At 43.6% G+C, this 51,512-nt stretch overlaps 1 protein-coding gene across 1 annotated transcript; it reads left to right on the top strand.

Annotated features, from left to right (window-relative positions):
- Positions 1-21,897: 21,897 nt before the first annotated feature.
- Positions 21,898-42,629, top strand: LOC117486836 (DDB1- and CUL4-associated factor 1-like). The gene is made up of 19 exons (XM_034135407.1): positions 21,898-21,902; positions 23,048-23,172; positions 23,354-23,430; positions 23,760-23,882; positions 26,048-26,203; positions 26,361-26,673; positions 27,058-27,281; positions 29,233-29,510; positions 30,360-30,558; positions 31,522-31,604; positions 31,706-31,790; positions 35,915-36,148; positions 36,934-37,027; positions 37,528-37,632; positions 37,894-37,967; positions 38,910-39,002; positions 39,962-40,114; positions 41,208-41,334; positions 42,372-42,629. The coding sequence occupies exons 1-19, from the start codon at positions 21,898-21,900 to the stop codon at positions 42,431-42,433; spliced, it is 2,610 nt and encodes an 869-aa protein (XP_033991298.1). The 3' UTR covers positions 42,434-42,629.
- Positions 42,630-51,512: the final 8,883 nt, after the last annotated feature.

Below are 51,512 nucleotides of genomic sequence, written 5' to 3'. Positions count from 1 at the left end.
CTCCCTCGCTCTCCCTCTCTCGCTCTCTCTCTCTCTCTCTCTCTCTCCCTCGCTCTCTCCTTCTCTCTCTCTCTCTCCCTCGCTCTCTCCTTCTCTCTCTCTCTCTCTCTCTCTCTCTCTCTCTCTCTCTCTCTCTCTCTCAATTCAATTCAATTCAATTCAATTCAATAAGCTTTATTGGCATGAATATCAGGTGAACAATATTGCCAAAGCGTCAAGGATAATACAATTCAATAGTGATATGATAAGAAAAAAAAAAATACAAATACAATTAATTCATTAAACAATTTACAACAATATATTATTAAAAAACTGCAAGTATCTCCCCCCTCTCTCTCTGGTGTGGTTCAGCTGGGGCCGGCGGGTTCCCTCTCCTCAGGGTCAGCAGTGGGGCAGCCAGAAGTGGGGGTGGTGTCTGTCTCTGGCAGGGTGTGGTTGTTCTCAGTGGGGGCAGATTTCTCCTGTTGGGCCCGTTCCTTTATAAGGAGAAAGTCCAGCTCAAATTGTGTGAGGTTCCCCTGCACCATGACAGTCCCGTTCTTGTACATGTTGACTGTTGTCATGACAGTGTCTGGGTCTTCTACCTCTTTAATTTTTAGTTTCCAGCCATTGCAGATCCCCTCTTTCTTCACAGAAGGGTAGTGGGCACTTATGGCGCCGTGCCATGCTAATGGCTGGTCTGTGAGGAAGATCAGATTGCTGACTTCTCCACTCTTGTACAGGTCAGCAAAGAGCGTCTCTGGTCTATCCTTCAACTGTTTTAATTTGTATGCCTTCCTGGCACTATCATTTTTGACCTCTTGTGGGTATACAAGAGGAACAGCCTCTGTACAGGCTGTGGTTGAAGCCATGGGGCTCTGCTGCTGCTGAACTGCTGCTGTTGTTACTCCTGAATTCCTCTTCTTAGCTTGGTGTTAGTTAGCTAGCAGGACAGTTAGGCTAACCGTCAGTTAGGCTAACCGCCAGTTAGGCTAACCGTCAGTTTGGCAGTTGGTTGGCAGTTGGTTACATTCTCTGCTGGGTTCTTCAGTTGAACAGTGTTGTTAAGCTAGCAGGACAGTTAGGCAAACCGTCAGTTTGGCAGTTAACTAACCGTCAGTTTGGCAGTTAACTAACCGTCAGTTTGGCAGTTAACTAACCGTCAGTTTGGCAGTTAACTAACCGTCAGTTTGGCAGTTAACTAACCGTCAGTTTGGCTGTTAACTAACCGTCAGTTTGGCAGTTAACTAACCGTCAGTTTGGCAGTTAACTAACCGTCAGTTTGGCAGTTAACTAACCGTCAGTTTGGCAGTTAACTAACCGTCAGTTTGGCAGTTAACTAACCGTCAGTTTGGCAGCAGTTAACTAACCGTCAGTTTGGCAGTTAACTAACCGTCAGTTTGGCAGTTAACTAACCGTCAGTTTGGCAGTTGGTTGGCAGTTGGTTGGCAGTTGAACCGTATTTTCCCAAGTTTCTTGCCGTTTCTTGCCGTATCTCTTTCTTTTTTTGTTTCCAGGTAGGTCAATCCGTTCAACAGGTGTTTCTTCTTATAATTTTGTCAGAAAAGTTTAAGTTTATCTCATTTTAAAAACAGAAAAGTTGAAATCTTCAGGAGCTCATGATGATGCTGCTGTTCTCATCAAATCTCTCTCTCTCTCTCTCTCTCTCTCTCTCTCTCTCTCTCTCTCTCTCTCTCTCTCTCTCTCTCTCTCTCTCTCTCTCTCTCTCTGAGGCCTTGTCCTGTTAGAGGAGGTGAGCCTCAGCACCAGCTGGTTGAGGGGACTCCTCTCTATGTTCTCCTCTTGGCAATGGAGGGCTTTGTAATGGTAGGAGTTGGGATCACTGGTTTTTAGGTGGTTGTAGAATTTGACTGCTCTTTTTTGTATCCTAATTAAAAGGGGGAATTGGCCTAGCTCAGCTCGGCATCCATTGTTCTATCTCAGCATGTAGGCTTTCTATTGGGTGTTTGTCCCATTTATCAAAGTCTTGATTTCCAAGGGGACCCCACACTTCGCTACCATACAGTATGATTGGTTCTATTATTGAGTTGAATATTTTGAGCCAGATTCTAACAGGTATATCTATATTTGAAGACTTTTTGATAGCATAGAAAGCCTTTCTTCCTTTGTCTCTGAGATCATTAATGGCCAGATTGAAATTTCCTGTTGAAGTAATTTTGAGTCCCAAATATGTGTAGCTGTGTGTGTGTTCTATGTCAGTGGAGCCCAGTAAGAAGCGGTGTGGGTTCCCCTGACCCCTGGGTAGTTTCTGGAAGACCATAATCCTGGTCTTTTCCAGATGAACTGTCAGGGCCCAGGTCTGACAGAAGCTTTCCAGATGAACTGTCAGGGCCCAGGTCTGACAGAAGGTTTCCAGATGAACTGTCAGGGCCCAGGTCTGACAGAAGGTTTCCAGATGAACTGTCAGGGCCCAGGTCTGACAGAAGGTTTCCAGATGAACTGTCAGGGCCCAGGTCTGACAGAAGGTTTCCAGATGAACTGTCAGGGCCCAGGTCTGACAGAAGGTTTCCAGATGAACTGTCAGGGCCCAGGTCTGACAGAAGCTTTGCAGATGATCCATTTGCTGTTGTAATGCCTCCTTAGATGGAGCTAGCAATATTAGATCATCTGCAAACAGGAGGCATTTCATTTGTGTGTCAGAGAGGGTGAGTCCAGGGATATCGGATTGTTCTAATGATTTAGCCAATTGATCAATATAAATGTTAAATAGGGTGAATTCCTCTTCTTAGCTTGGTGTTAGTTAGCTAGCAGGACAGTTAGGCTAACCGTCAGTTAGGCTAACCGTCAGTTTGGCAGTTGGTTGGCAGTTGGTTACATTCTCTGCTGGGTTCTTCAGTTGAACAGTGTTGTTAAGCTAGCAGGACAGTTAGGCAAACCGTCAGTTTGGCAGTTAAGTTTGGCAGTTAACTAACCGTCAGTTTGGCAGTTAAGTTTGGCAGTTAAGTTTGGCAGTTTGGCAGTTAACTAACTGTCAGTTTGGCAGTTAAGTTTGGCAGTTAAGTTTGGCAGTTAACTAACCGTCAGTTTGGCAGTTAACTAACCGTCAGTTTGGCAGTTAACTAACCGTCAGTTTGGCAGTTAACTAACCGTCAGTTTGGCAGTTAACTAACCGTCAGTTTGGCAGTTAACTAACCGTCAGTTTGGCAGTTAACTAACCGTCAGGAACAGACCGTTATGCCAAATTGAGTCGAATGCTTTTTTGAAATCTACAAAACAAGAGAAAATCTTCTTATTTTGGTGGACATGTTTATGAATGAGGGTGTGGAGGGTATATATATGGTGTGTAGTCCGATGGTGTAAATCCAATCTGACTCTTGCTCAGGACATTATGTTCAGGAAGTCTTGCAGTCGGCTGTTTAGGATGCTGCAGAATAACTTCCCCAGGTTGCTGCTGACACATATGCCTCGGTAATTGTTTGGGTCAAATTTATTTCCATTTTTAAATATTGGTGTGATGATTCCTTTGCTCCAGATGTCAGGGAAATGTCCAATGCTCTGCCATGTTGAAACTATTCAACCTGGTTCTGTGTTGAACTTATGGCTGCTAAATTTCAGCATTTCATTTAAAATGCCATCAGGACCGCTGGCCTTCCTTGGTTGTAAGGCCTGGGTTTTAGCCAGGAGATCTTCCTCAGTAATGTCATAGTCTAAAGGGTTCTGGTTGTCTTTAACGACTGATTCTAGAATGTGTAGTTTGTTGAGGAGATCATTTTGGGCCGAATTCAGTGTAACGCTACTATACAGGTTTTCAAAGTGTGTTTTCCAAATGTCCCCATTTTGAATAGCCAGTTCTTCCTTGTGTGGTTTGCTGAAAGAGTGCCATCTCTTCCAGAAATGATTTGAGTCAATGGACTCTTCAATGATTTCAAGTTGGTGCTGCGCATGTTGCTCCCTTTTAGTTCTGAGTGTTCTTCTGTATAGTTTCAGTGTTTCCCAATATTGGAGGCGGAGCTCAGGATTGTCAGGTTGTCTGTGTTTTTGATTTGATAAACTTCTGAGGGTTTTTCTCAGATGTCTGCAGTCTGTATCAAACCACTTTTCATTGGCTGACTTTTTTGATTTATGATATTGTGTTTTTTTCAGATTGGATAAATCTGCCACATTGTCAAAGATGCTGTTAATGTCCCATACAGCCTGATTCAGGCCATCATTACTGTGGGGATATGGGGTGGATAGAAAATGGTCTAATTGGGATTGAATTGTTTGATGTCTGATTGCTTTCTGGTAGTCGACCTTGCTATTGTTTGTCCATCTATAAGGTTGTTTTGTATAGTTCAGTTTACTGGGTTCTGCTGCGTGAGGGTCTGTTAAGGCCCAGACACACCAGGCCGTATTCGGTCGTCTTCGGTTGTCTGGCGACAACGCGTTCCTTGTCGCCCAAAGTCAATTTGGTGTGTCCCGAACCCTCGGCCGTGACACGCCTTATTTGGCCTTTCACGGTCGACACATGGCCGATTCAACATGTTGAATCGGCCAAAATACGGACACAAGCTATCGGACCAAGAAACCACTCTGATCAGCTGTTCAGCTAGCAAATGAGAAGTGAAACGGAAGTGAGGGACGTAAACAAACAATTTAAGAAGGCACAGGACAGCAGCTAAACCCCAGCAGGTGATACTTTAAAGACATCAAACATAGCCCTTAAATGTCCTCTCTTACCTCCCACACATAGCAGGGACATCTCTGATATCGGCGGGAGCGTCCCCGGCTGTCCTCTGCTGAGAGCTCCGTGATTTGTTTGATCAAGTCCGGTTTTTCATCTCATCGGTTTATTTGTCAGTATAAAGTTGCAGGATTAGTCTCAAGTACCTCAACATTGTCCTTAAGTACAGTGTCTAAGTAAATGAGATACTGTCTACTGCTGTGCATTTACCTATTGTGAGTCGCCTCGGATAAAAGCATCACATGGAAATGTACATTTAGCAAGAAGTGGCCATTATTACATTACATACATTACTACATTGCTGACTCAATAAACGACACACCCGCCAGAACACTGCGATCATCAGATGCAGGTCTATTAACTGTGATTTTATAGTATGTCTGCACTTTATGTGCTCATTTCATCATTCATGTATTTTTATATTCTAAAACATGTTTTCGATGGACGAAAGTGAAAATGGAACGTACACGCTATTTCAGGGTTGCCAACTTTGGGTACCTGGCTGGAGTGAGATTTTGATATCATGGGTTTAATTCGGTTTAATTACACATATGCGCACGAAATGACTGCTATCGTGTCAGCAGCGGGACCTTAGCATATATATATAGGATATATATACAATATATACAAATACACAATAATGGACACAGACTATAAAGGGCACACAGTTTCATTCACTAATGAAAGTCAAACATGTTTGTTTCCACTGTTTTATTGTGTGCCTGTCGCGATAAGCAATTAATTGACTTATCGTACGATAAATAACAATGAACTCGATAAATTGCCATTTACATGAGGATGTGACTAGCAGTTTGAAAGGATGTACTTGAATTGTTATTATATATTATCATTATGTCAGTGGTCTAAAATGGTCATACAACGGCACCGACAATATTATCGTTTATCGCAATAATTTCCGGGAAAATGTATCCAACAAAATTAATTATCGTGAGAGGCCTATACATGAAACACACACACACAAACAAATCTACAGACTTACTCCAAACTGCCAAATATATGAATTAACCTGTTTCACACCTTCCCCCCGGTACCGGGCGGATAAACGCGTCATTTGCAGGAAACAACGTCTAAGGAATCTTAAAGGGCCCATGTCATGGCCATTTCCACTGATCATAATTCCATTGTTGAGGTATACTAAAATAGATTTATACTGTGCAATTTTCCAAACTCACATTGGTTTCGCATACAGCATCTCTGTCAAGCATGTGTATTCAGCAGTATTCACTTTCTCCACTAAACGACTCGTTGGAGCTCTTGCCCCCCCCTCCCTGTGAGCCTAGTGTGCTCCGATTGGTCAGCTCGGCCACTCGTTCTGATTAGTCAACCACCAGAGAGGCTGCGCCCATGTCAGTGCTTTTCCCGGCTGCTCTCAGCGTAACATCAGTCTTATCATGGCGTCGGTACAGCGGTATATTTTATATACATATATATTTTTAACTGTTGTTATAGAAGAGTGTGACGGCCCCAGGGCCTTTGTCTTACGATGGGGTGGAGCTGAAGAGGCTAATCAGCACGATCACGGACACCTCCGGACACTACGGCCCCAGTCTCTCTCCAAAGCGGCTGCAGGAAGACTAACTCTGCGATCCTCTCAACCACCTGTCTCTGCATTTACCACAATAAATGTGCCGTGGTTTTGTAAACTCGTGTATGTCTCCTTGTCTTTCCGTTGTGGCCTACGAGCTACTCTCATAACAAAGAGTAAGTTATTATTACCCGTTATAAACTACTACTGTTTGATGAGAAATCAAATCATGGTTTGCTATATATGAATTCAGGGAAGAAAGGATAGGCCTACTAAGTATTTCCATTAAACTTTATTTTTAGAAATGTACAAAATGAACATAAATATACATATATACACGGTATATCATCCATTCCTCCTCCTCTTGCCTGCGCACAGCCGGTGCGGTGCCTTTTAGCACGACGCCTCAGTAGTAGTCGAAGTCCCTTCCCCGTCATGGATTGTCCGCCAGGATCTGGCTGGACGAAATCAAATGCAAATCACAAAATATTAGAGAAACTTAGTTGTTTTAGATTCGTTAGTAGTAGTTGTGTAATGAACAGCTTGCCTGCTAATATGCTAACCTAGCTTTGTTTACCTTGGTAGCTAACACGATATGAACGTTAGCTTGGAGGAAAGGCAACTATAATGCAGTGTAATAAAACTACTATGAACAAAAGCTAGTGGTTCATATTAGGCTAGCAATAACGTGTTTATAATTGCAATCGTATACGGGTATTCTGCTACCATACAATGTAACTTGCATGAATACATTGTTTTGCGCTAGCATACAGCTAGCCTCGTTAGCTACATGCAGTATATGCACGGTCACAATGTACGGTAAACCGGAGTATACTGTATGAGTATTCCGTGTGTGTGACTGCAGACATTCTCCTGCCATGACAAACATGTAAGGCCATCTGCTGACATTGTAGTTGATATATTTAAACGCTAGCAACGTAGCATCACAAAAATGTTTTTCTGACCAAAACTAGCTCTAGCTCCGTGTGTTAGATCGCTACGCCAGCTATAATGTAATTACGTTTCGCGACTGACCGGCAAATCACCCGCAGTATACTGTCAATAGGTATTTTGTGTGTGAATGCAGACATTCTCCTGCTATGAGATACATGTATGCAAGGCCATCTGCTGATATTAGAGTTGATATATGGAAACTCTAGCAACTTAGTTAGCACAGTTAGCACTGTGTCAATGGCTTAGCAGTCCAACACAGTTTACACATTTAAACAGTCTTGTTTGATAAATACACAAATAACAATGCAAACTTACAGGTTGTATACCCAGATCTTCCCCTGCTCCAAACGGTCCAAACAAGCTGTGCATATCCGGCCTCAAACTGGGCAATGTTTTGGAAGCTTTCGTCTGTGAAATGCCGGTTCTTCGAACCTCTGGAGGAGGAACACGCCGCTGCTGGTGTGGCCATAGCTCTTCGGGATTGGTCCATTTCGTTCCGGGTACCGCATGACATCATGCGGTACCCGGAAGAATCAAATGGGCAGTGACGTATCTCCAACGAGGCGTTTTGGGGAGGTATTTTCTGTGTTAGAGTTTTACTCGCTACAGGGTGTACTTTGAGGGTTTTGACTCTGCACACCGTTTACATGCATAAAAACCTTCATAACACACAAGGGGACGGGTAATAACCGGAAAAGCATGACATGGGAGCTTTAATATTTAATAAACTATGAATGTGTTATATCCATGTAACGGGAAGAAACTCAGCTAACTGATCTTTTTAATTTTTTTTTTCAAAAAAAACCCACATTGCTAGCACTCAGCCTCTGAATTAGCCTCAAGCGAAAAAAACGTAACATACTAAGGCAACTAAACTCACTCTAACTCCCTTATTACTTATCCTACAGATGAAGCGTCTTATTTTGGACGGTTTAAAGTGCGAGGGTCGTGATCGGTTCATGCACGTTCCGTGATGGCCGGCCGGCCCCCAGTCAGACTTGATACCGCCCCCATGATAAATACATTTAATTATTGTGAAGCCAGCTGCAATGGATCATTGATCCACCAGGGGGTGCAGTGGGGTTCCACACTGGAGTCATGTGAAATCAACTTCTAAATAATAGATGTTGTTTAGTCGGAAAAAACGAACGAGCCGGCTCTCCCGATTTTTAATCCTAATTTAATCATCATCATTGATGTTTATGTTCACCGAATTGACATGAAATCACTGACAAATATGAATATTCTGTATTCAACTTCATTGAAACGATCAGGATGGGTGTTATTTTTCCCCACAATGACCAAGTCGCTGCAAATGATCCCATGTATTACATGTACATGGCCACATTCTCAACAAAGTTACGTAACGAAACATTCTGTATTCCTTGCTTACTTTTTATTTAATGCTTTATAACAGCTGGAATAGTTCGTTTAGAACAGGCACCTCACTCGCAATCTGCTCCTCCGCAACGCCTACCACCTACCTCCGGCTGAAATTATGAATGTACAGTAAGGCATAGTAATCATAGATAACACGGCAGGGTCCGTTACAGTTTGTTTTCATCTGATTTCAAATATTTCAAATGTCTGAAGTTAATAAATACATTCTCAGTGTTCAAGTCAATAATAGTCATATAAGAAAAGTACTGATCTAATAACAGAGATTTTATAAGGACTTTTCAATGTTCGACATCGCTCATGTGAAATACAGTAAACTGGATGTTGTGGTGCCGAGAGGCGGGGTATCAAAAGTACAAGCTAAACTTTTATTTAGCATCTGAACGATCTGAACACACTTGTAAACAACGTGATGCCCGGGAAGCGAAGACCCGGCGGAAACAGCTGGTCTGGTTCACTAAAATGTCCGTGTACAGTATATCTGGTACTAATGTATAGCGGATCTTTGTTAAGATCCATATGTCACGGATAGATATTATATATAGAGATGGGATGGCAGAAGGTGCTATATATATATATATAATTCCAAAGCTGGTAAAGACCTTTCAAATTTAGCAATAATAGTCATATAAGAAAAGTACTGATTTGTTCTTGAATATTATAATAAAATAAACACCGGCTGTTGTTATGCCTGCTGTAACGTTTACTTTCTCCGTTCTCCGCTTAAGTAATTATTACTTCCTGGTTAGCTTTCCGCTCGAAATTTAAATCTGAAAATGGCAAAATAACGGAGAAAAAAACGTTCACAGAGAAGACGACAACAATTGTCACTTGCACTTGTCATTTAGCATCTGAACACACTTGTAAACAACGTGATGCCCGGGAAGCGAAGACCCGGCGGAAACAGCTGGTCTGGTTCACTAAAATGTCCGTGTACAGTATATCTGGTACTAATGTATAGCGGATCTTTGTTAAGATCCATATGTCAGTAGAGATGGGATGGCAGAAGGTGCTATATATATATATATATATATAATTCCAAAGCTGGTAAAGACCTTTCAAATTTAGCAATAATAGTCATATAAGAAAAGTACTGATTTGTTCTTGAATCAACTTTTTTATGGAAAATGTTTTATGTAATTTTATTTCATTTTAAATAAAATGAAAGACATTCACAGTTAATGTAATTAGATATACATTATTAATGCCATACATTTTTAAATGTAATTAGATATACATTATTAATGCCATACATTTTTGCATAAATATTTATTCAGTATGATAGCTGTCTAACAGAAGTTAAATCCATTTCTCACTTATTCTGACAATGTACTTAACCCCAAATAAAAGAACCCAATAAAAATAGTTGTTAAATAATAGTGAAGTCACGTTGTAATAACAATAATTCATCTCTCTCGGTTTTTTTTTGTTTTCTTTGTGTGCTTTGCCAAAAGCCACTGTGTCAAGTGTCCTAGTTGGGTTACCGTAACGAACAGCAGCCGGCTCTCGATTTTTAATCCTAATTTAATCGTTTATGTTCGCCGAATTGACATGAAATCACTGACAAATATGAATATACTGTATTCAACTTCATTAAAATGTTATTAACGTGCCTAAACTCAGTAATTCACTAAAAATTACTGATCCCTCCGCGACGCGGAGGGATCCCTGGGTCCCTTGATCCCTGGGTGTTATTTTCCCCCATAATGACCAAGTCGCTGCAAATTATCCCGCTTATTACATGGCCACATTCTCAACAAAGTAACGACATGACTCCCAATATTAATTAAAATGCTTTTATGGATTTAGAAAATATTTTTATTGATTTAAAACATAGTTCTATGTATTGATTTAAATTTACATGCATCCGCTAAGAAATATAGTCCGTTGTTACCGTTTTTTAAACAGTCAGAATGAAACGGCAGCTCTCAGCTGTGTGTTCACACTCCTAACTCTGATCTTTCTTTTCCAACAGTTAAGTTAACTGTAGGTTACTCTGAGTGACAAGCTTACAGTTAGTGAAGTAACACTTTTTTTTTGTGAGTCACGACCTCGCTGTTTCATTCTAACATAACGCTCCAAATATGACTGTTTCCACTCGGACTTCAATACAGCAACACCATTGTTTGGTTTCCATGGTAGCGTGTCTCTTTAGTAGCGTGCACTCCTTTCCTGTAAATTACAGGTCCAGCCAGGCAAAACAGTAATATGAAATATGAACGTTAGTTTTTAACTGAAATGATCAAATAAAGTCAAAATGTCACAGTGTTTACAAACATTGACCATACCGTTCACCAGTCCCCACCCCACTCTTTGTTTAAAACGAATTGGCCATCGGAATGTGTGTGTCCCAACCCCCCCCTGTGATATCTCTTCACAGGGGGGAGAGAGTTAGACGCTCGTGAATTGTCAACGGGGGGGGGCCTCTCTGCACGGAGGAGCCGCGGAGAAGTGAATCACAGTGATCTGCTATTTTAAAGTAAATTCAACACATATCGACCCTAAATATAGCATATATTAAGAACGAGAAAGTGTTAACATCGTTTTTTGTAAACATATGACCAATGTGCGAGGGTGATGACATCAGAGCATCGTCCTATGGGCTTAGCCCCGGACAGGTACAACAGGTATTCACTCAGAGGGGGGTAGTTACCCATTTACATGTCAAAAAGCAACATACAGTAGGCGGGTGGGGGATGGTGAACGTTTACATTTCTCTACAGCAGTGGTTCCCAAACTTTTTGTGCCCAAGGCACACCAAAGGACAAGTAAAAATCTCAAGGCACACCTATTGTGCGAAATAGCCCTTATAACACGTGTTATCACTCATATCATGTAAAATATCTGTAAATGTGCATAATTATTTACTAATGCCAAATAAAATGTATAGATAGAACAATCAGTGGTTCAAGTTAGTATATTCCTCAGTGTAACATATCCACTAGTTGCAAAGCTTAAACATTTTTATATATTTTTTTATTTTAAGGGAAAGGATGTTTTCACTACTCAGTTTGTCAACTATGTTACGGACAAACTTGATGTCATTACAATCATTTGATTAAGTCCTGCACTTCAAGTAAAATCAAATTTGAAAGGCTCTTGAGTCTATTCTACCATATATCCAAAGATTTTTTAAAGTTTAAAAAATAATTGTATTAAAGTTTTGTTTTTTCATGTGATATGTTCAGCACTGTCATTAAGTTTAGGGATATTTTGTATTATAAAACTACCATACAGGTCATTTTGATAGTTTTAAGAGATGTCATGTAAAACTCCAACCTGTGTAGATATACATTATACTATAAAGGATATCAGAAGCACTATTTTAGATATTTTAAATTTGAAAAAATGAGGTGCAACATAGTTGACAATGAAAGTCAAACATTTGACGCAAATAACATAGTTGACTGGACACATTATTAACCATCAGCACTATGTTAATTTCAAGGCAGAAGTGCAAAATTCCATTGATAATGATGTGTAATGACGTCTACATGTCGTACAAATTGTCAACTAGGTTACCTGTCAACTAAGTTACTACAGTTATTACAGTACTGGGTAACTCAGTTGACAGGTAACCTAGTTGACAATTTCCCTATTTTGACCCATCATTTCAATGGTAGGCCTTGCCTGGATGACCACATGTCATTTTCTTGAACAGGTTAACATCACATTTGCACATATAATTGAATTAAAATCATTAAACAATTGTAAACCATAACAATGTACGTAACATTGTTGATTGTCAATGAGTATATTAATTGACCATGTGCTATTATACATAAAATATTGTAAAAATGTAGAGGACAATCACCACAGTGTGTTCAAAATGTCTGCCAAAGAGGAACATGGCATCATGTGATGCTGGTGACATGGTATTGGGACAAACAATTTTTGAGTTAAAGGGGGAAGTTCTGTTAGTAACATAGTTGACAGAACTTTTGCGGACATTCATATATTAAGATATTTAAATTATTTAAAGGGGGAAATCAATTAAAAATATGTTATTATTCTTTAGTATTTAGACTTTTGAAATAAATGAATCATTTTTTAAATTTACTTTAATGGTTTTTATTCATTATTTTGAAACCAAGACACCCTCAACTGAAAAACGGACATAGCAAAAACTGACAATTTAAGAACATCATGACACATTTCAAGCTAAATAAAGCATAGGATGCACATAATGTTTGTGTGATATTATAACATGCTTTCCAATAATAGGCAAAATATGATATTTTTGAAGAAAATAGTTAGAATAATTATAATTATCATCAATGGACATCAATGGACATGGAATGTACCCTAAATTGTAGAATCACTCAGCAGTTACATACACCAAACCTTCCAGTTATATTCCTATCAATATTATGAAGGCTTTTACAGAAGGGTTTGGTCATATATAATTCATAGCCTGAATTATATAACATTTTATACCTAAAAACATGGTGAAAATTGATATTTTAGGGCTGTTGACAGTATTTTCTGATTTATGGAGTGATACAAAGAGATATCCAAAATCCCTTCTGTAAAAGCCTTAGATACTAATATGACTACAAAATGAAACAATAATTTTGATCCTGGCTTTATCCAAAGTTCAGATTTCGGTTCCTGAAATGTGTTAAAATATGCGCATATTTCATGAGGTAATGGTTCATTTGGATATTTAAACATGCTATTTCAGAAAACTTGTAATACAAAAAACAATTGCCTTATTGTAAGTAATTAACTGGAGAAATATTTAGCTGATATCTTTAAGTTAAAAATACCCTATTCACCTGGGGTGTCTCGCCTTAATTAGATGTTTGATAAGTGCAGATCACATAGTAAAACACGTACACAGATACATTATTTTGTATTTTTATTAAATTCGACAATGTCAATTTCACTTTCCACTATGTCCACCGTTGTTTTTCACAACCAATGGCAGAACTTTATTGAGGCCTGTAATTAGTCAACTACAGGTCTCTTGGGTCAGTCTTTTTCTTCCAAAAAGCTTGTGACAAGATGTTATTGCTCTTGGGGCATTAAAAACAAGATTTTAACTTTAGTTTTTTATATAATATCTGCATTTTCTATTGTGAAAAACTAAGTCTTAGTTATTTAATATATAGCGCCATCTCCTGGTTAAACCCTGAAATTGGAGAATAGTGGGAGGGCCTAACATTCCTGAATACTGGTCTTTGGCAGGCAACTGGCTGGCAACTGGCTGGCAGTCGGCAGGAAGCTGTATGCTGGGGTCCAAAATAAGAGGCTCCATCTGTAGATGCACAACCAACCACTCGTTTTTGGTGTCCTGGAGACACTGAATCTACCGGTGCCCTCCTCAACACTCAGTGATAAACATTCGCGACGCTCTAAACGAAAGCGTACATCATCACATGTGGAGCTAAGAAGCTAAACACGTAAATATGGCTTACCTTGGTCAAAAGTGGTCTTCAATGGCATTAAAACGATAAAAAAACGATGCTGCAGTTAATCCATAGGTTCATCCTATGTGTCTGTGCCTTCTTTGAAATTATTTCTGATAATCCATAAGCAATACAACTGCGTTTTAGTTTCCAAACTCCAGAAGGAGACATTCCTCCAGTTTGGTTTAGTTTTCCACACGCGAAGCAACCACATTTTTTCTTTACAACGTGTCTGGGTGGGAGCCTCCCCCTTCGATTCTATTGGCTCTAACGGTCACAAGGGTATGTCAACCAACCAAATCGAGCAAGGGGGGCCAGAGATAGGTCAAATCCACCCAAATGACCCCAGATGGCCCAGTTTTTTGGCTAAATCTCTCTAAAAAGGTCAAATTTCACTTGTTTTGCATCAATCTTGATACAGGGTACTTATTATATGTTGTACTTTGGATTCCTAAAGCTTTTAGTCTACTAACCCATCATCCAAGGGTAGTTTTCACTGTCTGTAAAAAATAATTTTTGGACGGACACTATAATTTACAGTTTTTTACTATGTAAAATCTGAATTTTCTTTAAAATAAAAAACATTTATATTGATTCTGACACTTCTACATCCAACTCACAGGTTTATCATTACTTTGAGAACAAAGATTATTAATTTTCCCCTTTTAGAAGGGAAGATATGGTCATTTGTTCTGGGAATGTCATTTTCGAGCCTGAGACCTGAAAAACAGGCTCAGAGTGGAACAGGTTAACACACTCTCACTCTCATATACTCTTTGACTCTATTTTGGCCTAGTAGAACAATAAGCAGCAGACTTTTACTTTTTATCATTTCTACTGGATCTGATGCCCCTTTCACACCAACGCAACTCCGGTTCAAGCTCCGTGCTAGAGCTTTTCTGGTTCAGAACCGGTTCTTCGGTTTAGCGCCGGCTCTTTTCACACCGCTCAGAGCCCGACTGGTGCTGCCGCTGCTGCGTCATGACGTCACAGTTTACGTCGCTGATTTTCTCCCCAACGCCGGAGCTCACCTCACAACAACAACGGGCCGGGGACTGCGTTGCTTTTAATCATACGAAGCCAGATTAAATTAAATAACGACTTCTCCAACCTTATACTTTTCTCCAGAGTGCCGTGGTTCATTGTTTATTAATGTGTTTCAGCGGCATTTACCGACCGCTGCAGTGCTGGCCGGCTGCTCTTCAACGGGAGTTTATTCTCCCGTTAGCTCCGGGTTAGCTCACACGGCTCTAAAGTATTCACTGTCTGACTGTCACACAAGCAGCTGATACATATCCCCAGTTCCCCTTAAGTGGTAGTGTGTCAGTCTGAATTGACGCTGTTTGGTGTCAGTCTGAATTGACGCTGTTTGGCATCACAACGCTGTTATGAAAGTTTCTCTGGTATAACATGGGTGATGTTAGCATAGCAACCGAAGCTAAACTGACTACTTGCTAAGCCGTTTTCTACAGGCATTTTTCATTATGATTCTACTTGTGATAGTCGGACATGACAACCTGTGCAGCCCATGTATTGATTCCATCCGATAGCTGCTATAATAACAAACAAAACGTCTGCCTGCTCTCCACAATGATCAATAACAGCGAACGGATGGTCAAAGTAAGGTACAAATAAACAGAATCACACGAAGCCTGGTTAGTGTTGCCTGACTTTATAAAGTGTGTTTTTTTTAACAAGTGTGTGGTTGCGTTCTAGTCACTTTGCTCAGCACTACTGCTTGTTACAACTTTTATTTGCCGTACTCGCCTTAAGTGTTAGCTCAGGTTAATCTCGCCCCCCTCCGACGTAAGCGTGACGTATGCGGTTCTTGCTTCTAGACGGACAACTTTTTGGTGCTCGAAACGAACCGGATTCCGGAGCTATGACGCTGCTCCGCTGCGGTGTGAACAGGAAAACCCGGTGCTTTTCAAGCACCAGCACCGAACCGGCCCTGAAACACCGTTGGTGTGAAAGGGGTATTAGATCTGCGCATGCGCAATACGGGTCGGCAGTTGCGGCTCCAGAGTATTTTTGTTGGGTAATCTATGGTAGGGCTAACCCATACAGTGGTGGGGCTCAAGTCAGTATTTGCAATGTAATTACATACACGCTCCCCCCGACAGTGAAACGCCACGCGTGAGGTTTAGATTATTTCCCTGTCTCAATCCAAATTGAACTGTATGAAATAAAAAGGCACATTTGTCTTGTAGTAAATAAAAAGCGCGACCTGGAGCCAATCCTGCAATTTCCCCTCAGGTGAAAGAGTTGACATGCTGAAGACCCGACCCCTGCAGGGGGGGTCTGGGGGGATTTTTTAAAATACTAACATAAAATACACATTCTGGTACTCTCTTGAGAAGAAAAATAAATAAATCTATTACTACACATTTAAAAAAATGAATGCCATTTTAGTTTTTTGTTACTTTGTTCTGAAAGCTGAACCTGCTGCTCCTCACAGAGAGAAGAGGGAAGAGGCTGTGTGAATTACTTTACATTGTGGATAAGTGTGGATAGCCCCCATTGTTCTGTGTGTCAAAATGAAAGACAGCCCACACACCTATCAATCATCAAACCGTGGGGTCTTATTTCATTACGTGTTGATTTCTATCAACACGTAATGTGGTATCGATGTATAGAGATGTACTACCGCAAAAGTATTCTCCGTCGGGACTTCCTGCAGCAACACCATGCCGTTATCGGGATTCTGATTGGCCAGAAGACATTATCAAAGATGTTCTATTGAGAAGACGATCACTACGTGACAAAAGTTTTCAAAACCGTTTCTAGTCTTCGGTATTCTTGTTTTTGGCGTGAGAGCGTGAGATTGAGAGTGAAAGCGTGTGTCACACGCCAGATGCGTGAGAGTTGGCAACCCTGCGCTATTTGTTTGTTTATATCAGTCTGTTCTTCTTCTCTGTCTTCCGGTTGTTGCCTATTTTGAATGACGAATACACACTACCGCCGCCTGCTGGTAAGGAGAGTTATTGCCACTCACGCATGCGCAGTTCGTACGTGCTCGGCTGAAGTCTTTGTGGTGTGTTCCAGTGCGACACATGGCCAAGACGCAGGAGAACACGTCGATGGAACTGTCGGTGTCGGCGAGTTCTCTGGTGACTGCCTGGTGTGTCAGGGCCTTTACTGTCTTTTTAATGTAGAGTGTAATTTTACTATGATCAGATAAGGGTGTTAGGGGGCTGACTGTGAATGCCCTCAGACAGAAGGGGTCGAGGTCTGTGATGCTATAATCTACTGAGCTATTGCCAAGAAGAGAGCTGTGTGTGTAGTGACCAAAGGAGTCCCCTCGAAGCCGACCGTTAACAATGTACAGGCCCTGCGTTCGGCACAGCTGCAGTAGTTGCTGCCCGCTTTTGTTGACAGTTTTGTCAAAGTTGTTCCTGTGGGGATGCGAAGGGAGGGGAATGCTGATTTGGCCAGGTATATGTTTGTCTCCCTGTGGGCTAATAGAATCTGGTTCTATACCTGTCCTGGCATTAAGGTCCCCATAGATCAGTCCACTTCCCTGGGCCTGGTACTGATTGATCTCATCTTCAAGAATGGAGAAACTATTTTCACTATAATAAGGTGATTCTGATGGGGGGATATATGCTGTACACATGAATATGTCTTTATCCATGGTGACCACCTCTCTTTTTATTTTGAGCCAAATAGAAAATGTGCCTTTTTTGATTAGTTCTATTGAGTGTACAAGTGTGTCCTTGTACCAAATCAGCATTCCTCCTGAATCCCTGCCCTGGGTTACTCCTTTGAGTTTGGTGGAAGGGAACACTATCTCTCTATAGCCTAAGGCAGTGGTTCCCAAACGGTGTGCCGCGGCACACTGGTGTGCCGTGAGGCAAGTCCGGGTGTGCCGTGGGATTTTGTGACAACCATACGTTATTATTGCAATATACAACTACACAAAAATAATTATTTTTTAATTTACTATATCAGTATGCACTCATTTCATAATACAGAGGCAAACTATACCTAAAAACAATTCTTTTAAAAAAAATCCTCACAGAACCCCATATTTCGCTGTTAACGCAGTTGCAGGTGGGAATTATAAGACCGTGACACATCGAAGGCTGAAGGACAACATTAAAACAGAGAAACACGCAAGAGGGAAAATGGAGCGCTTTCTTGTGCGGAGCAAACCACCAACCACCAGTGCCGGCACCGAAAGAAAAGAGGAAACAAACTGTCAGCAGACAGTATCATGAAAGTTACCTGTCTTATGGCACTGCAGGCGAGCGGCAGATTTTCCCTACAAATAGACGAATCTACTGACATAAGTGGGGCTGCCCAACTTCTGGCAAACGTCAGATATGTTGATGCTGACTCTATCAAAGAGACGTTTTTCTTTTGCAAAGAAATGGAAAGCCATACTACGGGAGAAGAAATATTCAGGGTAACTAATAACTATTTAACACTAGAACCGCCAACGGGTACATTTTACCCGCAGCTGTTTTTTGATTGTATGTAACTTTTTTTTCAATAAAATATTAAAGTCTCCCAGTCCGTGACTTTTCCTGAAAGTGTGTTATGTAGCACCCTCAGTTGTTAAAAATTGTCAATATGAAGTCCGATTGAAAAAATCGCCCAAAAATGTGCCATTTATACCTATATCCACCAGCGGGTAATATTTACCTCATAGAAAATGCAGCGTAAACATGACGTGTTGCTATAGCAACGCCTTTTGTCTACTGCGGTTCCTTATAGATAGAGAGATAGATTGAGAGAGAGAGAGAGAGATAGAGAGAGATAGATAGATAGATAGATAGATATATATATATATATTGATAGATAGATAGATAGAGATAGACAGATATATAGTTATAGATAGTGTAACATCTTGGCGAATACAAGATCTTGGATGACTGAGCTCACGTTGAGGACGTAATGCATGTGTGCAGGTTACGTGCCAGCTGAATAAAGATGGACACTCGGAATGAGAGAAGTAGTCCGCGTCGTCTGTTTATGTAGACAATTATATGTCCATAGAACAGAACATTACAGATAGATCGATAGATAGTTATAGATAGATAGAGAGATAGAGAGAGATTTGTACCTAAACAAAACACCAAGTGTTTAAATCAGCACTGGTAGCGATATTTTATACTTCATGCTATCTGCACAAACTATATCATATGAAAAGCTGAGAGTCCACAGATTCTATTGGTATACGTTTCATCCCTGTGCGATCAAAACTCACTGTTCTGCATGATAAATAAAAGAACATTGTACCTTGAAAATCAATAGCGGGTAAATGTTACCCGTTGGCGGTTTTAGGTATACAGCGACCTCTGGCGGTTCTAGTGTTAAAAGAGAACAGTCTGACCTGGAATATGTGCGTCAGTCTTTGCACAGATGGTGCGGCAAGCATGACGGGGAGAGTGAAAGGATTTATTGCTAAGGTGAGAGCACAAAACCCACATATCGTGACAAACCACTGCATTTTGCATAGAGAGGCATTAGTTTCCAAACCCATGCCCCCGGAGTTGACTGAGGTGCTGAATCAGGCTGTGCAGATGGTGAATTACATCAAATCAAGGCCCCTGAAATCTCGCCTCTTCTCCCAGCTGGGCGCCGAGATGGGAGCCGACCACCAAAGCCTGATCCTCCACAATTTTTAATTTTGTGACCTGTCTGGTTTAAATGAGTGTGTTGCTGCTTTGATGAAGCCTAATTTGATAAAGTTTCAAATTAATTTCTGAAATATTTCGTTAATAAATATTTCATGAGTAATATAGTTGTCTTTGTCACATTTTATTTGGCATTAGTAAATAATTATGCACATTTACAGATATTTTACATGATATGAGTGATAACACGTGTTATAAGGGCTAATTTGCACAATAGGTGTGCCTTGAGATTTGTACTTGTCCTTTGGTGTGCCTTGGGCACAAAAGGTTTGGGAACCACTGGCCTAAGGGACAACCAGTGGAAATGTCTCCTCTACTCCAGGTCTCCTGTAAAACAATCACATCTGCATCTCCTAACTCTTTGGTGAAGTCTGGGGTCCTGCTCTTCAGGCCAAAAGCAGAGGACCTCAGACCCTGGACATTCCAACATGAAATAATAAATGATCTAGATTGCATTTAACTTAAAACAGAGAAAGATTCAGAGCATTCAACATTAAAATGAGATAAACTCCCAAATCTCTGGTTGTCAATAAATAGGTTAATTTAAGAACACATTAGATATATGGGATTTCAATATACGATAGATTTAACTATTTTACATAACAGTTTTTGTCTACTGTATGCAAGCAAGAAAACAAACAATGGCTACTGATTGTCTACTGTGGTACCTGACCTATCAGGTGGGAGCAGAGCAGGCTGAGCATCTGCTGGATGTCTCAGCTCGTCGTGTGGGGGGGTGTGGGTGGGTTCAGGGACATGGGTGGTGGTGGTAAGGGTTGGGCCTGCTGTTCTCTTCACTGCCTGAGCATAACTCAGTGGGTCAGGGTGTAGCTCCCGTCGCTGTGGTTGGGGTAGGACCCCTGGGGACAGGAGTGGTTCTGGCCTTGCTTGCTTGCTCATAGCTGCCCTGGTGGGATCTTAGTGGGGCATGGTGTGGAAGAAGATGAGGATGATCTTGTCTCCATGGGTGTTGTCTGGGTGGTGGTCCAGTGGGGTGCCTTTCTGGTCTAAGGGGGTTTTGGGCCGGGCTGCTCCTTCTGCGGGGTGTGGATTGGTCTCTGTTGAGAGCGACGTCTTTCAGTGTCCGGGCGAAGATGGGGACTGTGTTTTTATACAGATGGACGTGGTCGTATAGACAGTTGATATCCAGGGTGGGGTGGTGGGCCAGGTGGACGTTGGGCCTCAGGATACAGTCTCTGGACATGTTGCTGTTGATCCTGTGGATGGTGTTGGGGTGGAGGTCTTTCCTTGGTAGCAGGGTTGACATGACCACTCTGCTGTTGGGGAAGGTGGTGGAAGCTTTCTCTATCACTCCTCTGAGTGACTCTGACACTCTCTCTTGCTGGCTCCTCAGGTCGTTGGAGCCAGTGTGGATGATGATGTGGCTTGGGGATCCCAGCTGCTCCTCTGACAGCAGGTCCATGGCATGTTGGGTGTTTGGACACCAGATTTTAGCCACTGTGTGGGTGGGGAAAAGTTTATTTTCATCAATGAATTTGCCATTGGAGTCGATGAGGATGACAATGTCTGGCTTCCCTCTCTGCTGTGCTGGTCTGGAAGGATGAGGGGTGGTGTTAGACTGTGGGCTAGGGGTGGTGTTCATCTGTGTGATGGGGGGAGATCTGGGAGTTGGGTTAGCATGTGGGCTAGAGATGGAGCTGGGGGTAGAGGGTGGCTGCTGAGTTGGAGGGTTCTGGCTGCTCTCAATGGGGGTCACAGGGTTCTGGTTGTGGTCTGGGTGTGAGTCCAGCTGCTCTTTCAGGGCCTGTGCAACTCTCTCTGTCTCCTGAAGCTCCTCAGATAGAGTAGTCAGTTCTCCTGTAGCTCTGTCTCTCCTCTCTCAGCTCCCTCACCTCCTCTGTCAGAGTGGTCAGCCGTGCCATGTGACTCTCTCTGTCCTGCTGCAGCTCTCGAACCACAGTCCTCACGGTGGACAGCTCTCTCCTGTGGCTGTCTCTGTCCTTGTCCTTGTCCTTGTACATGTTGACTGTTGTCATGACAGTGTCTGGGTCTTCTACCTCTTTAATTTTTAGTTTCCAGCCATTGCAGATCCCCTCTTTCTTCACAGAAGGGTAGTGGGCACTTATGGTGCCGTGCCATGCTAATGGCTGGTCTGTGAGGAAGATCAGATTGCTGACTTCTCCACTCTTGTACAGGTCAGCAAAGAGCGTCTCTGGTCTATCCTTCAACTGCTTTAATTTGTATGCCTTCCTGGCACTATCATTTTTGACCTCTTGTGGGTATACAAGAGGAACAGCCTCTGTACAGGCTGTGGTTGAAGCCATGGGGCTCTGCTGCTGCTGAACTGCTGCTGTTGTTACTCCTGAATTCCTCTTCTTAGCTTGGTGTTAGTTAGCTAGCAGGACAGTTAGGCTAACCGTCAGTTAGGCTAACCGCCAGTTAGGCTAACCGTCAGTTTGGCAGTTGGTTGGCAGTTGGTTACATTGTCTGCTGGGTTCTTCAGTTGAACAGTGTTGTTAAGCTAGCAGGACAGTTAGGCAAACCGTCAGTTTGGCAGTTAACTAACCGTCAGTTTGGCAGTTAACAAACCGTCAGTTTGGCAGTTAACTAACCGTCAGTTTGGCAGTTAACTAACCGTCAGTTTGGCAGTTAACTAACCGTCAGTTTGGCTGTTAACTAACCGCCAGTTTGGCAGTTAACTAACCGTCAGTTTGGCAGTTAACTAACCGTCAGTTTGGCAGTTAACTAACCGCCAGTTTGGCAGTTAACTAACCGTCAGTTTGGCTGTTAACTAACCGTCAGTTTGGCAGTTAACTAACCGCCAGTTTGGCAGTTAACTAACCGTCAGTTTGGCAGTTAACAAACCGTCAGTTTGGCAGTTAACTAACCGTCAGTTTGGCAGTTACAACCGTCGTTGGCAGTAACTAACCGCCAGTTTGGCAGTTAACTAACCGTCAGTTTGGCAGTTAACTAACCGTCAGTTTGGCAGTTAACTAACCGTCAGTTTGGCAGTTGGTTGGCAGTTGGTTGGCAGTTAAACCGTATTTTCCCAAGTTTCTTGCCGTTTCTTGCCGTATCTCTTTCTTTTTTTGTTTCCAGGTAGGTCAATCCGTTCAAACAGGTGTTTCTTCTTATAATTTTGTCATGAAAAGTTTAAGTTTATCTCATTTTAAAAACAGAAGAAAAGTTGAAATCTCAGGAGCTCATGATGATGCTGCTGTTCTCATCAAATCTCTCTTATCCTCTCTACTTCTCTCTCTCTCTCTCTCTCTCTCTCTGTCTCTCTACTCTCTCTCTGTCTCTCTGTTCTCTTCTCTCTCTCTCTCTCTCTCTCTCTCTCTCTCTCTCTCTCTGTCTCTCTCTCTGTCTCTCTCTCTGTCTCTCTCTCTCTCTCTCTCTGAATAACCCCAGTTTCTGCATTTACATCAGTTAAAAGACAGTGGTTATGAAAAGTGTGTGTGTGTGTGTGTAGGAGTGACACGGTGCGTTACGCTCTGGATATCCTGGCCCTCCTGGTGGTGGTTCCTAAAGTCCAGCTGGTGCTCGCTGAGACCGTGGAGGTTCTGGACGAGACCCGCTCCCCTGTCTCCACTGTGGGTCAGTAACTCTCTCTAGATCTACTTTATTTCATGTATGTGTTGTGGATCTACTTTATTTCATGTATGTGTTGTGGATCTACTTTATTTCATGTATGTGTTGTGGATCTACTTTATTTCATGTATGTGTTGTGGATCTACTTTATTTCATGTGTATTATTCTAATGAACGTTGTTCTGCAGGAATGAGCATCATTCTCGGCGTGGCGGAGGGAGAGGTGTTCGTCCACGATGCAGAGATCCAGAAGTCTGCTCTGCAGGTGAGACGCTCCTTTAATCTGCTGCACTAATGCATGTTAACTATGGGATGGATTGCCATTCAATTGATTTATTCGTCCCACAGCGGGGACATTTACAGGGTGGGCAGTGCAGGTATCTTATGTGTTTTATAGGGCAAATAAAGTATTTGATAAGGTATCTAATGCACTTTATGAGGTATTTAATGCAGTTTTTAAGGTATTTAATGCAGTTTTTAAGGTATTTAATGCAGTTTTTAAGGTATCTAATGCACTTTATGAGGTATTTAATGCAGTTTTTAAGGTATAAATTGCCCATGTTTTTCCTAAACCTATCCTCCATCTCCCCATAGGTGATAATAAACTGTGTGTGTGCCCCGGATCAGAGCCTGAGTCCTGGGGGGGGCTTTCCCCCGGCCCCCCCTTATGTTCTGCACCACATGTGGCAGCTGGTGCAGAACAACAACGGCATCAAGGTAAAAAAACACTAAAGGAACTTCAGTCTTCTTTAAAGGTCTCCTATCATGCCATTTGTAGTCATATATTATGGGTCTCGGATATATACAAATATATAAAAACATCTATGTCTAGGAGGCGTGTGGCGCAGTGGGTAGGGCGTTGGTGTTCGGATCAGGGGTGCACAGGTTCAAACCCCACTGCAGTCAGCATGTCGTTGTGTCCCTGAGACACTTCACCCCAAATTGCTCCTGTGGGGATTGTTCACAGTATTGAGTATGTAAGTCGCTTTGGATAAAAGCGTCTAACAAGTGACATGTAATGTAATGTAATGTCATGTCTATGAAGTGTTTTGCTCAAAATACCAAACAGATCATGCATTTTAGACATCCCTCACCCCCCTCTATTTCAGCCTGTTAAGGAATAATTCTTCTAGATATCTAACCTTTTGCTCTGTGACGTTTTATGATCTACTCTGACGTCTGTTATCTCCTTTAAGGAAAGGCCTTGGTGCCATATGTGTTGTTGTCACCAGTTTGTGACCGGTCAACTTGTCTGGCACGAATGGTAATTGTTGTGAGAACGCTGAGGCACTTCTTTATCGGTGTTTGTGGGCTCTAGGATGTGAAATCCTTGAGGCCATGAGCGTTGGACGCAGATGATTCAGTGTTTAGTCTACTCCTTCAGAGATGTTGATTACTCTCTGTGAACCCGTTAAAAGGGCTAGCATAGAGAGAGGCTCTTCAGAATTGACGTGGCAACTCTGCCGTGTAGTCAGAACCTCTGACTCTTTGATTTGTGATGTGAATCCTCCGGCCGAATACTCTGAATAAACCCATCAGTGTTTGACATCAAAGCTCCAACTCTCACCGTGTCTCCTTCCTGAGTCGGTGACTCCCAATGCATTGCTACACAGAAGTTTCCCCCACACAGCCCTGTTACTAAAGTGCTGATTCTGGGTCCTTAGCTAATGCCTGCTCAGAATTCTACGAGACACAGCTAAATGCTGCCGTGCTTAACCGCCATCATGTTCCAGACCACATCAAGGATTATCTCTGAAACAGCATGGAGCTCAAATGCTTTTTCTCTTGCGGGTTTTACTACCTTTTTATTTCCTGATTCTTTACACATGCTCTCTCCAATACAGGTTAGCTCTGAGTGTTAGCAATGCTAATGTAAACACAGACCATATTACTTCCAGAACACGTCTCGTTGTTTCTGATGGCAAAATTGATGGGTAAAGCCCGCCCACATTTTAGTAATGTCGTCATGACGCAGCAAATCTGGATCAGCTCCGTTGTTCCCCCGTTTTTAGAGATGTGGGTACGGAGGAAAAGAGAGAGGGTTTTATTTTCTGACACTTTGTGAGTTCCCTGACACACCGGGGACACACCGGGGACACACCGGGGACACACAGGGGACACACCGGACACACACCGGACACACACCGGACACACACCGGACACACACCGGACACACACCGGGGACACACAGGGGACACACCGGGGACACACCGGGGACACACCGGGGACACACAGGGGACACACAGGGGACACACCGGACACACACCGGACACACACCGGACACACACCGGACACACACCGGGGACACACAGGGGACACACCGGGGACACACCGGGGACACACCGGGGACACACAGGGGACACACCGAGGACACACAGGGGACACACCGGGGACACACAGGGGACACACCGGGGACACACAGGGGACACACCGGGGACACACCGGGGACACACCGGGGACACACCGGGGACACACCGGGGACACACAGGGGACACACCGGGGACACACAGGGGACACACAGGGGACACACAGGGGACACACCGGGGACACACCGGGGACACACCGGGGACACACAGGGGACACACAGGGGACACACCGGGGACACACCGGGGACACACAGTGATGTAGAAAAGACATCAGAAAGTGCATTTTGTAACCCTGTTGGTGTTTATGTTCATACTGTATGTTATAGCATGTTTGAAGGTCAGTGAGGCCTCTGTATTATCCACAAATATGGATTTTGATTTGTGATTTCACTGTAAACTACAGAAGGCTTATAGAGAATATTGTATTGTCTATGACTGTATACATGTGAGAAGCTGAATAAAAAAAGACAAATCTCTCTCTCTCTCTCTCTCTCTCTCTCTCTCTCTCTCTCTCAGGTGCTCCTCTCGGTTCTCTCGGTGAAGATGCCCATCACAGATGCAGATCTGATCCGAGCTCTGGCCTGTAAAGCTCTGGTTGGATTGTCCCGCAGCGCCGCCATCAGACAGATCATCAGCAAGCTGCCGCTGTTTACCAGCAGCCACATCCAGCAGGTAAATAACAACAACAACACACCTTCAGGGAGGGAAGAATACAGCTGAGCATGGAGGAGAAACGCTAAACCTTAATTGGATAATTGCTGCAAAAGATAGATAACCCTCCTCCTCTTCTTCGTCCTCCTCCTCCTCCTCCTCCTCCTCCTCCTCCCAGCTGATGAAGGAGCCTCTGCTTCAGGACAAACGCAGCGAGCACGTGCGTTTCTGCCGCTATGCAGCGGAGCTAACGGAGCGCGTGTCGGGGAAACCTCTCCTCATGGGGAGCGACGTCTCATTGGCTCGCCTGCAGAGGGCCAACGTGGTCGCCCAATCACGGATCACCTTCTCCCAGAAGGAGCTGCTGGTGTTGATCAGGAACCACCTGGTGGCCAAAGGGCTGCATGACACCGCAAACACCCTCGTCAGGGAGGCCAACCTCCCCTCCTCCCCTCCTCTGATCTGCAGGAGTCACCGCTCAGACAGACAAGGTCAACTTCTATTATTTGTCGTTCTTAACATCCATGTTTGTTTGTGTCCGCCCCTCCCCAATAAACCGTATTTCATTTCATTTCACATTCTGTTCTTGTACATATCATATTCTATTTACGTTTACATTTTCTTAGACCCTCGCAGGATAAACCCCCCCAAAGAAAATGGCAGAAACCCGGGGGGGAGAAACAGATATTATTATTATTTGTTGATCTTAACATCCATATTTGTTTGTCTCCTCCTCCTCCTCCTCCTCCTCCTCTTCCTCCTCTTCCTCCATTTTACAATGTGTTTCTTCATGTCTTTCATGTTTGTAAAGCACTTTGAATTGCCTTGTGTTGAAAGGTGCTGTATTAATAAACTTGCCTTGCTTTGCTCAGCAGGTCGTATCGGCGGCGGCCATGTTGGCTCTTCTCCTGCGTCCTCATTGGCTGTTGCCTCCTCCTCCTCCACTCCCATTCGCTCCCTCGTCCTCGCCTCCCCCTCGCCAGCGTCTCTTCTGGCGGGTCGGATTCTGTTTTCTCGAGAACGCCCGCCTGCGATCTGTAACTCTGGGAGGAGACTGAGGGCGCTGAAGCAGAAGTCGGACCACGGTGCCTTCATACAGGTCAGGGAGGCCTTTTTGTTTATTTTACATGTTTTTATTTTGTGCACTTTGTTTCAGGCTGTCTTTTTATTTATTTAGTTCAGGGGTCGGCAACCTTTTTGATATGTAGTGCCATTATAAAAAAAAGAATTGTGATCAGTGTGCCGACGAGCGTGAATTGGAGGCTGTGGCTCAGTGGTTTAGTGCGCTGAACTTTGAATCAGGGGGTAGCACGTTCGAGTCCCACTGCAGTCAGCATGTCGTTGTGTCCCTGAGACACTTCTCCTCAAAGTGCTCCTGTGGGGGTTGTCCACAGTACTGAATGTATGTAAGTCGCTTTGGATAAAAGCGTCTAACAAGTGACATGTAATGAAATGTAATGTAATGTAATGTCAACGGTGGGGGGGGGGAGCTCGTCAACAGGAGGGCGGGGGGAGCAGTGTGTGGACCTCTTTCACCTGTCAGCGCAACGTTTAAACACATTTCAAATTTAAATAATTGGTTTAAAAGGCATATTAATAATGACGACCGTCCGTTCTGTGATTCTCCAGAACACGCAGATGGCCAGTCCGCCCCTGTGTAGCATGTTATTTCGATGAGAGATGAGCAGATCGCCACTGGGCTTTCAACTAAAGACACTGCGGCATTTGTACAGTTCCTTATGAGTACTGCAATTTGTGAAGTGCTTTCCTCTGTGGTGAAACGATCAGCCCTGCACCACGGAGGAAAGCGGCAGAAAGTCGCCTGGAGTTAACGAGAGCAGGGCTGCGCTGCGTGCGGGGAGACGCGCTCTGGCAGCGGTCTAGTTCAGGATCCGAAAATAAAATGTCAATATTTTGCACACTTATTCCACTTATTCCTAGTGTGCCACTGGTCACGGTGCCGCGTGCCACCAATGGCACACCCCTGATTTAGTTTATTAATTCAATTTAGGTGTGTCTTTTTATTTTTTTAATGACACCAACACTCACTAAAGTTCCAGTTTAATATTTAATAATAATAAAGCCCGCCCACATTTCCCATATTACGTCATATCGGCAGCAAATCTGGATCAGCTCCGTTAGAGATGTGTGGGTACGGAGGAAAAGAGAGAGGGTTTTATTTTCTGACACTTTGTGAGTCTCCTAACACACCGGGGACACACAGGGGACACACAGGGGACACACGGGGGACACATGGGGGACACATGGGGGACACATGGTGGACACATGGGGGACACACCGGGGACACACAGGGGACACACGGGGGACACACCGGGGACACACGGGGGACACACGGGGGACACACCGGGGACACACCGGGGACACACCGAGGACACACCGGGGACACACGGGGGACACACCGGGGACACACGGGGGACACACGGGGGACACACGGGGGACACATGGGGGACACACCGGGGACACACCGAGGACACACCGGGGACACACGGGGGACACACGGGGGACACACCGGGGACACACGGGGGACACATGGGGGACACACCGAGGACACACAGGGGACACACGGGGGACACACCGGGGACACACCGAGGACACACCGGGGGGACACCGGGGACACACAGGGGACACACCGGGGACACACAGGGGACACACAGGGGACACACCGGGGGGACACCGGGGGGACACCGGGGGGACACCGGGGACACATGGTGATGTAGAGAAGACATCAATAAAGTGCATTTTGCATGATAGGTCCCCTTTTTAAATCTGTTAAAGCGGTCGCACATAAGCGGCAACATTGCTCATTCATCCTCTCTTCTACTCTGGTTTCAGACTCCAGCCATGAAGAAGCAAATCTATTTGTTTTATGTCCTATATATATTCATGTTATTTACATTTTTGTTTTTGTATTCGGGATTGTGGGAAACGGTATTTGGATCTCTCTGTCTGGACACACAAACTGGAAGGTTGACAATAAAGTTGACTTTGACTAAAGAATATATCCTCTCTTCTTCTTCTCTGTGTTTCAGACTCCGGCCATGAAGATGCAGCCCCCCCTCGCCCCCCCCTCCCCCCCCTCCCTGGACAGCATCATCACAGAGTTCCTGAGGGAGCAGCATGCGCGCTGCATTAACCCCGTCACCACCTGCCCCCCCTTCTCCCTCTTCACCCCCCACCGCTGCCCCGAGCCCACGCAGCGCCGCATGGCCGAGCCCAACTTCAGCGCCCGGCTGGGGGGACGGGGCCTGTACCCGAGGCACGGGGGGGTGGACCGGGGGGGGCTGGACCGGCACCTCATCTTCAGCAGGTAGGAAGCACACTCAGGGAGTCCAAACAACCCATTGGTTACAGTGACGACTGTTTAGAAGGGGGTGTGTGTTTTGAGCGACAAAACGAGACATTTAAAAACACAAACATGAACAAAAAGAAACAGCGAGGGACATTTTTGCACTTTTTATGACCTTTTCATAAGAAACAGCGATCAATTAATCAATTAAGTCCATCACAAATTACACAATGTCTCAGGGGGCTTTACAGTGTCATTAGCAGGTAGGAAAGCGCTTACTGCAACAAGACATTTAAAGACACCACTGGGACGGACATTTTTTGCACTTTTTTTGTGGTGGGCCGGCGGGACGGCGAAGCGGAGAGGTTTCCCACGTTGCCTTTTCGGGCTGTGACCGGCCACCAGACGTTCGCCGACGAGTCCTCAGTCTGGGCCTGGCTCCAGAAGGAGGACTCGGGCTACCTCCGGGCCGGGTATCCTCACTTTTGATGGTGTTTTCCATGGGGTCGTTGAACCACTCTTAGTCTGGCCCCTGGCCTGAGACCAATTTGCCATGGGAGACCCTACCAGGAACACAAGGTTCCAGACAACACTGTCCCCAGGTTCATCGGAGCACACAAACCTCTCTACCACGATAAGGTTCTTCAGAGAGGTGTATATATATTTTATATATTTGTTTTTGTATTTCGATCTCTCTGTCTGTACACACAAACTGAAAGATTGACAATAAAGTTGACTTTGACTGACTTCTATCTATATAAAAAGGAAATGTCAAAGATCCAGGTGGGAGTCCCGATCTACCAGGTGCTGAACAAACTAAATAATAATACAGGTTTTAAAAAGCAGTTTTTTCTCTCGCTCTGTGTTCAGGTTTCGCCCGATGTCGGTGTTTCACGAGGGCGACGGAGACGAGAGCGGCTTCACCTGCTGCGCCTTCTCCGCCCGGGAGCGCTTCCTGATGCTGGGAACCTGCTCCGGACACCTCAAGTTCTACAACGTGTTCTCCGGGGAGGAGGAGGCCAACTACACCTGCCACACCTCCGCCATCACACACCTGGAGCCCTCCAGGGTGCGTCACTGACACACAACACAAAGTCTAGGATTAAACTAGTTCTGTTATCTTTAGTTTTAGAAAACCCAGCAAAGGATTTAAGGGATGTCCTCGTTATTCTTGAAGCAAATATAACTAATATTCTTATTTTATAAAGTTTCTGGTGTTTTCTTCTTTTATTATTGTGTTAGAAAAAAATCTCACTGGTCCCCGTCTTGATCTTCAATCTCAGGATCCATGTATTTATTATCCTCTCAAGAATGATGAGAAAAATTCTGACTTTTTATCAAAATCTCAAAATTCAGACTTTTTATCAAAATTCTGACTTTTTTTATCAAAATTATTACTTTTTATCAAAATTATTACTTTTTCTGAATACTACTCTGAATAAAATGTGTAATAATCCCTGGTCCCCGGCTTGAGCTTCAATCTCAGGATCCATGTATTTGTGATCCTCTCCAGAATGGAAGTAGTCAAAACAAAAAAAGAGAATTTGATGGTATTTTTCTCAAAATCTCAAAATTCTGACTTTTTCTCAAAAAACTCAAAATTAAGACTTTTTCTCAAAAATCAAGACTTTTTCTAAAAAATCTGACTTTTTCAAATAAAAGTCATCACATCCAGAGCATCAACTAGTTCCTGAACAGTGTCCTTCACATGCTGATATCCAAGAGAGGGAGTTACACAGTCACAAGATGGAGGAATAGAAAGCAGTATTCAATGTTTACTTCAGATTAGCTCCACGTCAGAAATGAGCATGCTTGTCATATGTCTATCTCCATAGAGGCTGAATCATCATGTTAATCACATAGCTATCATATGCCTCAAACAGTCCTGATGCTCTTCTAGGTAATCACACATCCTGTCATGTTCACAGCTACAGTTGGGATACCTTTGTTATCATGTTACTCTGATATTGGAAGAGGACATTCAGGATGTCCACAACATATTTAAATGAACGTGTATGTTTCTGTTTCTCAGGATGGGAAGCTGCTGCTCACCTCTGCCTCCTGGAGCGTCCCGTTATCTGCTCTCTGGAGTATAGACAGTGTCTTCACCCTCAAGTAAAAACCGTGACACACACACACACATACACACACACACACACACACACACACACACACACACACACACACACACACTCACTGTTTCTCACTGTTTGCAGGAACTCGTTTGTGGACGATCACTACGTGGAGTTCAGTAAACACTCTCAGGACCGAGTCATCGGCACCAAGGACCAAGTCGCTCACGTAGGTCCCACAAAATGTTATTTAGATATATTATTTTACATCTTAAACACCATTTTTCAACATTTCATTGTGTCTTTTATTCAGTTTTCTCTGTCTCTCGTTTGTTTTGTGGCGCGTGGCATTGAGGCGAATCAGAAATCACTAAGACAGACCTCCTTATTAACTTCTATATTCTGGTCCCTTGTTTTCTTTATTACATTATACAACATCTGTATCAAATACAAACACAATGGCCTTTTTAAAATGTGTCATCAAGGAACATTTACATAATTTTTTTAGACGTTTCTCTCCCCTATGATTCTCCTTTATCTACAGTATATTACAGGGGTCTTTGTTCCTGACACTTTCAGAGTCTCTTTACACAGAGGGGACACATGTTGATGAAGAAGAGGGGACACATGTTGATGAAGAAGAGGGGACACATGTTGATGAAGAAGAGGGGACACATGTTGATGTAGAAGAGGGGACACATGTTGATGTAGAAGAGACATGTAGAAGAGGGGACACATGTTGATGTAGAAGAGACATGTAGAAGAGGGGACACATGTTGATGAAGAAGAGACATGAAGAAGAGGGGACACATGTTGATGAAGAAGAGGGGACACATGTTGATGTAGAAGAGGGGACACATGTTGATGTAGAAGAGACATGTAGAAGAGGGGACACATGTTGATGTAGAAGAGACATGTAGAAGAGGGGACACATGTTGATGAAGAAGAGACATGTAGAAGAGGGGACACATGTTGATGAAGAAGAGACATGAAGAAGAGGGGACACATGTTGATGTAGAAGAGGGGACACATGTTGATGTAGAAGAGGGGACACATGTTGATGTAGAAGAGGGGACACATGTTGATGTAGAAGAGACATGAAGAAGAGGGGACACATGTTGATGTAGAAGAGACATGTAGAAGAGGGGACACATGTTGATGTAGAAGAGACATGAAGAAGAGGGGACACATGTTGATGTAGAAGAGACATGAAGAAGAGGGGACACATGTTGATGTAGAAGAGACATGTAGAAGAGGGGACACATGTTGATGTAGAAGAGACATGTAGAAGAGGGGACACATGTTGATGTAGAAGAGACATGTAGAAGAGGGGACACATGTTGATGTAGAAGAGACATGAAGAAGAGGGGACACATGTTGATGTAGAAGAGACATGAAGAAGAGGGGACACATGCTGATGTAGAAGAGACATGAAGAAGAGGGGACACATGTTGATGTAGAAGAGACATGAAGAAGAGGGGACACATGTTGATGTAGAAGAGACATGAAGAAGAGGGGACACATGCTGATGTAGAAGAGACATGAATAAGAGGGGACACATGTTGATGAAGAAGAGACATGAAGAAGAGGGGACACATGTTGATGTAGAAGAGACATGAAGAAGAGGGGACACATGTTGATGTAGAAGAGACATGAAGAAGAGGGGACACATGTTGATGAAGAAGAGACATGAAGAAGAGGGGACACATGTTGATGTAGAAGAGACATGAAGAAGAGGGGACACATGTTGATGTAGAAGAGACATGAAGAAGAGGGGACACATGTTGATGAAGAAGAGACATGAAGAAGAGGGGACATATGTTGATGTAGAAGAGACATGAAGAAGAGGGGACACATGTTGATGTAGAAGAGACATGAAGAAGAGGGGACACATGTTGATGTAGAAGAGACATGAAGAAGAGGGGACACATGTTGATGTAGAAGAGACATGAAGAGGAGGGGACACATGTTGATGTAGAAGAGACATGAAGAAGAGGGGACACATGTTGATGTAGAAGAGACATGAAGAAGAGGGGACACATGTTGATGTAGAGGAGACATGAAGAAGAGGGGACACATGTTGATGTAGAGGAGACATGAAGAAGAGGGGACACATGTTGATGAAGAAGAGACATGAAGAAGAGGGGACACATGTTGATGTAGAGGAGACATGAAGAAGAGGGGACACATGTTGATGTAGAGGAGACATGAAGAAGAGGGGACACATGTTGATGTAGAGGAGACATGAAGAAGAGGGGACACATGTTGATGTAGAGGAGACATGAAGAAGAGGGGACACATGTTGATGTAGAGGAGACATGAAGAAGAGGGGACACATGTTGATGTAGAAGAGACATGAAGAAGAGGGGACACATGTTGATGTAGAAGAGACGTGAAGAAGAGGGGACACATGTTGATGTAGAGGAGACATGAAGAAGAGGGGACACATGTTGATGTAGAAGAGACATGAAGAAGAGGGGACACATGTTGATGTAGAGGAGACATGAAGAAGAGGGGACACATGTTGATGTAGAAGAGACATGAAGAAGAGGGGACACATGTTGATGTAGAAGAGACGTGAAGAAGAGGGGACACATGTTGATGTAGAGGAGACATGAAGAAGAGGGGACACATGTTGATGTAGAGGAGACATGAAGAAGAGGGGACACATGTTGATGTAGAAGAGACATGAAGAAGAGGGGACACATGTTGATGTAGAAGAGACATGAAGAAGAGGGGACACATGTTGATGTAGAAGAGACATGAAGAAGAGGGGACACATGTTGATGTAGAGGAGACATGAAGAAGAGGGGACACATGTTGATGTAGAGGAGACATGAAGAAGAGGGGACACATGTTGATGAAGAAGAGACATGAAGAAGAGGGGACACATGTTGATGTAGAGGAGACATGAAGAAGAGGGGACACATGTTGATGTAGAGGAGACATGAAGAAGAGGGGACACATGTTGATGTAGAGGAGACATGAAGAAGAGGGGACACATGTTGATGTAGAAGAGACATGAAGAAGAGGGGACACATGTTGATGTAGAAGAGACATGAAGAAGAGGGGACACATGTTGATGTAGAAGAGACATGAAGAAGAGGGGACACATGTTGATGTAGAAGAGACATGAAGAAGAGGGGACACATGTTGATGTAGAAGAGACATGAAGAAGAGGGGACACATGTTGATGTAGAAGAGACATGGAGAAGAGGGGACACATGTTGATGTAGAAGAGACGTGAAGAAGAGGGGACACATGTTGATGTAGAAGAGACGTGAAGAAGAGGGGACACATGTTGATGTAGAAGAGACGTGAAGAAGAGGGGACACATGTTGATGTAGAAGAGACGTGAAGAAGAGGGGACACATGTTGATGTAGAAGAGACATGAGGAAGAGGGGACACATGTTGATGTAGAAGAGACATGAAGAAGAGGGGACACATGTTGATGTAGAAGAGACGTGAAGAAGAGGGGACACATGTTGATGTAGAAGAGACATGAAGAAGAGGGGACACATGTTGATGTAGAAGAGACATGAAGAAGAGGGGACACATGTTGATGTAGAAGAGACATGAAGAAGAGGGGACACATGTTGATGTAGAAGAGACATGAAGAAGAGGGGACACATGTTGATGTAGAAGAGACATGAAGAAGAGGGGACACATGTTGATGTAGAAGAGACGTGAAGAAGAGGGGACACATGTTGATGTAGAAGAGACGTGAAGAAGAGGGGACACATGTTGATGTAGAAGAGATGTGAAGAAGAGGGGACACATGTTGATGTAGAAGAGACGTGAAGAAGAGGGGACACATGTTGATGTAGAAGAGACGTGAAGAAGAGGGGACACATGTTGATGAAGAAGAGACGTGAAGAAGAGGGGACACATGTTGATGTAGAAGAGACATGAAGAAGAGGGGACACATGTTGATGTAGAAGAGACATGAAGAAGAGGGGACACATGTTGATGAAGAAGAGACGTGAAGAAGAGGGGACACATGTTGATGTAGAAGAGACGTGAAGAAGAGGGGACACATGTTGATGAAGAAGAGACGTGAAGAAGAGGGGACACATGTTGATGAAGAAGAGACGTGAAGAAGAGGGGACACATGTTGATGTAGAAGAGACATGAAGAAGAGGGGACACATGTTGATGTAGAAGAGACATGAAGAAGAGGGGACACATGTTGATGTAGAAGAGACATGAAGAAGAGGGGACACATGTTGATGTAGAAGAGACATGAAGAAGAGGGGACACATGTTGATGTAGAAGAGACATGAAGAAGAGGGGACACATGTTGATGTAGAAAAGTGACCTTTAAAACCTTGTTAATATTTCTTTCTGCTTCAGATCTACGACATCCAGACGGGCGTGAAGACCCTGACGCTGAACGACCCTTCGCTGGCCAACAACTACAAGAGGAACTGCGCGACCTTTAACCCCAGCGACGACCTGGTGCTGAACGACGGCGTGCTGTGGGACGTCCGAAACTCACGAGCCATTCACAAATTTGACAAGTTCAACATGAACATCAGCGGAGACTTCCACCCCAACGGCCTGGAGGTCATCATCAACACCGAGATCGTATCCTCTCATTCATAAGATAATAATAATAATGCACTTTATTCTAAACTTGCCTTGCCTTGAAATGATGAAGACTTAATGGGAACCAAGAGGCTTCTCATGGCTTGGCTATTCATGAATGGGCTAAGTTAGCTTAGCTTAAGTCGTGCAGGACAGAAGGGTAAACCAGACGGACTAGCTCCATTCTTAAATGCGTACAAATGCCTTTGTGTAAAATGTACGTGCTTTTACACGCTCGTCTCCGCCAATTTCTTTAACTATTCATTCATGTTTGAACTTTTTTATTCGTTGGGCAATTTAGATTTCTGTCATAAGATATAATGTTTGCCAGCACTGTTTATACAAATATATGTGAACCTTTAGGATAATTATGATTTTATTCTTTAAGTCTTACAAGAAACAACTCAGAGGACGTACCAAAGTTATTCTGCATGGTAAACGATGCATTAGTTAGTATGCCGTGTGCATATGTACTGTTCTGTAGTTCTACTGTAGTCCCGTTCTGTAGTTCTACTGTAGTCCCGTTCTGTAGTCCCGTTCTGTAGTTCTACTGTAGTCCCGTTCTGTAGTCCCGTTCTGTAGTTCTACTGTAGTCCCGTTCATTCGTTGTTCTGTAGTTCTGCTGTAGTTGGTCTGTAGTTCTGCTGTAGTTCTGCTGTAGTTGGTCTGTAGTTCTGCTGTAGTTCTGCTGTAGTTGGTCTGTAGTTCTGCTGTAGTTCTGCTGTAGTTGGTCTGTAGTTCTGCTGTAGAACCGGTTCTGTATGTGTTCCTTGACCCCCCCCCAGTGGGACCTGAGGACGTTCCACCTGCTGCACACGGTCCCCGCTCTGGATCAGTGCAGACTGGTGTTCAACAGCAACGCCACCATCATGTATGGAGGTACGTTCACTTCAGAGCTCTCAGACTGCGTTCACAGCAACACACGACCCGCACCGAGGGGGCAAAGCTCCAGGGTCCTGGAGCGACCTCATTGGTTTCCATGGGTCCTAGACAGTGTCTCAGACTGTGCTGTGTCGGGTCCTTGAATTTGAGGAGTTTGGTCCTGGAAAGTCCTTAAAGTATTGAATTAGAAAGAACATGTGGAAACGCTGTTTCTATTCATTTATACAAAATATACAGAAACGTTTATCTGAGACTGATCGGTCACGGACGGTCGCTCTGTGTCTCACTTGTTCCTGATATAATATTCCACTGAATGTGTGTGACATGTTATGCTTTACTCCCCACACACACACACACACACACACACACACACACACACACACACACACACACACACACACACACACACACACACACACACACACACACACACACACACACACACACACACACACACACACACACACACACACACACACACACACACACACACACAGCGATGCTGCAGGCCGATGATGAGGACGACGCCATGGATCAGCAGATGAAGAGTCCCTTCGGCTCCTCCTTCCGGACCTTCGATGCCACGGACTACAAGCCCATTGGTAGGCTGCATTTCCTGTTTACTGCAGACTCAAATCTCATTGGTCAACTACCCTCTGCACCCTGAAGTTGGATGCATTTGCTGTCCTGGGCTTTTCCAGGCTCTTAAACATTTATTATAAACTAGAAAAGGGAATTTAAAGTCCATTTTTGTAGAGATTTTAAATCCCCTATAGTCTTGGGTCTCTTCACGAGGTTTCTGAATAATAATAACATGTAAAAATGAGTAGCTTCAGTTGATTGTTTTTTGGTTTGTTCCTCAGCCACAGTGGATGTGAAGAGGAACATATTTGACCTGTGCACCGACACCAAGGACTGCTACCTGGCTGTCATCGAGGTACTACTTCAAATATATATAAATATATATATATATGCCATCCAGGAAGTCTTGCAGACAACACAAGTACAGATAGGAAGTTGTTGTGTTCACGCCAAACTAAAGCAACTTTTCATCTTTGGTTACTTCCTGGAGTTTTACCGGTGCGATCACTTGTGTTTTTACTTCAGTGGTGTAGACGTGAAATACATTTAAAGGAATCTGCATTATAATTGCAATAAATAGATCAATTTGTTGCCGTTAAAATGTAGAAACTACATGAGCATTTAATGATTGTGATGGATGACAGCTTTAGTATACCTGTTCCTCCCTTTCTGACACCGCAGTATGAAGAGTAAACATCACTGTGTGTGTGTGTGTGTGTGTGTGTGTGTGTGTGTGTGTGTGTGTGTGTGTGTGTGTGTGTGTGTGTGTGTGTGTGTGTGTGTGTGTGTGTGTGTGTGTGTGTGTGTGTGTGTGTGTGTGTGTGTGTGTGTGTGTGTGTGTGTGTGTGTGTGTGTGTGTGTGTGTGTGTGTGTGTGTGTGTGTGTGTGTGTGTGTGTGTGTGTGTGTGTGACTGTGTGTGTGTGACTCTGTGTGTGTGTGTGTGTGTGTGTGTGACTCTGTGTGTGTGTGACTCTGTGTGTGTGTGACTCTGTGTGTGTGTGACTCTGTGTGTGTGTGTGTGACTCTGTGTGTGTGTGACTCTGTGTGTGTGTGTGTGACTCTGTGTGTGTGTGACTCTGTGTGTGTGTGTGTGACTCTGTGTGTGTGTGACTCTGTGTGTGTGTGTGTGACTCTGTGTGTGTGTGACTCTGTGTGTGTGTGTGTGTGACTCTGTGTGTGTGTGTGTGTGACTGTGTGTGTGTGACTGTGTGTGTGTGTGTGTGTGTGTGTGTGTGTGTGTGTGTGTATTTAACTCTGTATGTGTGTGTGTGTATTTAATTATCTGTGTGTGTGTAGAACCAGGACACAGTGAGTCTGGACACAGTGTGCCGTCTGTACGAGGTTGGGAGACACAAACTGGCCGAGGAGGGAGACGACGACGACGACCAGGTGAGACGAACAAAGTGGTGTTTGTTTGTTTGTGTCTGACATGTTGCAGCTATGATAGTGCATGACATTGAGATACATGGGGAATCAGCAGGTGTTATTCTTCTTACTTTTCCTTGAAATCTAAGCGCTATCTTAAATAAAATCCCTCAATATATACGAACTGGGTATTATCTCAAATAAAAGTGGTTATTTTTCAAGAAGAAAAATATGCCAGAAACCTGACAGTTCTCTAAAATGTAAGTAATACTTTTTTGAGAAAATATTTAAAAAACTAAACAAATTCAGGGGTTTGTTCTAGAAAGATATATTATGAGTACTGTGTCTCTGATCTTGTTTATAAGATATATCAACATGACGCTTATATACAAGATGTCTCCTGACGTAAACAACAACGTGACGTAAACAACAACGTGACGTAAACAACAACGTGACGTAAACAACAACGTGACGTCCGAGCTCCGTAAAAACCAAGCTGTCTCTGCCGTCTGACGCTCTGTTTGATACTCAGATTTCTGGAGGAATTACACCGTTTTTTGAGGAACAGAAATATTGTTTTCTGATCACTTTAACATTTTACGGGGAAAATCTGCATTTTGGTTTGAGGGCGCAGCGTCCCTGTTACCCGGTTCACACAAAACCCTGAAGTGAAAAATCTGTAGATTCTCTAAAAATGAAAGTGATTAATTTACAAGAAAATAACTCAGAGGTTATTCAATCATTTATTATTCTTTTTTTTTTTTTGACAAACACAGCAACACATATACAAATGTACAAAGAGTAAAAGGACATGTGAAATTGTTGGAGTTATAAAGCTGGTTTGCAAGAAGCTTCACATACTCCCCTCACATCTTTCATAATAACTGGTTAAGGTCACCTGGTCCTTTTAATCTAAATATAAAAATGCATAAGGCCTATCTTTGTAGTGTTTTTATTTTAATGCGTGTAATGTGTCGTGGCAGGACGATGATCAGGACGATGACGACTCTTCGGACTCGGACGATGATGATGATGACGATGATGACGACATGGACACCGACCCTCTGATCGAGGAACTCGCCGGAGGAGACAACCCGGAGAACGACGAGGGAGGAAACTCCCCCACAGAGCAGGAGGTGAGGAGTTTATAGATAACACTGCAGAGAGGGCAGAGGACACACATCCTGTACTCAAATAGAAGTACAGATACTCGTGTTTTAAAATACTCTGGTGAAAGTAAAGAGGCTTTGAAAAGTACTTCAGTAAAAAGTACCCATAACTAGCAGCTGTTTTAAAGAGTACCTGACCTCCCTTTATATTAATAGAACAATAATGTCATTGTTAGCTAATGAATGTTTCCATGCTGAACAACGACAACATGACAACGTTTCCATTGGTCCCTCTTCTTTAGAGAAGACCAGGAAATGATGGATACACGGATCGTGTTCAAATCAATAGGCACGCAATGATTCTAAATAATAATGATCACTTTACATTACATTACATGTCACTTGTTAGACGCTTTTATCCAAAGCGACTTACATACTCAATACTGTGGGCAATCCCCACAGGAGCAATTTAGGGTGAAGTGTCTCAGGGACACAACGACATGCTGACTGCAGTGGGGTTTGAACCTGTGACCATCTGACCCCCATACCAAGGCTCTATCCACTGCGCCACACGCCACCAAACACACATTCAAACTAAAGTAACCAGCCTGTTTGGAAAATGTAAGAAGTAGGGATGCCAGCGATTATTCGATTTTTCGAATATTCGTTACAGTCTCCATAATCGAATATTATTTTTAAAATTCGATTTTATTTATATATTTTTTTATTATTATTTATGTTTTTCTTTTTTTTCCTGGTTTGGTTTCAACCAAAATATAGACTAATGCTAATAATAGTAATAGTATTAATAATTGTAAATGGCCATTGGTCACACCACCAGTTTGTTTTACTGTAAACTTGGAGGAAGCCAGCAGCGCAGGCTGCTGCTGCCTGCTGCAGCCTGCTGCACACCGACCCCGCCCCACCCATTTGTGTTCAACATGTAAGAAGTAGAAAGTACAGGTATTTGTGTTCAACATGTAAGAAGTAGAAAGTACAGGTATTTGTGTTCAACATGTAAGAAGTCGTCTGAAAGTACTGATACCAGAAAAATGTAACATATAAGTTTAGATTTGGTTATGAAGGATCCTCAGTGATGATTTGTTTTTCCTCTCCTCAGATCAGAGATATTCTTCTTAACAGTGACGACAGTGATGATGATGACAATGAAGATGCTTCAGTAGATTCGGACGATTCGTTCAGAACTACTGATGGATCCGGATCATCATTTGAGAACCCCTTTGATTGTGAGTAACAGTAGTATCATTAGTGTCTACTTTAAAGAGTCCTCTCCTGCTGATGTACAGGTGTATATCAGTATGTAGTGTCTCTACTTTAAAGAGTCCTCTCCTGCTGATGTTCAGGTGTTTATCAGTATGTAGTGTCTCTACTTTAAAGAGTCCTCTCCTGCTGATGTTCAGGTGTATATCAGTATGTAGTGTCTCTACTTTAAAGAGTCCTCTCCTGCTGATGTTCAGGTGTATATCAGTATGTAGTGTCTCTACTTTAAAGAGTCCTCTCCTGCTGATGTTCAGGTGTATATCAGTATGTAGTGTCTCTACTTTAAAGAGTCCTCTCCTGCTGATGTTCAGGTGTATATCAGTATGTAGTGTCTCTACTTTAAAGAGTCCTCTCCTGCTGATGTTCAGGTGTATATCAGTATGTAGTGTCTCTACTTTAAAGAGTCCTCTCCTGCTGATGTTCAGGTGTATATCAGTATGTAGTGTCTCTACTTTAAAGAGTCCTCTCCTGCTGATGTTCAGGTGTATATCAGTATGTAGTGTCTCTACTTTAAAGAGTCCTCTCCTGCTGATGTTCAGGTGTATATCAGTATGTAGTGTCTCTACTTTAAAAAGTCCTCTCCTGCTGATGTTCAGGTGTATATCAGTATGTAGTGTCTCTACTTTAAAGAGTCCTCTCCTGCTGATGTTCAGGTGTATATCAGTATGTAGTGTCTCTACTTTAAAGAGTCCTTTCCTGCTGATGTTCAGGTGTATATCAGTATGTAGTGACTGCCTGTGCTGCAGCACCTCTTTTCACCCTCTGTCTGAAACCAGAGCTGCTCTGATTGGTTAGCTGGCCGGCTCTGTTGTGATTGGTCAACCAGCTTAGAGACGCCCCTTAGCCTATCACGTACAATGTGTTGGAGCTTCTATAGTGTTGTCACTTTGCAGACCTAAACCTATACAACAAACTACAGGAGAGGGAGAACCCTGAAAAGCAGAATAAGGACTCTTTGATGCTCTTTTAAAAAAATAAAATACGTTTGTGTTTTTGTTCGCAGTGAGCCCTTCGGATGATGACAGTCGGGCCCTGCAGGCGCTCAGCGACCGATGGTTCTCCTGACGGGACGACATTATACCCCCCCCCCCTCTCTCTTTTTAAAGCATCATTTCTCTCTCTTAAGGTTGAGTTGACTGAACTCTGATCAAATTTCCTGGAGGACAACGCTGACGTCTGTGAGATCTTCTCTATTTTATTTTTAGAGGAAGCACGGTGATGATGAATAAATATTTCCCAGAGTTCTTGGGGCTCAACATGCTTTCTGCTTCCTTTCAGTCGGAGAAATTATTTGTGTCTGGATTATTGCCTCTCGTCCCCATGGAAGGAGTTTTTAATATTTTTCTGCTGGAAATGAGACGTTTTTTCACGTCGTGAGATCAGAGCAGAATTTCCTAACCTTACAAACAACTAAGAAATGTCCAAAAAAAGCTTGTCGTCAGTCAGTGTTAATCTAAAATTAAAAAAACGAATCTAAATTCACTGTTGCCCGCTCTTTATCCCTTTACTACTCTCTCTTTAACAGCAATAACAACTGCACGTTGATTTATCTTTTAAACACACACAGAACATATTAAGATCCTATAATAACAGTTAAAGATATTATTAATTAAAAGGGTTTCTTCTCACAGTTTGATCTCACAGGTTTACTGGAAACAAAAGGGGCGTTCACACCAAGTTCTTTTCCCACAATAGTTCATGAGAACTCTTTTAGTTCAGATGAACTAAGTACAGATCGCGTTCACACCGCAATAAGTCCCTGGGGAAGGATTAGGCAAATGAAGCCGCTGACGTCACTTCTTCTTCTTCTTTGGGTTTACTGGCAGGCCTCAAACAACTTCACGGCGTATACTGTACGTATGTTCAGGTGTATATCAGTATGCAGTGCCTCTACTTTAAAGAGTCCTCTCCTGCTGATGTTCAGGTGTATATCAGTATGTAGTGTCTCTACTTTAAAGAGTCCTCTCCTGCTGATGTTCAGGTGTATATCAGTATGTAGTGTCTCTACTTTAAAGAGTCCTCTCCTGCTGATGTTCAGGTGTATATCAGTATGTAGTGTCTCTACTTTAAAGAGTCCTCTCCTGCTGATGTTCAGGTGTATATCAGTACGTAGTGTCTCTACTTTAAAGAGTCCTCTCCTGCTGATGTTCAGGTGTATATCAGTATGCAGTGCCTCTACTTTAAAGAGTCCTCTCCTGCTGATGTTCAGGTGTATATCAGTATGTAGTGTCTCTACTTTAAAGAGTCCTCTCCTGCTGATGTTCAGGTGTATATCAGTATGTAGTGTCTCTACTTTAAAGAGTCCTCTCCTGCTGATGTTCAGGTGTATATCAGTATGTAGTGTCTCTACTTTAAAGAGTCCTCTCCTGCTGATGTTCAGGTGTATATCAGTATGTAGTGTCTCTACTTTAAAGAGTCCTCTCCTGCTGATGTTCAGGTGTATATCAGTACGTAGTGTCTCTACTTTAAAGAGTCCTCTCCTGCTGATGTTCAGGTGTATATCAGTATGTAGTGTCTCTACTTTAAAGAGTCCTCTCCTGCTGATGTTCAGGTGTATATCAGTATGTAGTGTCTCTACTTTAAAGAGTCCTCTCCTGCTGATGTTCAGGTGTATATCAGTATGTAGTGTCTCTACTTTAAAGAGTCCTCTCCTGCTGATGTTCAGGTGTATATCAGTACGTAGTGTCTCTACTTTAAAGAGTCCTCTCCTGCTGATGTTCAGGTGTATATCAGTATGTAGTGTCTCTACTTTAAAGAGTCCTCTCCTGCTGATGTTCAGGTGTATATCAGTATGTAGTGTCTCTACTTTAAAGAGTCCTCTCCTGCTGATGTTCAGGTGTATATCAGTATGTAGTGTCTCTTCTTTAAAGAGTCCTCTCCTGCTGATGTTCAGGTGTATATCAGTATGTAGTGTCTCTACTTTAAAGAGTCCTCTCCTGCTGATGTTCAGGTGTATATCAGTATGTAGTGTCTCTACTTTAAAGAGTCCTCTCCTGCTGATGTTCAGGTGTATATCAGTATGTAGTGTCTCTACTTTAAAGAGTCCTCTCCTGCTGATGTTCAGGTGTATATCAGTATGTAGGGTCTCTACTTTAAAGAGTCCTCTCCTGCTGATGTTCAGGTGTATATCAGTACGTAGTGTCTCTACTTTAAAGAGTCCTCTCCTGCTGATGTTCAGGTGTATATCAGTATGTAGTGTCTCTACTTTAAAGAGTCCTCTCCTGCTGATGTTCAGGTGTATATCAGTATGTAGTGTCTCTACTTTAAAGAGTCCTCTCCTGCTGATGTTCAGGTGTATATCAGTATGTAGTGTCTCTACTTTAAAGAGTCCTCTCCTGCTGATGTTCAGGTGTATATCAGTATGTAGTGTCTCTACTTTAAAGAGTCCTCTCCTGTTGATGTTCAGGTGTATATCAGTATGTAGTGTCTCTACTTTAAAGAGTCCTCTCCTGCTGATGTTCAGGTGTATATCAGTATGTAGGGTCTCTACTTTAAAGAGTCCTCTCCTGCTGATGTTCAGGTGTATATCAGTACGTAGTGTCTCTACTTTAAAGAGTCCTCTCCTGCTGATGTTCAGGTGTATATCAGTATGTAGTGTCTCTACTTTAAAGAGTCCTCTCCTGCTGATGTTCAGGTGTATATCAGTATGTAGTGTCTCTACTTTAAAGAGTCCTCTCCTGCTGATGTTCAGGTGTATATCAGTATGTAGTGTCTCTACTTTAAAGAGTCCTCTCCTGCTGATGTTCAGGTGTATATCAGTATGTAGTGTCTCTACTTTAAAGAGTCCTCTCCTGTTGATGTTCAGGTGTATATCAGTATGTAGTGTCTCTACTTTAAAGAGTCCTCTCCTGCTGATGTTCAGGTGTATATCAGTATGTAGGGTCTCTACTTTAAAGAGTCCTCTCCTGCTGATGTTCAGGTGTATATCAGTACGTAGTGTCTCTACTTTAAAGAGTCCTCTCCTGCTGATGTTCAGGTGTATATCAGTATGTAGTGTCTCTACTTTAAAGAGTCCTCTCCTGCTGATGTTCAGGTGTATATCAGTATGTAGTGTCTCTACTTTAAAGAGTCCTCTCCTGCTGATGTTCAGGTGTATATCAGTATGTAGTGTCTCTACTTTAAAGAGTCCTCTCCTGTTGATGTTCAGGTGTATATCAGTATGTAGTGTCTCTACTTTAAAGAGTCCTCTCCTGTTGATGTTCAGGTGTATATCAGTATGTAGTGTCTCTACTTTAAAGAGTCCTCTCCTGCTGATGTTCAGGTGTATATCAGTATGTAGTGTCTCTACTTTAAAGAGTCCTCTCCTGCTGATGTTCAGGTGTATATCAGTATGTAGTGTCTCTACTTTAAAGAGTCCTCTCCTGTTGATGATACGTGGCACTACCAGGCAGTGTTTTGACAGTGAGATTTCAAACAAAAAGTGTGAAAGTTTGATGATTTGTGTTATTTTAATTTGACAGCGATTTCCCTCCTCACTGAACAGTCCTCTAGTGTGTGTCATCACAAAACAGCAATTAATTAAAAGGGAATTACAATATAATCTGTGAATTACAGTTGTTTTGTACAAAAATGAGAGTCCATCTTCACGACTTGCGACACACAATCTGCGCCAGAGGAGCCGGGATTTCTTCCACATCTGTTTTTGTTTACTGGTTTGTTTGTTTATCTGTGACTAATACATGTGGTGCTCAGAACAGAAAACATGGATTACAACTGAAGTCAACGTGTGAGAAATATAACTTTGTTTCCAACATGATCTCAGAGTTTAGCTATAAATGTATACGTTTCTATGCAGAGTCTACCAGTTACAACCTTAATTCATGTTTATTAAGAAGTTATATAAGTATTTTAAACACCAGCAGCTTTTTGTAGCCATCGAATCTACAGTTTTATAAAAGATTGATGTTTATTAAATTGTTGTGAATGGTTTATGAGATTCTGTTCAGTTAGTAACTTCTACTTTCATAATAAAAACTCCTTTCTTGTGACTCTTCAGACTTTCAGGAGTTCAAATGCTTCTTAGCTGCACAGCTTCTATCTGTAAATGAAACGGGAAATAAAACACAATTATTAAATAACCTGAGGGTCGCTGGTTTGATTCCCAGCTTGTTTTCCTTGTTATTTCACTGAACTGTCAAATGATCGATGTGGCAAGGTGCAGAGAGGAACCCCTCGGAAGTTCTTTAAGCTCTTGTAAACTCCATCTCATTTGTTCTGGAAAGTGTGACGCTGTGAGGATGATTGCTAACACATCCCTCGTTGGAAGAGATGTGTCAATCGTAGACAGGTGGAAACTGTTTTCTGACTGGTGCCAAGGGCGAAATGAGGACCCAGTACATTGCTCGGTGCCTAGGACCCTTGAGTTCCTGCAGTCCCTCCTGGACGACGGCCGGTGTCCCGCTACCGTCGGGGTGTATGTGGCTGCTACATCAGCTCAACACGCAAGGGCTGACAACAGCACAGTGGGGAGCCATAGGCTGGTATCCCTCTTTTTAAGGGGGAGCTCTGAGGCTTCGCCCCCCGAATATCCCAAGGGCCCCTATATGAGACCTGCCCTTGGTGCTGGATGCCCTATGCTCGCCTCCTGTTGAACCTTTGTTACAGGCAGAACTGAAGTGGCTCTCAGCTAAGACTGCTTTCCCTCTTGCCATCACCTCAGCAAGCGTGTAAGCGAGCTTCAGGCCTTGTCCGTGAACAGCTCGTGTCTGAGGTGGAACTCAGATGGCTCAGGTGTCACCTTATGGCCGAACACAGCGTTCCTCCCTAAGGTGCTGGCACGCTCTCATTTTAATCGGCCTATCCAGCTGGCACGGTTTGACCCCCCCATCAGGAGAGGGGGAAGAGAGGTCAAGACTCCTATGCCCGGTGCGGGCCCTTAGAGCTTATGTCCAGACTACCGCAGGCGTACGTCAGTCTGAACAGCTCTTTCTGTGTTACGGTGGTCCTAGAAGGGGCTGTGCGCTCTCAAAACAGCGCTTGTCCCACTGGATCGTGGACGTCATTGCCCGGGCATACAAAGCGAATGACCGTCCCTTGCCACCCAGAGTAAAGTGCCACTCTACCAGGAGTGTCTCCACGTCATGGGCGACCTTGAGAGGTGTGCCCCTGGAGGACATATGTGCTGCGGCCACATGGGCATCCCCGAGCACATTCGCCAGATACTACAGGGTGAATGTTGCCGCCCCTCACCCGCTGGGTGTGGTCCTCCTGCAGAGTCCGTCTAGGCCATCCTTATAGGGGGAGTATTCAGACTTCCTCGTGACTCTGTTGGTATAGGTCATCCAGTGCTAAAGCACCGCCTCTGGCGGTCAGTAAGGATGAAATAGAACGATAGTTACGTATGTAACTACGGTTCTATGAATACTGGATGACCGCCAGAGTTCTTGGTCACTCGGAATCTTGTGTTAACGCGAGAAGATTCCATAGAACTGAACTCGTTGACAACACCGGAACTTATGCCTTCCGGGGTCGACCATCCAGTGCAGAGGCCTTTAACGGTTGCTTCAAAGGAATAACAACACAGTTACACTTCTTGACCAAACCCCAATCCATTAAACTTTCATCTGCACCAGAATCTATGAGAACCCCCTAAGTTAAAATATGTCTATCTACTTTTACCTGTGTCAACGTACGAGGAGGGAATCCAGAAGACAGTCGGCTCACCAGAGTCCTCCTCGTCACTGATGAGCCCGACCTTTTACTGTACAGGAAGCCAGGAGATGTCCCTGCTCCCCACAGTAAAAACACCTGCCCTCCTGAATGCGCCGAAGACGTTCCTCTGGAGTCAACTATGCTCAACCCAACTGCATGGGCTCCTCTGAGACACTTGGGAGCACTCTTCTTTCAGGAGGAGCATCAGCAGGAGCATCAGCAGGAGGTCTCCAGGCGGGACGATGGCTTGGTGTGTCGCCTTGGTGTCGAGGCAGTCGTGCCACATTCTTAAACCTTTCTTTGTGTCTTTCGGCCAGTCTATTGTCTATTCGAACTGCCAGTGCAATGATAGAATCCAAATCTTCTGGGAGGTCGAAAGGTATTAACTGGTCTTTAATGGGATCCGAAAGACCAGACAGAAAGGCGTTGAGCAGTGCCGGAGAATTCCAGCTACTATCTGCTGCAAGGGTCCTGAACTCAATGGCATAGTCCGATACTCTGCGCTGGCTCTGCTTAATCTGCATCAGTGCTCTGGCTGCCTCCCTCCCAGGAGCTGTGAGATTGAAAACCTTGGTGAGAGTGTCTAAATAAATCCAGAGATTTACAGGCAGGTGAATCTCTCGCCCATTCGGACGTAGCCCAGGCCGCTGCTCTCCCCGTTAAGTGGCTCACCATGAAGGCTACTTTAGAGTGTTCAGTGGGGAATGCAGCAGGATTGTATATATAATGGAGATCGCAATGAACAATGAAAGGGCGACAGTCACCGGATTCTCCTGAGAATCGCTCTGGAGATGCCAGACGAGGCGGTGGAGCATGGGGTGGCACATGGTCAACTGGAGCAGTTGGTGTGGAAGCAGCAGCAGGAGACTGAGGGGATGAACCAGCTTCCAGGTGAGTGAGGACACGGTGCAGCTGTTCGGCAAGGTGGTATTGACGGAGGCTTGAAAGTTTTCCTGACGGCCGGTCAGGTCCCTCACCCCCAGGTTGATGGCGCCCAGCTGCTCCTCATGCTGGTGTAGTCTTGTTCCTTGAGCTCGCAGAGCTAACTTCAATGTCTCTGAATCCGCTGGGTCCATATTTTGGTCAGTTCGTACTGTCGTGAACTGAGGCACAGGACACAGGACCCAAATGCAGGACTCGGAAACAGTTGTCCAAAAAGAATGTAGTTTAATAACAGAAACTAATGGCGCATTTCCACTACACGGCCTCGCTCGGTATGGCTAGGCCTCGTTAGGACTGGATCACTTTATGGCGCATTTCCATAACAGTTTAGGAACTGGGGTAGTATCTATAGTAACGCAGTGTAGGCGGAGCCGTGACGTCATCTTCAATGAGAACCCCAGAAAAACAACACAGCCGTTAGCTGTTAGCACTCAGAGCTCACAGCTCCTCATATCTGTTCAGAAACTAGACAAAAGTTAAACAAGTACAAACCACAGACTGCCTGTGTCATGGCGAATACAGTCGCTGCTTTATTTATGTCTGTATAGGCCGTTGTGAGTGTGGACGGTCGGAGCATATACTGCGTTAGCTTAGCCAATCTCCATTTAGAAAACACGCATTTTAAAAGGTTTTTCGCCTGCCGTCTGTCTGCAGACTTGACAAAGCATTAATTCATGGTTTTTACTAACCGGTATCAGTATGTTGTTACTTCGGCATCATTTTGAAACGTGTATTACAATTAAATCACGGTCAAATATGTCCATCTTGTTGTAGTTGTAGCCCCCTTGCCAGCGATGCTCTCTCTAGTTTAGCATACTCAGCCCGACTCAGCCTCGTTGTCTCTGGCCCTAGACCCACGATTTTATGAGGCCAGAAAAACTGTGAATTAGGACCCGCCGGCCGGTACTAGGCCAAGTGGAAACGCAACTAAAAACGGGCCGCTGACGTCACAGCTCTCTTAAACCGTGCTCCGCGTTGTAGTGGAAACGCGCCATAGTCATACTTCAAATCAAAACTCGCTTGACAAAAAGTATATTTCTCAAAGGAAAGTTCAGGAGTCAAAGGGCCCAGGTTCTCACGGCATGGAACACAACGAACTGACAAGGGACAAAGAAACACAAGGGCTATTTATAGGTGAGGAGGTTGGGCACAGGTGAAAACTATCAGGGCAGGGCCAAGCAATCTCAAGGGCGGGAAACACACAAAGGCAGGAAGTGTGGGATCTGGAATGAGAGGGAAGGATTACTTTCAAAATAAAAACAGGAAGTGACAAGATCAAAACACCAGACTAGGGTAAAAAACATAACTTAACCTAACATAACTGTCGAGCCACAACAAGGTTATAGTTTAACCTTCTCTGTTTTATTGATGTGAGTCCCCGGATGTTTCTCAATCGCGAGTACGCTTGCTTGGTAGCACATGTCTGCCGAGCATCTTGCTTCAGAAGCGAGTCAAGAATACTTCCTGACATTCGGAAAACGAAGTGTGGAACAGGCTAGCAAGTGTGCAGGTGTGCGTCATATGAGAGGCCCCGCCTTACATCTTCCGCCACAGATTTGGGGAAATTGGTCCGTGCGCAAAGCATTGTGGGGATTTTAAGGCCGCGAAGTCTACTCATGTGCACACTCGATATTTCTCCAAACGGAGTACGCCGGGCTCGGTAGATTTCCAAGTATACTGGAGATTGGAACAGTACTTCGGCGGCACTCGATGACGTAGTATGCTTGAAATAGTGGCTCGGAAGCAGCTTTACTCGCGATTGAGAAACACCCAAAGAGTGGAACAGGCTAGCAAGTGTGCAGGTGTGCGTCATATGAGAGGCCCCGCCTTACATCTTCCGCCACAGATTTGGGGAAATTGGTCCGTGCGCAAAGCATTGTTAGGATTTTAAGACCGCGGAGTCTACTCATGTGCAGCCTCGATATTTCTCCAAACGGAGTACGCCGGGCTCGGTAGATTTCCAAGTATGCTAGAGATTGGAACAGTACTTCGGCGGCACTCGATGACGTAGTATGCTTGAAATAGTGGCTCTGCAGCAGCTTTACTCGCGATTGAGAAACACCCCCCATCACTGTGAGTGGGACCCAGGTAACCCTCAAAAACACACCTAGTGGTGGTGAGGTGAAATCAGGGTTAATTCATGTTACTAGTTTTATAATTATTACATTTAATTCATACTTGTTCTGAACCAGACTTGCTATTTCCAATATAATATGTTGTACTGATTTGTATGAATGCTGCATAATATCACCAGTAACTATTAAAGAATATCACAACATAGTGTGTTTGTATCGTGTTCATACAGTCTGATTGTTTTGATGCACTCAGGTTTACTCACCTACAGAAAAAGGACCCTCTGCTCTACATGACCTACAAATAATAATCAGAGTAATAATGGTAAAGTATTTTCTAACTTAAATTGAAATAGACCAGTTAAGTTTGAAAGTAATTAAACAAAGGTTTTGTGTGATTATTTTCTTCTTTTAGATCAGAGTTAAAACACGGCAACCACACATCACAATAAAGCAAGCAAACAAAGAAAAAGTACGCA

Source organism: Trematomus bernacchii, unplaced genomic scaffold, assembly GCF_902827165.1.
Source record: "Trematomus bernacchii unplaced genomic scaffold, fTreBer1.1, whole genome shotgun sequence".
Classification (NCBI taxonomy): domain Eukaryota; kingdom Metazoa; phylum Chordata; class Actinopteri; order Perciformes; family Nototheniidae; genus Trematomus; species Trematomus bernacchii.
This window is presented reverse-complemented; position numbering and strand designations above follow the sequence as displayed.

Excerpts from the sequence above, each read along its gene's own strand:
- LOC117486836 (XM_034135407.1), top strand. Across the intron at positions 27,282-29,232 it reads ACCACGGTGCCTTCATACAG|ACTCCGGCCATGAAGATGCA; the intron begins GTCAGGGAGGCC and ends TCTGTGTTTCAG. Across the intron at positions 31,605-31,705 it reads GACAGTGTCTTCACCCTCAA|GAACTCGTTTGTGGACGATC; the intron begins GTAAAAACCGTG and ends CACTGTTTGCAG.